This window comes from Prunus persica, chromosome G7 (genome assembly GCF_000346465.2).
Source record: "Prunus persica cultivar Lovell chromosome G7, Prunus_persica_NCBIv2, whole genome shotgun sequence".
NCBI lineage: Eukaryota > Viridiplantae > Streptophyta > Magnoliopsida > Rosales > Rosaceae > Prunus > Prunus persica.
Window position 1 is genome coordinate 8,137,094 of NC_034015.1, and position 72,089 is coordinate 8,209,182.

The 72,089-nt window shown below is 36.9% G+C and overlaps 7 protein-coding genes across 9 annotated transcripts; 6 read left to right on the forward strand and 1 right to left on the reverse strand.

Moving 5' to 3' along the window:
* LOC18770525 (pyrroline-5-carboxylate reductase) lies at nt 2,289–7,277 on the forward strand. The gene is made up of 7 exons (XM_007202354.2): nt 2,289–2,984; nt 3,732–3,780; nt 3,958–4,049; nt 5,007–5,079; nt 5,305–5,425; nt 5,840–5,945; nt 6,717–7,277. The coding sequence occupies exons 1-7, from the start codon at nt 2,760–2,762 to the stop codon at nt 6,900–6,902; spliced, it is 852 nt and encodes a 283-aa protein (XP_007202416.1). The 5' UTR covers nt 2,289–2,759; the 3' UTR covers nt 6,903–7,277.
* Nucleotides 7,940–12,733, forward strand: LOC18769482 (pyrroline-5-carboxylate reductase). The gene is made up of 7 exons (XM_007202367.2): nt 7,940–8,382; nt 8,475–8,523; nt 8,746–8,837; nt 10,773–10,845; nt 11,492–11,612; nt 11,845–11,950; nt 12,331–12,733. Exons 1-7 carry the CDS (start codon nt 8,185–8,187, stop codon nt 12,520–12,522), a joined length of 831 nt encoding a protein of 276 aa, XP_007202429.1. The 5' UTR covers nt 7,940–8,184; the 3' UTR covers nt 12,523–12,733.
* On the forward strand, nt 27,500–29,694 carry LOC18770328 (UPF0481 protein At3g47200). Its single transcript, XM_007203195.2, has one exon. It carries the CDS (start codon nt 27,724–27,726, stop codon nt 29,305–29,307), a length of 1,584 nt encoding a protein of 527 aa, XP_007203257.2. The 5' UTR covers nt 27,500–27,723; the 3' UTR covers nt 29,308–29,694.
* Nucleotides 46,513–47,363, forward strand: LOC109950488. The gene is made up of 2 exons (XM_020569511.1): nt 46,513–46,859; nt 47,162–47,363. Exons 1-2 carry the CDS (start codon nt 46,526–46,528, stop codon nt 47,203–47,205), a joined length of 378 nt encoding a protein of 125 aa, XP_020425100.1. The 5' UTR covers nt 46,513–46,525; the 3' UTR covers nt 47,206–47,363.
* LOC18770422 lies at nt 51,797–53,937 on the forward strand. Of its 3 annotated transcripts, none has more exons than XM_020567918.1 (2): nt 51,797–53,548; nt 53,630–53,937. In XM_020567918.1, the coding sequence occupies exon 1, from the start codon at nt 52,123–52,125 to the stop codon at nt 53,500–53,502; it is 1,380 nt and encodes a 459-aa protein (XP_020423507.1). In that variant the 5' UTR covers nt 51,797–52,122; the 3' UTR covers nt 53,503–53,548; nt 53,630–53,937. The 3 variants fall into 3 exon arrangements, with proteins under 3 accessions (XP_020423507.1, XP_020423509.1, XP_020423508.1); XM_020567920.1 differs by having other exon boundaries at nt 53,640–53,937; XM_020567919.1 differs by having other exon boundaries at nt 53,669–53,937.
* On the forward strand, nt 61,701–63,644 carry LOC18771461 (putative UPF0481 protein At3g02645). Its single transcript, XM_020567858.1, has one exon. It carries the CDS (start codon nt 61,803–61,805, stop codon nt 63,342–63,344), a length of 1,542 nt encoding a protein of 513 aa, XP_020423447.1. The 5' UTR covers nt 61,701–61,802; the 3' UTR covers nt 63,345–63,644.
* On the reverse strand, nt 64,309–66,587 carry LOC18771811 (lycopene beta cyclase, chloroplastic/chromoplastic). The gene is made up of 2 exons (XM_007201984.2): nt 66,385–66,587; nt 64,309–66,287 (listed from the first exon to the last, which is right to left on the reverse strand). Exon 2 carries the CDS (start codon nt 66,067–66,069, stop codon nt 64,555–64,557), a length of 1,515 nt encoding a protein of 504 aa, XP_007202046.1. The 5' UTR covers nt 66,070–66,287; nt 66,385–66,587; the 3' UTR covers nt 64,309–64,554.

Below are 72,089 nucleotides of genomic sequence, written 5' to 3' on the forward strand. Positions count from 1 at the left end.
ATGCCAATCGCCTATCAAGCTCACATGAACCCAAGTCATGTGGTTTAAGGGGCTTGCATAAGGGATTGTGGTGTTGAAGATTACGGAGGTTCACAAGGTTCATGGAAGCTATTGGATAATGGAGACTTTGGGTTAGCTACTTGGGAACACCAAAGTCTAAGCCCATTACTTAGAGTTCTCCAATGTGGATGAGCAAATAAGAGATTTTTCAAGCACTTCTCTTTATCCATAGGAAATAGTCATTTTTCAAATGACTAGCTTTACCCGTTGGAAACAAGCCTTTTTCAGCACTTCCTATTACCCACTGGAAACAAGCAGTCTCTAGCGCTTCCTTTTACCAATAGGAAATAATCAGTTTATGGTACCTAGCTTCACTTGCTGACAAATAGCATGCCCCAGTGCTTTCTTTTAACCACTGGAAATAGGCTGGTTCCAGCACCTCCCTTTATCTATTGGAAATAAAGGAAAACCCTCACCCTGTATAAATTGGCATTCATGGCTCAAGCAAAGGGCACCAATTTTTCTTCAGCCAACACTCTCTTATTCGGCTGCTGCAAGCATCCTAGCAGCCATCAACCCCCTTCAGCAACCACCAGACCACTTTCCTTCCTCCATTCAGCTGCTGCAAGCATTCCAGCGGCCATCCCAGCCATTCCTCAGCTATCACAACCATTTCTTCTATTTCCCTATCATTGAAATCCTCCATTTTCCCTATAAAGCCTCACAAACCATAACTCCAAGCTTTTCTTTCCTTCTCATACCCTTCCAAGTTATAAACACCATAGCTTTCAAGCCTTAAGCTTTTCCTTTTATCCTCCCATCTCTAGAACTCATAAATTTCTCTGGAATCATTGTCGCAAACACCATACCCTTCAAAATCTTAAGCTTTTCTTTCCTCAGCCATGCTCTTCGAAACCCCATTCTTTTGATTGCTATAGGCATCCCAACAACCATCACAGACAAACAATCAAACCACCATAGCCATAGCTTCAAACAATAAATTCTCAACACCCAAACTCAAGCATATCAAACACCAACCCAAGCACAAGCATTCTCATTTGCTAAACTTGTGGGTCTTTAGCTCCCACACTCTAAGCTCTCATGCCAAGCTCATATAATCTCAGATCAATATCAGCAAGTCATCTTCAACTCATCTAGAGCAAGCAACATCTTTACTCATTGCTGGAAGCTTCAATCTCAAGTCGTGTTCTTCCATATTCTTCATCTCCCTCCCATAAATACATACAGAGAGAGCAAGCATCACCACTCACCTCTGGAACCCTTCAATTTCAAGCTCTATTATTCAATTTCTTCTCTTTTTCTCTTCTGGCAAGCCACTCAAGAGGTTGACAAAGCTTTCGTCAAGTTGCTGGAATTCTACTCAAGCCACCCATGTTTTCTCTCTCTCTCTCTCTCTCTCTCAAAAAAGCTCCATCCCATATCTGAAACACCTAACCTCTCATGCCAAGTCTAGTAGTACCTTAACTCACAAAGCAAACTCTCATGCCAAGTTTGTGTAACATCAATGCACCATCTTCAACTCTTCGTCAAGCTGCCGGAAACATCCGCATAAAATACGCAGTCTCTAGAAGAAGAACAAAGTACTCCCCTGAGACTTGCTTCTCCCTCGGGATACTTTGGGCCTAGTTCTTGCTAACTCAGAAAAAGCGGCAACGAAGGCTTGATTCACCACTCTATGGCGGCCCAAGAATCAACAAACCCGGATGAGCCTTCCGACGGAAAAAGACCCCAACAAAGGAAAAGCAGCTAATGAAGTGCCTTCATTTTCTAATTACGCATGAATCAGTTTTAAAAAGGCACTGGGTTTGATAATTATGTAGGAATAATTTTCTGATTATGTGGGAATCAGTACCAACAACACTTTTAACAAAAAGTTTACCAAACGCCAAATTGGCCCTAAGTCAACTTTACAAAAAAAAAGAAAAAGAAAACAAACAATAAGACAAGCTTGTTGCAATTGGCCAAATGATTAAAAAAAAAAAAAATGGTCAGTCAACTATCAAAATGGGCGAGTCTGACTCTGTTGAGTCGCAAGGCAAGTGACCCAAAAATTTGTTGGGCTGGCAGCTTTTTCCAGATGTGGTCCTCACCGAGTTTCAAGGGCTGCAACCAAAGACTCAAATCTGTACCATTGGGGATGGTGTTTTTCAAAGAGTTATTATTTATTAGAGCTCAAAGGTGGTGCAGTCCATTTCAGAGTCCTCATTGGGAATGACTTTAAATTTTTGAGGAGCCAAGGCCACAGGCCTTGGCATGGCTCTGTCATTAGTGGTGACTGTTGACGTGAGCTATCCTACAACAGTTGATGGCTTAAACATTGCCTCTAAATACTACCCTTGAAAATATTTTCCTATTTCCAAATATTACTTTCATTTGGTGATTATAAGAAATGATTTCCTTGAAATCTTCATTACATATTTTGGCTAAAAAGACAAAACCGCAAAAAAAAAATTTGTTTAAAAAAAAGCCAAACAAAATAATAAAATAATTCACAATATAGTATCATTGCCCCTCGCAATTACAAGTGCACAACGATGTCTTCTTTTTGGCTTGAGTTTCCAACCTTGTCTCCTTGTGTAGAAAGCCTTGCCTATCATAACCGTGACAGAGACACCGAAGTCTTTCTTCTGAATCAAAAAACACCTACACCTCCCTGCAACTACAGCAACCTCTTTCTTTTTCCTACTCTGATCAGGTGCTGCTGAGGGAGCATTCAGTTTGGGTACAGAGCCAACCAAATGGCAGGTGAGGGAGTGTCACCACTAGCACAAGTCAACCCAATTGACAAGGAAGCCTTCAAGTTGGGGTTCATTGGGGCTGGTAACTTGGCATCAAGTGTTGCAACCGGATTGGTCAAGCAGGGGATACTACCAGCTTCAAGAATTTTCACGGCACACCGGAACCCGGAAAGCAGGGTGGATTTTACATCCATGGGAATTAAGGTTTTCCCGAAAAATCATCAGGTACATGTCTCTTTATGGTCATAGTCAAAGTCAATGCATTTATATCATGGAACATATATATAAAGCCATTTTTCCATTATGGATAGCTGGCCACGGCAGTGAGGCTGTCAGTTTCTTGTGTTAGTTGTTAATTGGTGCTCCCTCTTGCTGAGTTTGTTTGGGGCTGCCCCATTCTTTGTAGCTGGTTCGTTTTTTTCATTTTCAATATATTCATTGATTTGCCCAATAAAAATTGAACCTTTATTTGTTGTTATTTGCTGAATGTGGCACAAATGAAAAACAAATAGAGTTAGGAGATGGGTTGTAAAGCCAGAGCAATTACAAGGGAACTGCAGAAAAGCAATTACAAAGGGACTGTAAAAAAACCAAGACAGTAGCTCTAACGGGAAAGGAAGATAGTTTCGTGTGGCAATTTTCGCTATATGAATATGTTTTACAGATTATGCATCCAAATATTTGCAAATGTTTGTATTTTTCATTAATGTGATATTGCTATATATTTGTTTGCTGGAAAGGAAAAGAAGGCGAATATGTAGTTTCAATGTACTAAATCCAGTCATGTTCACCTACATTGCTGCAAGAGACAAGAAGTACCCTATTCTTCAATTGCTGGACAAAACAAATTATTTACTCATATATTAACAAACTTGGATTTAATTAGTTTTTGTACTGCTTCCATGTTATTATATTACTCTTATAGTTCCCCTTTTCCTTTCTCTTTATCTTTTCCATTAACATCATGGACAGGTAGTTGAAGAGTGTGATGTAATCATTTTCGCAGTGAAACCTCAAATACGTACGCCTTCTTTCGCTTGGTTTTCTTTTCCTGTCCGTAAATATGAAATAATGCTCTTAGCCTCATACTCTAGTGAAATAATTTGACATGCATATTTTTATTAACGCTCTGTTGATCACTGATAATCCTTATTAAGTTTTATCTTTTTAATCATAAACTGGATTGTTGGATATGCAGTTAAGGAAGTAATCTTGGACTTACGGCCACTACTTTCACAAAATAAACTTCTTCTGTCACTTGCTGTGGGACATAAATTGCAAGCTCTACAGGTTTGTATAGATGACTGCTATATGAAATTGACGACTTGTTGCATAAGTCCTTAATAATAGAATCTCAATAATGTTAACGGGTGATGACCGAACTTCTCAACCAATTCATAACAAAATGATGATTTCTTAGGTTCATGTCCTCTGAGTCTAGATTCTCACTCTTAGCCGGTCATTGAGTCTCAACTGTAAGACATGCTCAAAGCATATTGCGATATTTAGACAATTCTGGTCCGGTTAAAATTCATCTTCCCAGTTGACTCTGTGTAGATGTTATCATCAATCACAATGTGGTCTGTCTACTTTGCCAATTGCTATACAGGTTTTATGGAATATCTTCCAGCAACTTAATATTGGAAAACATATGCATTTTATCTATGATATGAAGGTTAAGAGTTGTTTTTCATTCGATACAGGCTGATTTTCACTTTGATAGTAAACATTATTCATTATTATGGAGTTATGCAGACGCTCAACATTATTCATTAGGTCGTTCATGAATACTCTCTGGAAGATTTCAGTTATCTGTTCACTATTACAATTTATTCTTTTGAACTGGTACTGTTACAATTCGAAAGTCCTGTTTCCTTGACCAATTCCAAAAATACCTCAGTTATCAAATCTATTATGTTCGTGTTGAAGTGTCATTTTGGTTTATGTTTACTAAGGTAAGGATGAATCAAATATCTAGTGAGTAAAAGCGGTGGTCATCATAGATGGAAAAGTAAGCCAAATTAGATAGAATCATGATTGCTTACAAATTTTCTTATGTTCTATCCATTACCAGAAAAAAACGATACTTCAATGCAAACATTTCTACTGTTTCCTCTGTGTCCTTGAGCTATCTGTTGGTAGCGTTACTGTGATATGCTTGAAAAAGTTTTCAAAGATTATTAATTTACAGTAAAGTTCCTGAACTTTCATATTTTTAATACTTATTTGTTCAAAGCTTCTATCCAGGAATGGGTCGGTCATGGTAGATTTGTTAGAGTAATCCCTACTACTACTTCTATCATTGGTGAGGCAGCTACAGGTAACAACTAATTCCTTGTTCTCACATTTTTTGTGTTATACTGAAAGAAATGCTTTCTTCATCTAAATTATTTAACTTCACTGCCGTTTGGCCATGTTGGGGACTGTGATTAACTGGATTATGTGGTAGGATTGGATTGCACTGGATTACATTTCATTGGAGAGGATAGCTAGTCCAATCCTATGTTTGACAACGATGGAGAACTAATGTACTTAAATTAAACAGTTATGCACTTGGGAGAAGCTGCAACAGAAAACGACGGAGAGCTAATAGCAGATCTATTTGGAGCTGTTGGCAAGGTGTGGAAAATGGATGAGAAATTGTCTGATGCTGCTGCTGCTGTCGGGTATGTACATGTCTTTGCTATCATCAAAGATAAACATAATCACTCATGTAAACTGGGTAGCATATTGTTGCTGCTGCGTATCATTCCTGTTTTCTAAATCAAAAGATAAAACATAATCACACTTGTAAACTAGGAAGTATCTGGTTACTGCTTATGTATATCATTAGAGTTTGGAAATGCACCTGCTTTTGCACTTACACATCATTCTGTGTGCACATATGTTCATCTGTCAACAAATATTTAGAGGGACATTTGACAAGCTCCTTCTGTTTTTTTCTATGGGCACTTTATGGAGTACTAGACACCATAGACATGTCATCTCGCGTACGCTTCTCTTTCAATTTTCAAAAAAGAAAAATACATCAGTAGCTATTCACCATAGTTAGTGGCTTTGTGTTTGATATAATTTTGCAGAGGTGCTGGTACGGCATTTGTATATATAGCAATAGAAGCTATGTCTGATGGAGGTGTAGCCGCAGGCTTACCACGAGAAATTGCTTTGAGTCTTGCTGCTCAAGCTGTAAGTGGAAACTGTTATGTATACTTAAGAATCTAGTGGTGTGTATTATAACTATAACGTTATATGTATCTAGACACTCCATTATCTTTCCCCAAGATTTGTGCTGGGTTCTTGATATATGCTTCTGAAAACAATTCAAGGCCTTAAATGAGATTGCTAAAAAGCTCAGACTTCTACTTTGGATTCACAGAACACACATTCTAGTGAGAGGTTATACAAACGTACGGATTTTTCACGGTCTATTTAGAAAGTGACTTTTAGCAAAGAATAGCTTCTGTTTCATTCTTCAGCCACGTCCAGCTTCTTTTTCTTGAGTTAATAATGCAGGCATTTGATAGGCTTAGATGCACAAATATCTGAGTGATCAGAACATCATTTTTTAAGAAATGAAGTTGATTGAACTTTGAGATAGTGTTTCGAAACATTTTGGATGATCATAATTTCAACGGAATATAAGATGTTCTTATAGAACAGCATAATGATTCTACTCATGAATTTTAAAATGGACTCTGTATATTGTGGGTGAATGGGTATGCTGGTGCATTTGTGGTCTGAAATTCTTTTCGGTGATTCTTTCCATGCCTCCATTTTATCAAGAATGCTCCTCCAAGTTTCTTCTTGCTCTATAGATCAATAACCTCACGCAGGCTCATGATATGCCATGCTTTTGCCTGGCAATTATATTCTTTAGGAACCTGGTCCTCATGTTATGAACAATTCTAGGCCTCTGATTTATATCTTTTCCCTTCTGTCTCTCTTGTTCTGCTGAAGTTCTATGGAGCAGCTGCCATGGTAATGAAAACAGGAAAACACCCAGGTCAGCTGAAAGACCAAGTTGCTTCACCAGGAGGAACCACCATTGCTGGGATTCATGAGCTTGAGAAGGGTGCTTTTCGCGCGAGCATGATGAATGCGGTTGTTGCTACTACCAAGCGTAGCCATGAGATGGGCCAATGACTTGGCTTTCCATGCATAAATTACCCCTAGTAGGGTTGGTTATGCTTATGACGACGACATCAGAAAGTTACTCCGAATGCAGGAGACTGGCCATGCCAGCCAATTTGTACCATGTTGCTCATGGTATGATTCTTCTGCATTGTGTTGAAGCGGATTCTACTTCCAGTGTATGAACGTACGTTGGACTGCTCTGTAAAATAAACGGTTTCTACATGAGTAAAGTCAATTCTCTCAGTGTAAATTTTACTAAAATAACTCTCGATCTTCTGCTCTGATATCATGGTAAAATTAGACTATTGATCTCAAAACGGTGACAATGAATCATAAATTTTATATATTGTGAGTCAAGGCTTCGAATACTTAATTTGGGACTTCTATGTTCTCAACACGTACTTGTGTGTGGCTGGCTGGAACAGATTTTGTTAGGCACGCAATCTTGTTTGTGGCTGGAACAGATTATGTTACGTATATCTTGGAGTACATGTGGCCAAATTTGGGTATAGGATATTTTTAGGCTTGAAAGTTTGTTGGTTCCATATCTCAAACTGTTCAGATATGGATCAATAATTAGTGTATATTATTATTTTAACGTTAACCAATGAATAGTGATTATGTTAATCATAAACTGGAGCCTTATTAAAATTATTAAAAAATTTAATTGAGGCAATTGAGTCTTTGAGTATATAGTCTTTGTATATTAGAAACAATTTCAAAGTTACAAACTGTTACACCATTTAATTTCAGCGTCGTTCTAACTCACAAATCACCACTATTTTGTAAAGGGACACTTACAACATTAGGGTTTTCTTTTAAATTATTTGTTTTCTCATGACATCTGTTAATCAACATGACATTGGTTTAGTGTTTATGTAAAAGAAAGATGGGTTCATCAAGTGCTACGTCAAAAAATACAAATGTTATTTTGACCAAAAAAATTGTCATGATGAAACTCATGAAAGGGACCGATGATGTAAGGATTCATGACTTTATAATTATTTTTATAAAATTTAATAAGTTATGCACCAAATTGTTATTGATCTCAAATCAGAGGGATGCAAAGCTTGTCCTAGTCTGACACGTTTCACTCAAGCCAACCCGACCCATCAATTCCTTTGTTCGGGTTAGATGACCCGAATTTTATTCAAACGAACCAGTCATGATAAAAGCGGCACTGCCTCGCTGCTGACTGAGACTACTACTCCTCCCTCCCTTCTGTTTCTGCGTCACTTTAAGAAAACAAAAACAAACTGAATCTGACTCTGATACGACGTCGCATTTGGTCATGGAGGCGTTACCCATCCCCACAGACACGTTCAAGCTAGGGTTCATCGGAGCAGGTAAAATGGCGGAGAGCATCGCCAGAGGGATCGTCCGATCGGGCGTTCTGCCTCCAAATCGTATCTCTACGTTCCACGCTAACCCCATTCGACGCCAAGCCTTCGAGTCCTTCGGCGTCGAGCTCCTCCACAAAAACGACGACGTTTGGCCCTCTCTCCCTTTTCTTCTTTGTGTATCTGTCTGTATCTTTTGCGGTGAAAAATTTGAGTTGCATTTCTTCTATGGTGATTACAGGTGGTGGAAGATAGTGATATCGTCATTTTCTCTGTCAAACCTCAAGTTGGTATTTACACTATTCCATTATCTCTCAATTTCTCAAGGATATTGTATTTATAATATAATTGGTTTTTAAAAGTAAAAAAAAATTATTTATTTATGATTTGCTCTTGCTTCTTGTATGATTGAAATGTATCTTGATTTTAGTGATATGGGAATGAATTTTTAGGTGGTGATTTTGTGGATGTTTACCAGATAATGATGTGGTTGTGCCTTTGCATTTGTGCAGTTAAAGATGTAGTTTTGCAGTTGAGGCCACTGCTTTCCAAAAAGAAGCTGCTAGTTTCAATTGCTGCTGGAGTCAAATTGAAAGATCTGCAGGTCTCTCAGTTACAACTCTTCTTGCTTTTTATCTAAATTGACTATTTGTTTTTTTGGTCAACTATCTAAATTGACTATAGTCTATATGGATTGGCCAAAACACTGTATTTTTTTCATGAACCTCTAACTTCCAGTTTATCATTTTGAGTGAGTTCTTTTTAGTTTCTACGAAAAGGTTATGTTCTGAACATATTACATGCGTTAATTGATTTAAGTATTGTACACAGTGGAGCGAAAAGTTTATATTGGCGTGTGCTAAGCTATATATATAAACAAACTCTACTCTTAAGGACTGCATAGATGTTTTTTTTTTTTTTTTAAGGAATCTGTATGGAAATACTATTAATAAGAAAGAAAGGATTCATGTAGCCATGGGACACAAACAGAAAAAGACAACAGGAAATAATATGCAATGCAAATGTACGTAAGAGTTGGAGTGAACAGGTTGTATATGCTTTCAAAGAAGAAAATTACATGTATAATTTTTTTTTTTACACATTAGCCCACCCACATTTGCATGCCTCTCCCTTTCCCTTCCCACAAAATTAGTTCCACTCCTTTACCATTTCACAGTGAGCAACTCTTTTTCATCTTTCACTTCCCTTTTGCCTTTCTCTAAAGAATGACAGGGAGTAGACAGAGAGTAGGGAATTAACTTTTCTGAAGGTAAAAGGGAGGATAGAGGGCTGGGCTTAACTAACGTCAGTCTAATATACCTGTGTAAATTCTTTTTTCAAATTCAAGCCAACTTTCAGCTCTGCTTGTGTAAAAGTCAATTATAAAAGAGTGCATTTCTTTCCAGCCTCAAGCATCACCCTTTTCTTTGTCTAATGCAATAGATGAATAAATCTGTTGTTCTGTTCCACATTTGTTTTCCTTGCAGTGTCTGATGAATAAGCACACGTTACTGTTAACCAAGTTTTGTAAAAAAGTAGAATTATATTTACTATTTTGGGGAAATTTGAAGTTCCCAATGTTTGGTTCACTATATAGAGGATGAAAGGAGTAATAAGTTAATAACAGAACAGACAATTTGATGAACTGAATGAGCAATATAGCATGTTATCACCTTACCATTCATTCTTGAATTTCAGAGTCTGGTCACTTGTAGTGCTCCCCTTGTTTCTCCTGTCTATAAGGAAATATGACAGTAACTTTGGAAAGGTCCTTTAGTGTAAATGAAGAAAAATGGGTGTTGCAAATCAATATCTGTAGTTAACAGTCTAATTATGATTATCCCCATTTATGAATGTGCCAGCCACCAGAAAGAATACGATGCTGTTCATGACAATAATAGTGCTGATAGTGAAGTTTGAGAGATGTTGACAATGCAGTCTTCTCATTGCACAAAGTCAATTATTTACCCACAGTTACATTTAGCCATTGGTAAATTTAGCCAGTTCTCACCCTTCAAAATTGTGACAACATAGTAACAAAAATTTAAGTTTCTTAACCATTTTATTTTCGAAAAGTAATCTTGGGCAGCTTCAGTAATTTGGGGTTACTAGTTTTATGATTGCCGGAACACAGTATACTTTGTTTTGACCAGCATCTCTTGATAATAACTATAGTTACTGGACTGCATGCTCTTAATACCAGGGAAGCCTAATCCTGGAAATGACTTTTTAGCATCAAATTTGTTTAACATAAATAATTTTATTATTCTATACGTTAATCATAAGATTAAGTGTGATAGCTTCTATAGTTTGTGCGCACTATCTCTTCCTGTTTGTTGATCCCCATGCTCTAAGTCCTTTGATTCCTACCACCGTACAAGTATATTCTTTTTCTTTTTTTGGTCTTTCATGCATGTAGTTCTATTTTAAACTTTAATGTATAACTTTTGAGTTCTTAATGTTATTGAAAATAAAAGGTTGAGGCACCTTCAGTTTTTTTTCGTTTAATCTATTAACGGAATCGTTTTATCTACCTTAGGAGTGGGCTGGTAACAGCCGATTTATTAGGGTAATGCCAAACACTCCTTCTGCTGTTGGTGAGGCAGCATCAGGTACTTCTGTTATCCTGTCAGTGGTTTATTCCTTGACTTAGAATAAAAACAAATAATGTCAGGTATACTATTATTTTTAACGTATCTGCAAACTGGCTTGGCACTGTTTTTTGCATTGTGAACCAAATTGTTATTTGCTTAAGTGAATATTTTTGGTACGAACTTACAATGAGGTGCTCCATGCAAATTTTCAGTTAAAAAAGTAAACTAATAGGTTTGGAGGATTTTTAAAACTAATATTCTTTTATGAAGCCATTTTTAAAGCAATATTTACTAAACTTCATGTTATACTTCTGCTGCCTATAGAAATAGTAACTAGCAGCATTTGGCGTATTACACAAAAGTACTGTTTTTTTTTTTTTTTTTCCATAATAGTTTGCATAAAAGTTGGGAATATGACAGCTGGCTACCCTAGATCATGCTAGTATGACATGTTACAGTTGTTACAAGACTTGCAAAATGCTGTTTGTGGTAGTGCATTGGATTGATTGACATGTTGGTCTTACATACCTTTTAACTCTTCAAGTTTTCCTCTCGCGTATTTGCATTTTTCTTTGTTCATTTTTCATATTGCTTTTAATTTGGTACGCCAAATTTGTATGAGTAGAATGAAATTGGTCATGCCTCTAATCCTCTGGTCACACAGTTATGAGCTTGGGAGTAGGTGCAACAGAACAAGATGGAGACCTAATAGCTAAATTATTTGGATCAGTAGGAAAGACGTGGAAAGCTGATGAAAAATTGTTTGATGCAGTTACTGGCGTTAGGTATGTGACTTTGTGTCGCAATAAAAAATGATGCTGTTCATTCTCCACTGCAGAATATCTTTTACTTATCTCTTGTTGCAATCAGAGATCTTTCTTTCAAATATACTCTTAGTGTATCTTCCAAAGAGGTTCCTAGGTTTGTTAATCATGCATTTTCATCCCAATAATTGTAATAATTTTAGATATAAAGTCATAGATTCTGGTTTTATTGATACCTTTTATAAACATACAGTGGCAGTGGTCCTGCATATATATATTTGGCGATAGAGGCTTTGGCAGATGGAGGAGTTGCTGCAGGTCTACCTCGAGAACTTGCACTGGGTCTAGCATCTCAAACTGTAAGTCTGCTTATATTGCATGGTGTTTTAGTACTCAACCAGTCATGTGACATCATCACATCATCACACCATCGTGTATTTGTGTCTATTTGTCACAATTTGTAACAACGTAGGTCTAGATAATCCCTTTACTTTTAAAATTAAACCTTCACCAACAAGAAAAAGTATTTAAAGAACTGAAATAGTTTCCAACTCTCAACTGCCTTTGGATTGATTTTGGTGGCTTGAACATCCGAAACACATTTTAAAAAATCCCTTTCTTTTCAACATCAAGAGTTCATATTGTATTTGCTGGCTGTTCATAATGTGTCGTCACTTTGGTTTATTTTTTCTTCAATTCCGCATTGTGAGGATAGCCAATTCTTTGCATCCCTTTGCAGGTATTAGGAGCAGCATCTATGGTTACTAGTACTGGGAAGCATCCAGGTCAGCTAAAGGATGATGTAACATCACCTGCTGGAACTACTATTGCTGGCATTCATGAGCTGGAGAAGGGCGGGTTTCGTGGAATATTGATGAATGCAGTCCTCGCTGCTGCCAGACGCAGCCGAGAATTTTCGCAGAGCCAGTGAGTGATATTTTTATATCAGATGAACTTATGGCCCTTCCTTTTCATAGCTCAGGGGATAGAATTCATTTCCAGAGAATCTTATAGATTCTTATATATTGTCCCTTGCTACAATATGCTGAATTAGAGTTTGATTGAAATACTGTTTTCAAGATTGGACTACAGGTAGAATAAGCTTAGCTAGCAATAATAATAATAAAAATTTCTTGATTTTATGTTCGTTAACAAAACATTGGTGCAATTCCAAGCCCAATGCTGTCAACGGAAGCTCCTCATGAAATGCTTTTAATGGTAAAGAACACAAATCAGAAGATATGATTGGCAGCTTTTACTCAAAATTCAACTGACCCAATGAACTTTCCTCCTGTCTCCATGTTGCCCCCGCCCATATGTAGAGCCATCTTTTGTTGCCCCCGCATCAAAGCTTCACTTAAATATTACTTGACTCTTGTTTTTCAACAGAAAAGATTGAATGTATATAAGAGCACACAAAAATAGCATGAGATTGTAAGCTACTTCTTGTAGACTTATTCACTTAGTTTGTTCATAAGAATCTGAACAAAACTATATTTTTTGCCTAATTGGTATGGAATCTTTTGATTTGTGGCAATGAATATATAACAATAGCAGCAGGTGTAGACTAACTCTGCATTGAGGAATATTCTCCTTCGAAATATGTCCGCTTTTCTTTCAACCTCTTCTCGCTATGACGAGAAGGAGAGGAGTGCCTGGAAACAGACTTTCGAACCACACTCTTTGGAGGAAGAGTTCTCAGTGGTCTATGCATAACCCATCTTTTAAAATGAAGATGAGATTGTCCAATAAAGGATTTGGTATACGAGTTGATAAGATGCGTCTCTTCCAATGCGCTAAAGCAGGCACTTAGAAAATACATAGCGCAAAAGGAAGACAAATTCAGAATAAATTTGCTTCCAATTAGCAGAGCATTAAAATGCCTGATCCTATACATCAGCTAGAAGCTTAATACCAAAGATCCAAAGTGTTCCCAGAATTCTCCGAAGTCACAGAAATTCAGAGAAGTACTTTGAGCCAAGGGTAGTGGCAATGACCCCTATTTACACCATAGTGAACCGAGCATATCCAGCACCAAAGCGACTAGCACCAAGGCAGCCACGCCTTCTTCCCTGCCGAAGGAAGACACACTTCCGAGGTGCCAGACACCTGCCAAAGCTCCCAAGTGCCAAACCTAATCTCCAGGACACGTGTCGCCACTACGACGACTTGCACAAAGTCCTACATTGAAACTTTGTGCAAACCTCCTACTTTCACCTCCTTATAAATAGGGAATAGTATCCAAGTAACAGGGGTAACTATTTTCTCACTTTTACTGTTACTCTGCCAAAGCTACCATTTATAGCTGACTTAAGCATCGGAGAGCCTTCGGCCGGCACCACACCGGTGTCTGAAGCTTAACGGTTGCTTCTCCCATTTTGTCTTCTACAGGTCCCCTACCAGCCTATTTCACCAAGGCCCTTAGCCCTCTTCCCTGCTGAAGACTCCACATACCTCATCACTAAGTTGGACTCAATATTGGCCGGGCCATTTTGAGCGCCAACAGCCCCTATCAATCAATGCAAGTACAAAGAAGCAGATGAACTCAAATACATATTGGCAGCAGACTTTATCCATGATAGCGGCCAGAAAGATGAAGATTTGTACAAGAAAATTAAGGACTGCATCAAGCTTATAAAGGACTGCTACGATATGGAAACAACAAAGTGCTATGATGATGATGAGGCAACACTCGCCTAGATATTGTTCATAGATGGATGTTCAACTTTGCAATTTATATATAAACGTCATTGCTTGGAAGAGTATGGGATGAAGAGAGACCAAGAGGCCTTCGCAGAGCAGGACTTGTTCCTGCCAGAGAACCAACTCCCATATCAAGTCCTCTGGATGTTGATGAGCTCAAGCGAAAAATAAGAGGAGTTGAGTGCAATGGAGAGGTTTGCTCTGTGGCAGATTACTGCAGCAGAAGAGCCACCGGATGAGTACAAAAGGGGGTTTCAACAACGTGAAGGTCGACCAATCAACATGGGAGAAGAGCCACAGCCCGCTCATCTTCCTGATCTTCTTCGGAAAAGACTGCTAGGTCCAGCACTTACTCACATGGAGAAGTGGATTAGCACTGAGGATCGTTTCCCATTGTACCACAATGCCCAGGAGCTTAAGGCAGCCAGGACCCATTTCGGGCGTGGCAAGGGTAGCTCCTTGAGTTGAGGGACACATACATTCAAGTCTCTATGGTTTGCAGGATTTCTTAGTCTTCCTCCCATAAACGAAGACGCGATGTCTTTGTTCTTGAATTTGATAGCCTACGAAATGTGTCCTGATTTCCTAAATGATTTTGTGGTCACCTTTTTCTTCGGCTTCCCCAGTTCAGTCGTTGCTCATCCCGACGATGCTAAGCAGCTACAGTCTGCCCGCATATTTTGCAACTTGCGTGGGAGTGATGAAGCCCTCGCTGACCTCTTTCATGAGATAGGCCCTGATTTGGCGTCTACCCATTCTATACACAACATTGTCAGTGCCAATTAGAGTAACACTACAAAACCAAGTGGAAGAAATGGTTCGCTCAATTCTTTGAAGATCATTTCAGTTGCCCCTGGGCCATGCTTGCTTTCATTGGAGCTCTGATAGCACTCAGTTCTCACAAAACAAGATTAAGAAGTCAAACAACTCCTAAATTTTTGGTTTTTATTAGTTCTTTTTTTACTTTATGAATTATTTCCATATATATTTTCTCCCTTCTTTGCTTCTATAATATTTTTCTTCACTCTTCCGTCACTTTTTAATATCTATATATCTTTAATTAAAAATTTAAACCAAAACACACACACACACACACACACAAATGAAAGCCGACCTAACCAATTAAGAATGTTATAATCTTAGTTTAATTTATGCTTATCATCAAGATGTGTACTATCATCATCATATTCAAATTTTCAACAAAACCATTTGTATTATCTAAACTTCTTAAGCAATTATGTGTTAAACAATCCCTCTTAAACATCTGAGGCCCCACTTCTATATGTATTTTGTGAAGCATCAGATGAGCACATCATTTCGTAGTCATTTACTAAAGAAGGCCACATTTAAAAACGTACGAAATTTGAATATCTGATACGGTCTTTGTCCTTGTGAGGAAAACAGGAGTTGTTTGGTTAGAAGTGTGCAGGATTTGAATATTAGGTTTTTTATGGTTTTCAATATGTGGCAAGTGGTTCCAAAATCAAAGACGAACCAAAGCAACGCAACGCACTCACTGGATCCATTGCAATATAGGAAGATGCGCATGGCACTATGTTATGGTAGATTTCTCCATGAATATAGGTCAGGCTTGGTGGTTCAGTCTACTTGTACTACCTGGGGTGCCTGTATCTTTTAACTCATATTTGAAATTTTCTATTGGTTTGCGTGGTTATTGTCGTTAGTGGAAGAATTTCTGTTCTTGTTTTCTGATCAAGGCTTTGGCTAAACCAATTTTTGTTTCATTAATTCTAGCAAGCGGCAGTTGTGCTGAATGCTTCTCGTCGATTCTGGTACACCTTAGACTTGAAAAAGGAAGAAGAAAAGCAGCAGAAACTAATGAAGACTAGAGCACATGCACAAGCCATACGAGTAATTCATTTACAACAGATGTGTATTACATGACTCATCATGTTCTATTAGGCTGCATATCTTTTCAATGAGGCTGGAGATCAACGAGTATGGTACCTGATAGGATAAACTGCTTTCATTTACGAGTATATATGCCTTTGTTCAGTTCTGGCCAAGTGCGCGTAGTCTCCCCTCACTCTTACTTTCTTTTCTTTTCATTTACGAGTATAATGTATATAATATTAATATGGAAAGTTGATTTGGTTTTGGTATAATATAATATAATATAATATGTTATAAAGTTCATGTATATAAATATTCCCCTTATATTGAGAGATTTCTCAAATAATTTTATTTGAGGGACACCCTTTAGGGTATACTTTTCAAATTTTTTTTCAACAATCCAAATCGTCTATTTTTTAAGTCTATATTCATAGATCATTCTTACAAAAATTTATACAAATCGGAAACCGATTCGACATCCAATTGTGTCATATAAAATCAATGAACACGGTACTTCAAGAAAGTACTAAAATTTCAAGAACTCAATTGAGTAGTCAAATGATATTGAATTCAAGTAATTTTTTGTAGAGATGATCTTTGAATGATTATCTAAAAACTAGACGGCTTGGACTAGTGGAATATAATGTGGAGTGGGGACCTACAAGGGGGTTTCTCAAACAATGGAAGCTCCCTATATATATATATATATATATTAGGTGACGGTTTTATCCCTACATTTACTCTTATTTACAAGTATGGTGTAGGTTTATTACACATACAACAATATTTACTTTATTTATAGTATGATGCGAGTTTAATGCCCTTACACAATATTTACTTTTTATTTAAAGTATGGAGCATGATTAGTGCCCATACAAGCACATTTATTTTATCGCACATTTATTTTTATTTAAAGTATGGTGCTGTCCATACAACAAACAATTTATATTGTGAATTTATTTTACAAGTTTATTATAATGAGTTTTTACTAGAGATTAGGACCTGAAGTTCCTTGCTCATCATACAACTACATCATGACTTGAAGATCTTTGATGATGATAATAATATGAGAATTGGCAGACTCTTTGATACTATATTTGTGAAAAAATGATTAAACCTGTTTGGGCCAAAATATGCACGCCTAGCCCAGCGATGGAAGCCCAGGAAGACAAAACCCAGGATCCAAGCAATTTGGGCTTTTTGTTCAAAATTGGAATCAAGAGGCCAAATCAAAAAGCACCATGTCAAAATAATGGGCAGCCATCAGAGTCTTTTAAGATTGGGCCGATTTCCAGCATACCCAGCCCATCTCTTTTTCAGAAAAGGGGCCATAAGACAGAAATATTTGGGGCTTTCTTATCCACTAAAAAGAGATTAGTCCAACCTTTCTTCACCATCTAAAAACTCTACCCCTAGAAGGTTGACAAAATCAAAAGATCTTTCCTAAACAAACCCACGTGACTACCTGACGTTGAAAAGTCAAAATTTTCAACTATTATAGAGATGTTGATAGGAAATTAATAAGGGCAGGTGTTACAGAAGGGCTTCTCTATATTTGCTCAGCCAAAAGAAGAAGGTCAGAATTTTATATATTATAGAGAAGCTCTGCACCAAAACAGGTGCCATTTCCAAGAGATAAGCAGACTATATTTTCTAAAAGAGATAAGTAGGGTGCAGGGAGTTGTTCATCTGGAAGATCAAAACTAACCATCACAGTTTGAATTCTTACAAGGAGCAGTTAAATTGGAAGAAGGGTTAGGTATTCTTTCAAGAAAAACAAGGAAGTGATTGCTTTAGGAGCTGACTATTGAGGGCTTATATGCCAGAATTGATAGAACCCCTTTTTCTTTGCATTTAAAAATAAGAGATCTTTTGAGAATTTTTGCCGCCCATTATTAAAAGAGTTAGAAACCCTACTCCAAAACATTTCTTATAAATATAAGAGTGGGTGAACAGAGTGAGAAGGAATCAAACAACCAAAACAATCAAACAAACAACCAAAAAAATCAGTCGAAAGAAAAAAAAAAAACTCAAAATGATCACTTGATCTCAAAGAACCTTCAAACAAACTGAAGCAACCAAAAGCTCATTGAGCCACAAGAAAGAAGCCAACTACAAATCAGTTTCAGACGTAGAGAAAACTCATTTAAAACGAGATTTCTCTCATTGCAAATTTGGTTCAGCAAAGGCCAAAACAAGCAAAGCCTGGGGTTTTACAAATATGAAAACCTCAACAAATTTATGGAGAGCCCTGATCAAGCAGAGCAGGTATCAAAATGCAGTTCCAGCTCAGTAATCCTTGAGTCCAGCCACTTTTGCCCCCTTCAGACTGAAGAAGCCGCAATTCTGTCAGTTCAAAAAGCCTTCAAGGGCTTGAAATAGATTAAAGCTCTGCCAAACTCGAACGTTGGTATTGATTTACAGCTGAAACTTGACAGTTGAAGTTGCTGACAGTCCGATCCAACACAGGCATACCCAGTCCAGCCCAGATCAGAAGCATCTATCCAGGCAGAAATGGAAGTACAGCCTTCTTTTTGTCTTTCTAGAGTTGGTTTTTCCCTTTTGAGTTTTGTACAAGGCAGTTCTGCCAAAAAACATTTAATTTTCTCATCATTTATTCTGGCCAGAACTACCAATATTGTACTGTGAAAAATTATGAAGTTCTCACCAGTCTGAGGCAAGAAAAGAACTTACTTGGGAGATATTCCTCACCCAAATTCACATTTGCTTGTTTAGAAATTAGTAACTTGGGGCGCAAGTTATCTATTTTCGAAGTCTGCTAAGATTTTTCATTACTAGCAGTGGCACGTTCGCACACTAAAGAAAGTTGATTTGTTGACCAGGCAATGGTTTTCAAGGCAATGAGGAATTTCACCCTACCATCATAGGAATAAACACGAAATGGGTGAACGGAACCTGAAACTCCTTGATCCTTGACATGTAAATCAAGATATGAAGTTCCTTGATAATCTAGTAGTATTGTATCGATAAGTAGTACTGTACACATGAATAGTAAATGTACTGCAAATGTACTATATGTATGAATAATCTGTATTCATGAATTGATGAATAGTAATTGTATACATGAATAGTAATCATTTTTATGAACCGCTATATACAATAAAGGGACATGAAGTTCCCTAAACTCATGAATGAGCAACTAAATGAGAGGCCAAAAGTTCATCAAGACATGAACAATTAAGTGAGGGCCAGAAGTCTCGAAATATGAACATGAAATTATAAGAATGTCCATACCATGAGAGTAGGCCTGAAGTTCACAATCTAAAAAGTGTTGAGAACCTAAAGTTCTAACAATTAAGTGGACAATCCTTGAGGTAATATTGCAAGTTGTGGCACACCACATATTTCTTTGGCATAAGAAAATGATGAATTTAGCAAAGATTGGTTTTATTACAATTGACACCTCAAGGAATAACTACATTTTATGATTCTGATTGTTAAAAATTCACCTGAAGTGAATAACATCAGGATAAACCTCAAAGGATGAATTGAGGCTCCCTATATTTTGTTATATAATATGATCTGGGCTGGAAGCCCATGGATCTCAATGTATCATAAATCCTGAACCTGAAGTTTTGGGTATATAGTAGTTACTATATTGCAGTATTATTATGGCTCTTCCTCAATTTATATTTTATGCCTATTTGAAAAGGTAATTAAAAGTCTTAGGTTGTGTTTAACGTGGCCTAGAAGTTTTGACACACATGCATTGAAATATATAATTTGAGAGATTTAATGTGGTTATTTGAACCTATAAGATAAGTTCTAAACCATCATTTTGAAAGGACGTGCAAACCACAAGTGCAAGTTTAAGAATTTGCCTAATTATTTAACAAGAAAAGAGCATACAACAGATAGATTTTTATCACCTGCAAGAAATAAGCAGGCTCTGTAAAATCTATCAAGTTCCTTTATGGTTTAGAATTTTCGACACAAAGAGAATGACGCCTCTTGACTATAGCCATGAGCACCTCTTGGTCTTCCAAAATTGTTTCATTGCAACATTTCGAGCTTTGTTTGCATATCCTTAGAATATGAGCTCACCATTTTTCGACAAACCTTATTGTCATATTTATGGTTTTCAACCTCTTGTTGAGAATTCAGCATTTTTTGAAGAGATGAATTTTGGCAGTATTGAATAACAATTAAACTTACAATTATTTGAATATGAAAATTTTATTGTAAAATTAGGAATTAAGTTTTTAAAAAAAGTAAAGCATTTATGACAATTAGAAGTAAAGCATTTATGACTCTCCAAATTAGGGAGTATGGTTGGAGTTGAAATTTTTTAGAGAGCTCCTAAAATAGCTCTTTTTATTATTATTATTATTTTTTTATAGCTAAATTTTAGCTAAGAAATAGGGAGCATGATTGTTGATGCTCTAAGAGGCTAAAACATATACTACTTTAATTTATGTTTCAAATACAGATAATTGTGTATCTAATTGTTCAAAGCCAAACACAGATATGTGAATAGAAAATGTTGTGCGAGTATCACATAATTATGTGGAACTTGAAAATTAAAATTTTCTTGGGACCAAATTGTGAATTTGATGTCATTGAATGAGACTGGATGTTAGATTGCATTTTTGGTTCGGAGGTGTCAGGAGTCCTGGAGCTCACACATCCTTCACGGCTGAATACAAGAGTTGAGCGGCCGGGTCCAAGAGAAGGTCCCATATATTAAATTTTAGGAATAGAGTGTGATGCATGTGTGATAATATGAATTTTTTTTTTTTTGGGTCCAAATGTGATAATATAGAATTGGTGATTGAAAAAGAAGGGTAAATATATATATATATATATATATATATATATAACAAAAACAAAAACTTAGAACTTAAAATAAATTGACTATCAAACTAGCCCTTAACGTGTGAATCCTCGATTCTTATTTGTCTCCTCATTCTCACATGTATCACATTTATTCTTGTTATAGGAAGATATTACTTTGTTACGTCACATGAAAAAAAGTCATCGTATATGCCAAAGGTGAAATGAAGGTAAATTGAAATCCAAAGTCTTTCAAAATATATATATTCCAAGCTTAGAAAGGGTCCAATTATAATACCAAGCTTCCTTGCCGACAAAGTGCTTATTTAGTGTTATTCACATGTATCATATTTATTCTTGTCACTTATAAGAAGATCTTACTTTGTTACCTCAAATCAAAAGTCATCCTATATTCCAAACTTGAAATGAAGTTAAAGTGAAATCCAAAGGTTTTGCAAACTTTATATATACCAAGCTTAAAGGCTCCAAATATAATATTCCTAACGCTTAAGTTATTTTTGAAATTGATGTCATGGAATGGACGTGAATGTACGTATAGTAAATTTTTTGTGAATTTTCGGTCTGGATTGTTGAGCATGGTCAAAGGGTCTCGGGGCTCGAACTGCATCTGTAGTTGAATGCAAAGAGTTGAGCGGCCAGGCCCAAGCTAGAAGGTCCCGTATATCAAATTTTGGGACTGGAGTGCAATGCATATGTAATGATGTAGAATTTGTGAATGAGGAAGGTGGGCAAAAAATTAAACTTTTAAAAGTTGTTTTTAAAAATCGCCTTTATTTTGAAAATTGTTCTCAATTATATTTTCAATTTTCAGTTTTCAGAAAAAGTGAAAAATTAAAACAAATTAGTTATCGAAAGAGTCCTTAAAATATGAGTTCTCCATTACAATTTGTATATTAACATGTAGGAAGATTCTCCAATAAATATTTTATGTTAAGAATTGGTTATATACTTTTAATCTTGGTTGTTAGATTGCATTCATTAAATGTGTTGGTAGTCTCTTAAATGCAATCCAACGGCCGAAATTAGAAGTATGTAACCAATCTTTAACTTAAATACTTATTGGAGAATGGTTAATCGTTTTATTAGTCCCTGAATTTAGACCCGATTTGCATTTGAGTACCTCAATTTCTAAAATGGTTCCCGTGGTCCTTTAACTTTAGTTTCGTTAGAACAAATGGTCATGCCATCAATTTTGTTAACTTTTCTGTTAAATGCAGGGGCAAAATTGTATTTTTGTATCAAAATTGATTAAAATATGAATAAATAATTAAAATTAAACTCTCTCTCTCCCCCTCTATCCTGATTCTACTCCCCCCAAACTTGATTTGTTATTTTTGTTTTGTTTTTTATTTGATTTAATTTTATTGTTATTTTAAAGATATAATTTTTTATTCATTTTTTTGGTTTTAATATAAAAATACCATTTTGCCCCTTGCATTTAATAGAAAAAATTAACAAAATTGACGGCAGAACCATTTGTCCAAACGAAACTAAAGTTAAAGGACTACGAGAACCATTTTGGAAATTGAGGTACTCAAATGCGAAGCGGGTCAAATTTTAGGGACTAATAAAATGATTAACCCATTAGAGAATGAAAAATATTAGAAAAAGTGGGGGCCAAGGCTTGTCCTGCCCTAAGAGTATGAATCTTCCATGGGGTCTACATAGAAATATACTTCTCAAATGTATGTATGACATTTATTCTTCTATGAAATCTAAAGTTAAAGTGAAATCTAAAGTTAAAGTGAAATCGAAAGTTTTGCAATATATATACCAAGTTAAAGTTAAAAAGGGTCCAAATATAATACCAAGCTTCCTTGGAGATAAAGTGTGTTATTCTTCTATGCTTTTGCTGATCGATCGAATCATATTACATAAAGACAGAATTGCCTTGCTTATTAAACAAACTAAGAAGAAATTTGCTTCCAATTAGCAGAGCATTAAAATGGCTGATTTCACTTCAGTTAATGAACTGAGCATTAAAATGCTTGATTCTGTGGAGCAGGGAGTTGATAAACTGAGGGACGCAGAAAGAAGACTTCCAACTCCCGATGGCAATGACAATTCAGCTACAAGCAACAGCTCAAAATCAAAGATCCAAAGTGTTCCTAGAATTCTCCGAAGTCACAGTAATTTGGTGAAATGCTTTGAGCCAAGGGTACTAGCAATGGGTCAGATCCATCATGGTGAGTGCAAGGAAGCAGAGGAACTCAAATACACTTTGGCAGCAGACTTTATCAAGGATTGCGGCTGCACATATAACCATTTGTACGAGACGATTCAGAAAAACATCCTTAAAATTAAGGACTGCTACGATAGTGAAACAACAAAGTGCTACGATGATGATGAGGCACTCGCCTGGATGTTGTTTATAGATGGATGTTCAACCTTGCAATTCATACACAAATATGATTGCTTGGAAGATTTTGGGATGAAAGCAACCCAAGTGGCCTTTGCACGGCTGGACTTGTTCTTGCTAGAGAACCAACTCCCTTATCGAGTCCTCAAGCTGTTGAAGAGGTCAAGCAGAAAAGAAGATGAGCTGAACAGAAATATGAAGCGTTTTGCCAAATGCAGATTGCTGCAGCAGAAAAGCCAGTGGAAAGGCAAACGTTGCGAAGCACAAACTTTAAGTCATTGATGGATTTCGTTGACCAAAAAGAGAAGGAAATCAAGAATATGCTACGAAGGCGTCGTGGGGAGCTGAAATACAGTACTCATCTTCTTGATTTTCTTCGGAAAGAAATGCTAGGTCCATCAGAAGAGCTTAGCTATCGTGGTGGCAAAGAAGACTGTTCACCTTCGTTTCGCAATGTGCAGGAGCTTAAGGCAGCCGGGGTCCATTTTAGGCGTAGCAAAACTATCTCCTTGAAGGACGTATCTTCCAGGCTTTCTTAGTCTTCCTCCCATAAACGAAGACGCAATGTCTTCGTTCTTGAATTTGATAGCCTACGAAATGTGTCCTGATTTCCGAAATGATTTCGCGGTCACCTCTTACTTCGGCTTCCTCAGTTCACTCATTGCTCATCCCGAAGATGCTAAGCAGCTAAGGTCAGCCCGCATACTTAGCAACTTGCGTGGGAGCGACGAAGCCCTCGCTGACTTCTTTCACGAGATAGGCCCTGATTTGGTGCTTGCCCATCCTATGTACAAGTCTATTAAATGCCAAATTAGAGCAACACTACAAAACCAAGTGGAAGGCATGGTTCGCTCAATTCTTGGAAGATCATTTCAGTAGCCCCTGGGCCATGCTTGCTTTCATTGGAGCTCTAATAGCGCTCATCTTAAGCGGCATCCAAACTTGGTACGCAGTCCTCAGTTTTTATCAGAAATAGGATTCTCTATTTACAGTTTCAATGCTAATACTGTGTTTATGGCTTAAACAAGGTCATTTGTAGGTTTTGGATTTGTGCTAGTAGAACAATTGAATCGAAAGCCTTAAAATGACCTTAGTTTCGGACATAAATCGGAAAATGCAGAAATTATAAGCAGAGAATCACAACTCCAACCCTCTCCCCACTATAAAAGATGAGCTATAGGTACTGAAAATGCATATGGCTTATACTCATTTCTGTTTTCTGGTTTGTTGAAGTATCCAATAAATGCCAGGGTATTTGTAGGCTCTTCTTTAATAAACAATATGTAATTCGTATGGTTTCATTTTATGGGTTGCTGCAAATTTACTTGCAGCTTACTTGTTGTAAGCAACTCTTCCTCAAACATTTTTGGGAAAATATTAATTTCATGAAAAGAAATAGTTACTAATTAGACCAACTTAAATCTAGCTTAGCTCGACTTAAATCGAATTCGCAGTGACAATTACCAGTTAGACCAAGAAATCTAGAAAGTTTAAGATGATCAATTGTATGTCAGACAAAGACAATACTTGTGAAATGCATGAGGTAATGCATTGGATTTATATTGACATGTTATAGTGTGGAATAAACGAAAAATTGACACTTTTTTTTTGCTTACGGGTGCTTGTATTAACTCATGAAGTTTTCCTCTGGCTCATATAGGCATTTTGCTTTGTTTATTTTTTTATATTACGCTCCAAATTTGTATGAGTAAAATTAAAATGGTCATGCTTCTAATTTTTTATATTACGCTCCAATTTTATAAACTTAAAATCATATTTTAAGTTTAAAGCCACAAAAAACCGTTTGGTAGGCCCATTTTTAAAAACTCAAACCCAAGAAAAACTCAAAAACACTCCATTATTACAACCAAAAAAAATAAAGAAGAGATTTATAATTTTCTCTCTCTCCTCCCTCTCTCCACGCTCTCTCTTCTCCCTCTCCCCTCTCCCGTCTCTTTCTCTCTCCTCTCTCTCTAGTCTCTCTCTCTTTGCCCTCTCTCTCTCTCTCTCTCTCTCTCTCTCTCTCTCTCTCTCTCTCTCTCTCTCTCTCTCTCTCTCTCTCTCTCTCCTGTCTCCTCACTTAATCTATGCAGTGGCAATTATTAGTTACACCAAGAAATCCAAAAAGTTTCAGATGATCAGTTGTATATAACTACAAAAAAAAATTACAACAGTTACCATTTTGTCACCAATTTTGGTGACTGTTGTGGGGGTTACTAAAGGCTTTAGTCACCTTTTTTGACTTTTTTGGTGACTAAAAAGGCTTTCAGTCACCTTTTTTGCTTTTTTTTTTTGTGACTAAAACTTTTAGGAACCCCCACAATAGTCACCAAAATTGGTTACAAAATAGTAACAGTTGCCACTTTTTTTTTGTAGATATGTCAGACAAAGACAATATTCTCAACCCAACTGAAAGCTCTTATAATAACTTGAGCTAAAATTCAGCCCCAAATATCAGTTCAAAAACAGTATACAACTGTACTGCGGAGCATTAGTTTTGTTTCGTTTTTAGTCTTAGAGAACATAACATTACGTTTGCTTAAATATGATGCATAGGTGAAACTTCCATACTCTTCAACCCTTGAAGTATATATTTGATACTTCTTTATGCCTACAAAGGATAGGATACGGCCAGTTGAGAGCTCAATCAATTTCAATGAACTAATCTGTTTTGGAAACTCTGATGTGAGAGAGAGAGAGAGAGAGAGAGAGAGAGAGAGAGAGAGAGAGAGAGAGAGAGAGAGGAGGGAGATGTGGTTTTTTTATTTTATAATTAAATTTGGTTATTTCCCTACAATCGAACTCATGAATTACATTTGTAATGGATTTGAAATGACAGTATGGAAGGAATTACAGAGTTGGCCATAAGTTTTGAGTGGCATAGGCCAGAACTTAAAACGAGGCCCATTTCCCTTTGTATATAATCACAATTTAACAAACAAAATTGTGTACATGTTCTTTTATTTTGGCATAAATATGGTAGTTTCATGTTTGTTTCATTTAATTTTAGTCTTAGATGAGATTGTTAATACCGGGCCTACCAAAAATACCTCCTTAGGAGGGGTTCTAATAAACCCATGTAGAAAGTGAGGATTAACTAGTATCATGCTCACCAATGTATAAGATGCATATATTATAATGTAATAATAATAATAACATATATTATTATTATTATTATTATTATCCATATATATTATATTATATTATACTTACATATACATATACTATAATATACATATATACACGTACATGCACATATAAAAAAAATGAGAATGGAAAAATTAGCTCCCATATAATATATATATACATATATTATAATTATACAGGTATATTATTATTATTATTATTATACATGTATACATGTACATGTATTTTTAAACTCTCAAGAAATGCCTTTTAATATGGGCCTAAGCAAATATATATACATATGCAAAAAGTTTTGAGGGTCCCCTTGATCTGAGGCCCGGGACAATCGCCCTCGGAGCCTAGGCCTAAGGCCAGCCTTGATGAGTTATTTGAAATCTATTTTGTTTTCATCATTTCCTTTTTATTCATATTTGGGCATACATAATTGTAATAGTCTAAACAAACAATTTAACTTTATAATGTTATTCAAATCCCTAAATTTGGAATCACTCCATCCAAATCCTAATGCATTATGTGACTCGCATTCTTTACATGAAAATTTCTCTTCAAGGATGCAAACTCTACTTTACATGCGTAACACATTATTGGTTCTTATCGTACATAGGACACTAGCTAGATTTTTTTTTTTTTTTTTTTTGGGGTCTGAAGGACACTAGCTAGATTTTTACTTCTATTTTTTTGGTATAAAGGACGCTATATATTACGTGATTCACATTCTTGATCATTAATTTTATTTGAAAATTTCTCTTCACGGATGCAAACTCTACTTTACATGCGCATCACATTTTTTATTCTTATCGTACGACACTAGCTATCTTTTTCATTCTTTTTAGTGAGAATAAAGTAAGTATATTAGCAAGTCGTAATATTTATGGCAAGCCAATCTTCATGATGAGCAAAACATTCTCTTTTTTCAGAGTGTTGTCCAAAACAACATATATGCTACTGCATGATTAAAGTTACAAGGCAAACAGACTTTTTATCTGGAGACAAAAAGCTCTCATATGATTAGTGTACTTACTAATAAAAATATATACCAATCTTCCCATTCATATAAAGTCATTCAAGTGTACTTGTTTCTAAAATAAGCTTCTATTTTCTTGAAGCCCAAGTGATGAATTTCTGTGGCATGTTGTTCTATATATAAATATGCATGACATCCACAGATTATTCAGGCCAAAACAAAAAAGAAAAAAAAGAAAAGAAAAGAATAGCAACAAATATTCATTTCGACAAGCAGCAGCTTGAAATTAAATGGCCCAAACAAATGAAAATGTAGTTTCCATGGAGAAGGAGCTGTCTGTGAAGCAAGTCACAAGAAGAGGTGGTGGGCAAGTAAGCAGAGGAGACCAAGACCAACCTGCAGAAATTGAGCAAAGTTCGAGAGTGAGTATTCCTAGGGAGGAGAGACTCAAAAAATTTATGGAAGAAGCAGCTGAAGAAGAAAGGTCATCAACTCAAAATGCCAAACCAAAGATCCAAAGGGTTCCCTTCATGCTCCAAGATCACAAAAATTTCCAAAAATACTACGAGCCAAGGGTAGCTGCCATCGGTCCTTTCCACCATGGTAAACCAAAGTACGAGCAGGCAGAGAAAGTCAAGCGTCACTTAGCTGCGAACTTTGTCAAAGACAGTGGACAGAATGAAGCAGATTTGCTCAAGAAGGTTGAGGAGAACATCAAGAGACTAAAGGAGTGCTATGATGAGGAAGCAACAAAGAAGTATGATGATGATTCCCTCGCGTGGATGCTGTTCGTTGATGGGTGTTCGACGCTGGAATTCATATACAAATATGAAAAGTTAGAATCTTTTAAGATCAAAAGAGACCAGGTGGCCTTTGCAGAACAGGACATGTTCTTGCTAGAGAACCAACTTCCTTATCAACTCCTGAAGCTGCTGATGAGCTCGAGCAGCAAACATGAGGAATTGAAGGAGTCAATTGAGAGGTTTGTTCAGATGCACGGCGTTGCACCACCAGATGAGAACCAGAAGTCACAACAAGATGCACGAAAGCCGGAACAAAAGCCACCACAACCGGGAGCAGGCTTAGCACGACCCGGGCAACATCCTGCAGTCACAAACATAAATAGGGAAGAGAATCAACATTCTCAAAGCATAGCAATAACCATCAAACCAAAGCCAACTGAACCAGAGCCAACTCATCTTCTTGAGCTTCTGCTGACAAGAATGCTAGGATATGCACCTAGAAAAAGTGAGCCAAGTGTCAATCTTGGTGCCCAATCTTTTCGTAATGTACAAGAGCTTCAGGCAGCCGGGATCCATTTTAGGCCGAGGAAGGAGGGCAGCTTATTGGGCGACATAGATTTTAAGAGCTATATATGCTGTGGGTTCCTTTATCTTCCTAAAATAAAAGTAGACGATTCTATGGGGCCTAAATTCATGAACTTGATAGCCTACGAAATGTGTCCCGATTTCCAGAACGATTTCGGGGTCACCTCTTACATAAGCTTCCTGGATTCGCTCATCGATCATCCGGATGATGTGAAGCATCTGAGGAAAAAGCACATACTTCGAAACTTACTTGGGAGTGACGAGGAGGTGGCTCAACTCTTCAATGAGATAGGCACTGACTTGGTGCCTAACAATGCAATTTACCGCATTGTTAAAAGTAAGATAGAAGATCACTACCAGACCATGTGGAAGAAATGGGTGGCTCAATTCTTTCATGAACATTTCAGCAGCCCCTGGACTATCCTGGCTTTCATTGGTGTTCTCTTAGGGCTTGGGATGACCGCTGCTCAGACTTGGTACGCCGCCAATTCTAGTACCCCTCCATGTGAGGCCTTACTTGAGTACCTGAAAGCGCACAAGTACTAAAAGGACTACGTACTTCAGCCTTTTTCAGGTACTAAAAATACATTTGCTGCTTTGCAATTTGTGTGCTGCAAGGTTCTGTACGTCCCCCCAATTACGACTTCTTCTAGAGGTTTTCACAAGTCATAGCTTCTCAAGGGTCCTCTCTCCATTTGGTATTTTACTGTCACTATCAGCAGATGTGACTAAAATAGGGCAAGTTGAACATGTGTGCTTTTTCTCTTAATTTGGTCGAACTTTTTCTTTGATTTTAGTTGAAATTTGTGTGTAACATGCTTATTGTAAGTTGTCATTTCATAATCGATGTGATTCTCGGATAAAAAAAACAATAAATAAATAAACAATTTGTGATCAAGTGTGGGCCTTTGTTGTAATTAACATGTTGGAAGCCTCTTGTTTGTTTTATAGCATTTCCAAACTTTTATAATAATAATGAAAAAAGATATTGCAAGAGGGATCTCATATTCTGTCAAATTTCACTAATAATAAAGAAACTTCCGAAACCAAATGGAATGATTGTAATCTAGCCTCTTGCATCCAATCCAATCCAATTCTATATCAGAAGTTAGAACTATAATTTACATATATAAAAACTTAAACACTTTGTAGTTCCAATAAAAGAACTATCATGGAAATTGGAGAGGAAGCAACATGGTAAGCAAAAGGCTTATTGCAGAACAAAAATATTAAATCCTAAGGCTTCACTGGCACACATAAAAACATATGCTTCAGAGACGAGGAAGGAAAGTGACCTTTTTCCTTTTGTTTACCATAACAAACAGTTACATTTTATTTAAGGTGCTAAAGCCACTTTTATAGTATTTTGTACTTGGCTTACAATTCTTTAGGCTGAAATTGTTTAGGCTTACTAAAATTATCTACTTTCACTGGATAAAATACAAATTTTAACTAACTTATCGTTTGGCTGTGTGCATTCTGGTTTTGAAAATAAAAAATATTATTTACAGACTTAGAAGGATTATTTAGACCACTTTTATGCATTCAACAACAAATTCAAATAGTTATATCTGTTACCTCAACAACAATAACACTAGTAAAAAAAAACCATTGCGCGACGAAAAACTATTCGTCGCTCAAAGTCACTTTGCGCGACGAAACTGGAAACTTCGTCACTCAAAGTCTTGCGCGACCAAATTTTGCGCGACGAAAAATAATTCGTCGCGCAAAGTCACTTTGCGCGACAAACTTTTGCGCGATGACAATACATCGTCGCTCAAAGTCTTGCGCGACCAATTTTGCGCAACGAAAAATAATTCATCGCTCAAAGTGACTTTGCGCGACGAAAAGTAAACTTCGTTGCGCAAAGTCATTATAAAAATAAATAAAATAAAAAATCATTTTTTAAAATCTTTGCATGACGTAATCCAAACATTTCGTCACCTAAACCAATTTATTTTTATTTTTTATTTCGTATGCATAACACTTAAGAAATTAAACAGTATATATATATATATATATTTATTAAGTAGCTTTAAATTTATTATTTTAGATCGGATCGGATTTTTGTTAGAAAAATATATTATTGTTGTTCGGATTGGGTTTTTGTTAAAAAATATATATTTTAAATTGACGATTGAATTAGTTCATTGTATTCACATAGGGTCAATGAGTGTAGCTGTAAAAAATCATCAAAATCGGAATTAAAATAACCATTAAATCGTGATTTTTCATTATAACCGTCGAAAAGTTTTGTCTCATGACTTGATCTCTGAATGTTTATTTTTTCCGATTTTTGGCTTATATGATCTCGATGACGGTTGGATCGTTGAAACTAGTTTCGTAGAATGCATATGCCATCAAAACAATATATTCACCAACAATTAATAGTTTATTTATACTTTCGTTAAATATAACATAAGATTTTGTGGTATCCACTAGTGTAAATGTTTTAAATTGAAGATCAAATTCAGTCATTGTATTCATATAGGGTCAAGGAGTGTAGCTGTAAAAAAATATCAAAATCGGAGTTAAAATAACCATTAAATCATGATTTTTCATTTATAACTATCGAAAAGTTTTGTCCCGTTACTTGATTTCTGAATGTTTATTTTTTCTGATTTTTGGCGTATATGATCTCGAAGTATAAATAAACAAGTTTGATGGTTGGATCATTGAAACTAGTTTCGTAGAATGTGTATGCCATCAAAACAATATATTCACTAACAATTAAGAGTTTATTTGTATTTTCGTTAAATATAACATAAGATTTTGTAGTATCCACTAGTGTAAATATTTTAAATTGAAGATCAAATTCAGTCATTGTATTCATATAGGGTCAAGGAGTGTAGCTGTAAAAAATCATCAAAATCGGAGTTAAAATAACCGTTAAATCATGATTTTTCATTTATAACCGTCGAAAGTTTTGTCCCGTGCTTTATCTTTGAATGTTTAAGTATAAACAAACAAGTTTGACGGTTGGATCGTTGAAACTAGTTTCGTAGAATGCGTATGCCATCAAAACAATATATTCACTAACAATTAAGAATTTATTTATACTTTCGTTAAATATAACATAAGATTTTGTGGTAACCACTAGTGTAAATATTTTAAATTGAAGATCAAATTCAGTCATTGTATTCATATAGGGTCATGGAGTGTAGCTGTAAAAAATCATCAAAATCGGAGTTAAAATAACCGTTAAAGCATGATTTTTCATTTATAACCGTTGAAATTTTTTGTCCCGTTACTTGATCTATGAATGTTTATTTTTTTCGATTTTTGGCGTATATGATCTCGAAGTACAAAAAAACAAGTTTGACGGTTGGATCGTTGAAACTAGTTTCGTAGAATGCATATGCCATCAAAACAATATATTCACTAACAATTAATAGTTTATTTATACTTTCGTTAAATATAAGATTTTGTGGTATCCACTACTGCAAATGTTTTAAATTGAAGATCAAATTCAGTCATTGTATTCATATAGGGTCAAGGAGTGTAGCTGTAAAAAAAATATCAAAATCGGAGTTAAAATAACCGTTAAATCATGATTTTTCATTCATAACTATCGAAAAGTTTTGTCCCGTTACTAGATCTCTAAATGTTTATTTTTTAAGATTTTTGGGGTATACGATCTTGAAGTATATACGAACAAGTCTTACGGTTGGATCGTTGAATGGTGTGTGTGTGTGTATATATATTTATTTATTTATTTATTAAGTAGCTTTAAATTTATTTATTTTGTACGTATAACACGTAAGAAATTGAATAGTATATACATTTATTAAGTAGCTTTCACCTTAATTATATTTTAAATCATAAAATAAATTTTTTTATTTTTATTATTCATAACAATTATTTTTATAAATATTGTGCTACGAACCAATTTTTCGTCTCTCAAAAGTTGCGCGACCAACAGTTCGTCGTGCAAAACTCAAAAAATTTGGGCGAGTACCAAAAATGGGACGCGGGTTTTTAAAATAAAAAAAAATTTAGACTTTGGGCGAACAATAATTTTTGTCGCTCAAAACTTTGCGCGACCAATATATATTTTTCATCGCGCAAAAATATGGGCGGGTACCAAAAATGGGACTCGGGAATTTTTTTTATATAATTGTTTTAGACTTTGAGCGACCAATATGTATTTTTCGTTGCGCAAAAATGTAAAAATTTGGGTGGGTACCAAAAATGGGACGCGAGAATTTTTATATATAATTGTTTTAGACTTTGCGCGACCGATATGTATTTTTCGTCGCGCAAAAATGTAAAAATTTTGGCAGGTACAAAAAATGGGATGCGGGAAATTTTTTTTTAGACTTTGCGCGACCAATATTCCTATATTCGTCGCGCAAAACTTTGCGCGACCAATATATTTCGTCGCGCAAAACTTTGCGCGACCAACAATATTTTTCATCGGGCAAAGTGATACGATTTTTAAAACTGAAATAACTCCTCCACCATTTTCTCAATGTCTTTCTCTACTCTTACCTCTCCTCTCTCTTTCCCTCTCCCCAAATCCCACCCTTTCTCTCACACTCACTCCTCTCACTTAATCTCTCATCTCTCTCTTCACTATCTCTCACTCTCACTCACTCGCTCATCTATATTTTCACTATCTCTCACTCTCTCATCTCTCTATCACTATCTTATCTAATCCTCTCACATTCACTTCTCCCTCTCATTCTCACTCACTCTCAATCTTGCCAAAAGGTATATTCTCTCCAAATTTTAAATTTTTTTCATTAATATGTGTTTTGGAATTAGTTTTGAGTTTGTGTGGGGTTTGGGGTTGAGTAAATGGGAGAGATTGGAGTTTGGGTTGGATTTGTGGTATAACAATTTTTGGGGAGATTATGCATTCTTTTTGTTGTTGTTGTTGTTGTTATTTGACCATATTTATTTTTTTGTAGGTAATCATCGAGACTTTGATGGCTAAAGTTGAGGATTAGGAAGCTATCAAAACATATCATCCGTCACTACCACCACAATACGCTTGTATTAGGATTTTATTATTGTACTTTGTTAATTTATGTGTTCATTTTGAATATTATATATATATATATATATTTATTAGATAATTTGATCACTATTTTTCATATGTAATTTTATTTTGAATATGTCAATTAAATTAAAATAATTAAGAAAAATCTTACAATTAAATTAAATTTAAAAAGTAAAAATTCAAAAAATTTAATATAATTAAATTAATATCAATTTAAATTAAAGTGATTTAAAAAAAATCATACAATTAAATTAAATTTAAAAATTAAAATTTTGAAAAAATTAATATTAAAAAAATAATAAAACAAAAAGTCAAAAACCTTGCGCGACAAAATATTTTGTAGCGCAAACTATTAAATTAGTTTATTTTAATTAAAAAAACTTAAAACACAAAAAATATTTCGTCACGCAAATATTTGCGCGACGTTAGTATTCGTTGGGCAAAACTCTAAAAATGTGGGCGGGTACCAAAAATGGGATGCGAGAATTTTTTATTTTTTATAAATTTTTTTGAGACTTTGCGCGACCAATGTTTTTCGTCGCGCAAAACTTTGCGCGACCAATGTGTTTCGTCGCGCAAAACTTTGCGCGACCAATATTTTTCATCGCGCAAATTTTTGCGCAACCAATATTTTTTCGTCACGCAAAGTTACTTTGCGCAACCAATATTTTCTCGTCACGCAAAGTCTTTCTTCACGATCTTTGGCAACGGATTCTGTGCAACGAAGTTTCTGTCGCGCTGAAATTTGTGCGACTACAATGTATTTTGCGAGACGAAATTCTCTTCCTCGCGCAAAGTGTAAAATGTAGTAGTGTAAGTAAATGACATGAATTTATACAAACTCATTCTCTATTTGTTGCAGATTAGTGAGTATTAGAACTAACCCACGACAATTCTTTTTTTTTTTTCTTTAAAAAAAAAATAAAACTCAATTGAAATCAACAGAAAGTAGAGGAAATTGACATGAATGTGGATTTAAAAAAAAATTAATCCACAAATCAAAGTGTGAATCCCACAGGATTCGAATGCATTCCTTATTGATTAACAGAAGATCAAATGGTTTATTGTTTTCTCACAACCATTACAACCCAGCTCAGATAACACATATACATGATGAGTTATTTGGAATCTATTTTGTTTTCGTCATTTCTTTTTTATTCAAATTTGAGCGTACATAGATTGTAATAGTCTAAACAAACGATTTAACCTTATAATGTTATTCAAATTCCTAAATTTGAAATCACTCCATCCAAATCCTAATGAATTACGTGACTTGCATTCTTTACAAAAATTTCTCTTCAAGGATGCACGCTCTACTTTACATGCATAACACATTATTGGTTCTTATCTTACGTAGGACACTAGCTGGATTTTTACTTCTAGTTTTTGGTCTAAAGGACACTAGCTATACATTACATGACTCACATTCTTGATCATTTTATTTGAAAATTTCTCTTCACGGATGCAAACTGATGGGGATCTGGATCCAGACATAGGTCACCAACCACATACACATACATCCCTATGTAAGAGTCCAGACATAGGTCACCAACCACATACACGAGCACCGAAATCTAGGGCTAGTGCAAACTCACATATATCGTAGCAAATCCATGCCACAAATAAACAATTTTTATTAATCATCAACCTATCTTTCCTACAACTATTACATTAGCCTTATTTATAGGCTTTACAAGACTTGGGCACCAAGGCTACTTGGTCCAAAAGTAAACTAATTAATTTATAAAATCACACATAAATAATAAAAGATATTCTAAAACTACCTAAATAAGAAAATAACAATATATCATGAAATAACTAATTAAATGCTAATATCTATCTTGATCCACTCCTATGCTCCTGCATCAGACTCCCATGGTTGGAAAGAATTCGTCTTCGAATTCAAGCCTTTGATTGAGGAAAATAGAATCTTCAATTGCTTCATATTAATTCTGGATCTTTTAGCATCCAATTGAAACCTTCCTTTCCAAATAAAAAGATATTTGGAATATTTCATTCTTCTTGGCTTCTTCTTAGTCCCTCTAACAATGCAAATGTTTCTCTCTAGAATCTTCAACTGATTGAAAAAATCAACCAGAGTTTTGGCAACCTTCCAAGTGAAAATATTAATGCCCATAAAATCAATAATATCTTCGAAAGTTTTTTCAATTCTCATCTCTTCATTGTTCTTGTCAATAAATTGCTTATCAAAATTGCTTTGAACACCCAAACAATTTTCATTGCAATTTTCACAGTTGCAAGGATCAAATATTGGAGGCAAATCCAAATTTAATAACTTTGATGAATAACAAGATGCACCAAAATTACCAAATTCATTTATACCTTCAAAGACACAATGAGAATAACCGTGCCCCTCTTCACTTGACTCACACAGTGGAGCGCAATAATGAAAAAGGCTATCTCCCTCGTACTCCCCGTCGAGACTCCCACGGCTTAGAGTGTCGATGCAAGCTACTCGGTTCAGATAAGGGTTCACGCATCTCTCCCCGTCAGAACTCTTACCTATCTGGGTTCGAGCTTCAATGCGAGCAATGCGTTCCATAAGTTGCCGTAGCATCCCCCTAAGTTCCTCCATGTTGTTGTAGTTGTTAACACGACCCTTCATCCAAAAACCTCCCCGATAAAGCAGATCTTGAGCCATAGCTTTGATACCAAATTGATGGGGAACGGGATCCGGACACAGGTCACAAACCACATACATGAGCACCGAAATCTAGGGCTAGTGCAAACTCACATATATCGTAGCAAATCCATGCCACAAAGAAACTATTTTATTAATCATCAACATATATTCCCTACAACTATTACATTAGCCTTATTTATAGGCTTTACAAGACTTGGGCACCAAGGCTACTTGGTCCAAAAGTAAACTAATTAATTTATAAAATCACACATAAATAATAAAAGATATTCTAAAACTGCCTAAATAAGAAAATAACAATATATCATGAAATAACTAATTAAAACACTATTTTACATGCACTTCACATTTTTTATTCTTATCGTACGCCACTAGCTATCTTTTTCATTCTTTTTAGTGAGCATAAAGAAACTATCCCAAGTAAGTATATTAGCAAGTCGTAATATTTATGGCAAGCCAATCTTCATGATGAGCAAAACATTCTCTTTTTTCAGAGTGTTGTCCAAAACAACATATATGCTACTGCATGATTAAAGTTACAAGGCAAACAGACTTTTTATCTGATATGGAGACAAAAAGCTCTCATATGATTAGTGTATTTACTAATAAAAATATATACCAATCTTCCCATTCATATAAAGTCATTCAAGTGTACTTGTTTCTAAATTAAGCTTCTTTTTTCTTGAAGCCCAAGTGATGAATTTATGTGGCATGTTGTGCTATATATAAATATGCATGACATCCACAGATTATTCAGGCCTAAACAAAAAAGAAAAAAAGAAGAAGAAAAGAATAGCCACAAATATTCATTTCGACAAGCAGCAGTTTGAAATTAAATGGCCCAAACAAATGAAAATGTAGTTTCCATGGAGAAGGAGCTGTCTGTGAAGCAAGTCACAAGAAGAGGAGGTGGGCAAGTAAGCGGGGGAGACCAAGACCAAATCTCACTCCAAACTCTATAAATACTCACCTATTTCTCAATTAATCTACCAAAAACATTTTTTCTATTTCTCAATTTATTTTTCCTTTGTAAATTTCATCAATCTCTTCAATTCTCATACTTTTGATATCATTTCAAGCACATCATCTTCTTCATTCTCATACTTTTGGAATAAAATTAAATTTATGGAATTTCTTTTTTTTTTTTAAAGTCAAATTGTTCAAAAAATTAAATTATGACATTATTTAAAAAGATTAATGAAGAAAAGTTTTCCAAAAAAAAAGACTTAAACCATTCTTAAGCAATTTAATAAAGTTGCTGACTTAAAATTTGAGTCCGATGGGTTGGGAGAAAAAATGATTTGAGTCCGGGCAAAACACAAATAATTACTTTTTAGAGGCGGAAAATTTAGATTTAGCCCCTCATGGGTTGGAGAAGGCCTCATTGCTCATCCTGACGATGCTAAGCAGCTACGGTCAGCCCACATACTTTGCAACTTGCGTGGGAGCGACCAAGCCCTTGCCGACCTCTTTCATGAGATAGGCCCTGATTTGGTGCTTGCCCATCCCATGTACAACTTTATCAATGCCAAATGAGAAAAACACTACAAGACCAAGTGGAAGACATGGTTAGCTCAATTTTTCGAAGATCATTTCAGTAGCCCCTGGCACTGGCGGATCCAGAGGAGCAAGGAGGTGCAACTACACCTCCCCTCGCCGGAAACTTCCTTGGGGATGTCAGAATTTGCCCCTTTGCTAGTGCCCACCAATTGTTCAACTAAATGCCTCAAAGACGTTGTATTGTTTGCTGCATTGTGAGACCCTGAATATTTACCTTATATTGTTGGGCTCGATCTCACGAGCATGTAGGAGAAAATGGCTCATCAATTGGAGCTCCACAACCAAAGTTATGAATTTTCGAAGTTTTTCTACAATATTTGAAGTTAAGTTGCAGAGGCACAGTTCAAGGAAGAAGAAGACTCCGCGTCAAACATCAGCGCTACTGATTTTGATTCTTTTTTAAATTGTCCAATAGCAAGCCGACACATGTCTATTTCTAATTGGCCTAAATTAAAAAATTCATTAAAAACTCATATGTGTGCCAAAAAAAAATTACCCCAAACTTTTAATCATGTGTACTTTTGTTTCATGACCTCCAATTTACATGTGCTTTTGGTTAGATTAATTGGTGTTGACTTTTGTTAGATTAAATATGTAATTGACATGGATTTTGTTCATATTTGATATGAATTTTGGTAAACTAATTGTGTCAATGACAATGATTTTGTTCATATTAATTGATATCCATATAGACTATAATCAATTAGTTGTAGACGTAAAACTCTTTTTTAAAAAATAAAAAAATTATGAATGACATTAGTATTGGTTAAATTCTAAGGGCATTTGGTTGTATAAATTTTTTTTTTTTTTGAATTTTTACCCTTATTTTTTTTAACACACTACATGGATGTTAGGACTTGAACCTAGGGCCTTGCTTGAGTCCTTTGTAAATTTTTAGCCTTTTAAAATTTGCACCTCCCCTGAAAAATTCCTGAATCCGCCACTGCCCGTGGGTCATGCTTCGGCATCCAGACTTGGTACACAGTCCTCAGTTTTTATCGGAAATAGGTTTCCCTATTTACATTTTCAATCCTAATGATGTGTTTATGGCAAAGACAACGTCATTTTAAGGTTTAGGATTTCTCCTCCCTTCTAATCTCCACAAGAATAAAACCAATCTAGTATACTTTTTTTTTATCCTCTGTTTCCTTCAAGCCCAGTTAATCAAATGAACAATTTGAATTCTTGAGTATATCTTTGTTCAATCAAATATTTCATTAAAGCCAACAAGCAGCAAAACAGAGGAGGAAATATTTCATTAAAGCCAATAATCAAATATTTAATTATGCATTTGCATATGAACCTTTTCATGATTGGGTCATAGTCTCCATGAAAGCCTTTGGTGGGAAGTCCCAATATTGAATTCTTAAGTCCTCAAAATGGGCTATGGTATTCGTCCTAGGAGATAGTCAGCAAATAGAGATAGAGCACCAGAAGTGGTGTTGCATTGAAACTTAGGGCTTGGGTGTTCAGAGACGTGGTTGGGTGGGGCTTGAGAGTTGACAGTAGGGGTGGGCATTAGAACCGCAAAACGGCAAAACCGAATCAAACCAAACCGAAAAAAATTCGAAAAAAATTGTGTTGACTAAAAAAGTCAAAAACCGAGTCAAATTCGGACCGGTTCAGACCGGTTTCGGTTTCGGTTTTCTACTACAAGGAACCGGTCCAATATAATTAATTAATATATATTTTTATATTATATATATTTATATTTTACATTTTATATATATAGTTAACATGTGGCTGCTTTGTATTGGCTGTCTAAACTACTACCGTACGCACACATACACAGGATCATCACAACTAAAACACGATTTGGGGGTTTCTTTCTTCCTTCTTCGATTTTATTTCCTCTCTTTGTGTCTGATCTGAGAGCCGCCTCTCTTTTCCTCTGCAGCTTCCAGCACTCTTGCAGCCATCCTTATTCTTCTTCAGCCGTCGCGCTGTCGTCAGCTCAGCAGGTTCGATTCTTGCTTGAATCTATTTGATTACACGATTTAAGAAAGTCCTGTCTACTCAATGGTTTCCCTGTTTCTTTCTTGCTGCACACCACATTTCTTTCCCTGTTTGTTTGTTGAAAGCTCTTTACTACCTTGATGTTGAGGATTTGCTTGTCAGTTTGGACTTTCTGCGTCGATAAAGATATTAGGCTTGATTGTTTTGGTGAACCCATCTGATCTTGGACTTCCTTGGACATCTTGCTTTTTAGAAACCCCTTTGTCTGTTCCTTTCCTCTATGAAAATAAGCAAGTGTTAATCAAAAGGCAGAATCACAAGGGGAAGGTTTATCCCTGAATTAAGTGCATTTCAACATGCCATTGCGACAGTAAAACTTAACTTTAATTCTAACAAGTTGGGCTTCTTTCTTACTGTTTGCTTAGATTTCCAGGACATTTTGAATTAAGGATAGTAAGATTGGAGTCTAAGTATACAAAGAGAATACCGATTCTAAGTAGAAGCTTCAAGGAGAAGAAATCTAGGAAGAGATAAAAAGAGTTCTTAGCTTTGATTTCCTAACAAATCAATTGTGCAAGTTGAGATAGGAAGTCAATATTGTACACTTCTGACAATAAATGCCTTAAAGCTTCAGTGCATTGTGCCACTCTCTTGCCTCTAAAGCTCCCATCAGACAGCTTTTCAAAACGACTTTTTCCAAAAGTTGCATGCTTGAGTCTTTACAAGTAACAACTTTTTTGAATGCCAAAACCATAAGCACCATCAAAGACAATTGCCTAACTACACAAGAAATGCTCGAATGATTTAGAAGGTTTTCAAAGAATCGCTTGAATGATTTCCAAGTGTTTGATTATTTTCCTGTATTAGTATTGCGATGCTATTAAGTTTGGATTATGTTTATTAAATGATTCTTGCTTTGTTTTAAGCACATGTACCGTGGTTTTTTAAAAGGCTATTGAATTTTGCAGCATATATCACCGGTGTTTATCAAGAGGAAATCTACTTCCTGCAGTAGGCAAGAGCTGCGATTTTCTCCACGATTAAGGTTTCTCCCTCGAACTCGCTCACAGAACAAGTCTTAAACTATCTTCCTTCATCAGAATTACTCACAGCCAAAGCCTTTTGGGGGACTTAAAAGAGGTAAAAGCACTGCTTGCTTTACATATGTTTAACAGAGAGAACTGGGATTATTAGTGAAACGAATACAAAGCATGCTTGTTTATATCTGTCTTGTTGGCTCCTCCATGGTTTATACAAAGCAAGACGGATTAATAAATTCAATTTGACAGTGCATAACAGATTTGCTGTTCCGTTTTTCTGTTTTTCAGTTAATTGGTTTATGTTTTTCAGTTAATTGATTTCTATTTTTCAGTTGCTTTCTAGTTAAGTGTTGATATTATCATTTAGTTGGATTGTATATATGAGGTGTTGTTTATGCTGTTAAGTTGTGTTTTTGTTAATATATATCATGTTAAGTTTTTTTCTTTGTTTTTTGTTTTTGTTTCTTAAAGAAATCATGAATGAGTTGAACCCATTTGGAGAGGTGCATGGCCCTACTAATAGTGAAGTTGGTTCGTCATCCGCATCCGTATCCACATCCGCATCCGCATCCGCATCTATATCAACACCTTTACCCAATTTACCCATCCCTCAAACACCAACTCAAAATACACCTCATGCCCAAACACCACCTCAACCTAGTAGTGGTATTCCACCATTACCTCATTCCGGCCCAAGAAAAGAAAAATCGGAAGTATGGGATCACTTTGAGAAATATGAAGAAGTGGTTGAGAGTGTGAAGGAGGATGGGAGCAAATATGCAACCACTAAGAAGAGAGCTAGGTGCAAGTATTGCACTATGAGTTATGCAGCAGACTCTACTAGAAATGGGACCTCAAATTTGAGGAAACATATTGAAAACCTATGTAAGAAATATCCGGGGAGGGTTCTTAAAGATAAACGGCAAAAGCTCTTGTCTTTTGATCAAGACCATGGGGTTCTTACATCAACAATGCATGGAAAAGAAGAGTGGTTAAAGGCATGTGTAGAGATGGTAGTAATGGATGAGATGTCGTTTAGTGTGGTTGAAGGAAAAGGGTTTAGGCGGTTTTGTAATTCTTTGAGCCCCAATTTTCAAGTGCCATCTCGTAGGACACTTGTGAGGCATTTCATGGCAATGTATGATGCCATGAAACAAAAATTGAAAGAAGAATTAGCACCACATAGAGTATGCCTCACAACGGACACTTGGACAAGTGTTCAAAATATCAATTACATGGTCATCACGGCACACTTCATAGATAATGATTGGAACTTGCACAAAAGAATCTTGAACTTTTGTGTCATTTCCAATCATAAGGGGAACTCAATTGGTAAACTCCTTGAGTCATGTTTGCTTGATTGGGATATGAAGAAGATATTAACCATCACGGCCGATAATGCTTCTTCAAACACAAAGGCTATAGATTATTTGAAGTCGAAAATGGGCCATTGGGGAAACAGTAGTCTTCTACTAGAAGGAAAGTATATGCACATTAGGTGTTGTGCTCATATTGTGAATTTAATAGTTCGTGATGGGTTGAAGAAGTTGGAAAAAAGCATATTGTGTATAAGAAATGCGGTGAAGTATGTAAGATCTTCTCCCAAAAGGTTAGAAGACTTTAAGAGTTGCGTTAAGAAAGAGCAAATTGAATGCAAAGGGCTTGTGGTGTTGGATGTGCCAACAAGGTGAAATTCCACATATATGATGTTAGAAGCCTCCTTAAAGTTTGAAAAGACCTTTTGGAGAATGGGAGAAGATGATGAAGGTTCATATATTTCTTGGTTTGGTGAAGATGAACCGGATGTCGAAGATGGGGTGGTTATGTCTCATTACCCTAGAAAGAGGGAATGGCCACCAACTAATGAGGATTGGAACAATGCTCGTACCTTTGTGAATTTTTTAAAGGTATTTTATGATGCTACATTGAAGATGAGTGTCACTTTGCATCCCGCATCCCACACCGCATTTCATGACTTGATTGCAATTGAAGAAGAAATTGAGGATTTGTTGATGGAAGAGGAGGAAATATTAAATGAAACCCAAACCTCCAAGGTTTTGAAGGACATGGCACTTAATATGAAGATGAAGTTTAAAAAGTATTGGGGTGACCTTGATAAATTGAACCAAATTTTGATGGTTGCTCTTGTTCTTGACCCTCGATACAAATTGGGGAACTTGGAGTTTATCTTGAAAAGTCGGTTTGAGAATCCGGAAGATGCGGTTAAAAAGAAGAATGAGATCAAAGAGATTTTAAAGAAGCTTTATGAAGAGTACGCCATGCCACCACCACCATCACCACCATCTACTCAAAGTAGTAGTTATTCTAGTGATACTACTACAATGAATACAAGTAGTAGCCTAAACCGAGGGGGAAAGAAACGACGGCAAATGACTGAAAATTGGAGAAAAGAGACTCGAGCAAATGATGTTGTGGTATTGGAGCATGAGATTGATAGGTACATCACCGACCCTATTGAAGATGTGGTTGACGAATTTGATGTTTTGAAGTGGTGGAAATTGAATGAGGTTAAGTATCCGGGGTTGGCACTTATTGCAAAGGATGTGCTTGCCATCCCGGTATCAACGGTGGCTTCGGAATCATGCTTTAGCACGAGTGGTCGGGTAATTAATTCATTTCGTGCTTCTTTGACTCCTAAGATTGTGGAGGCCTTAATTTGCTCTCAAAATTGGTTAAGGTCGGATGACATATCCTCTTTACAATATGAGCCAACAATTCAAGAGATTGAGTTCTATGAATCGATTGAATTAGGTATGTCTTTGTAATTTTATATGTGCTTTATTAATGTATTATATAATATGTATGTTGGACTAATATTTTAATGAGTTTATGTTTTTTTATGTAGATATTATGAGTTCATCCACGCCTAGCACCATAGCTCCAACTATTTTTCAATGTTAGGAGGAATTTAATTTGGGTTGTAATGTATATTTGGATTGAATTTGGGTTGTATTTAGCTAATAATTTATTTTGGAACTTATTTTGTTGAAGTTTGATTTAATTTGGGTTGTAATTTGTATGTTGAAGTTGGATTGAATTTAGATTGCATTTTTGTTGAAGTTGGATTGAATTTGGATTGAATTTTTGTTGAAGTTGGATTCATTTGAATTTGGATTGTATTTTTGTTGAAGTTGGATTCATTTTCATGTGTTGAAAGCTTGATGGAACCTCAAATTTGGGGTATATTAGTATATAAATACATTTTGGGCAGATTTGTTTATTATAAAAAATAAAAAATAAAAAAAAACTGCAGGAACCGAACCGAAACCGGAACCGAACAGGTCCGGTTTGGTTCGGATTTCTGTATGGATGTTGAGCAGAACCAGTCCAAATCGAACCGGTTTGCACTATCGGATCAGGTTCCATTTATTCCCCAAAACCGGTTCAAACCGAACCGTGCCCACCCCTAGTTGACAGGCCAGAGCCAGAGGATGCTCCAGACTATTTTGGAGTTTTTAATTTTTAATTTTTTTAAAGCAAAATAAAAGAAGTTAACAGATTTAATTCTCTGTTAAATGGTAGGACACGTGTCAAACATTTAAAAAGGAAAATGCAGGGTGTAAATAATTATATATAAAATTTTGAGGCCCCTTGATTTGAGGCCTTTGGTGATCGCCCTCAGAGCCCAGGCCTAAGGCCAACCGTCAGGAGTTATTAGGAGTTCATTTTTTTTCGTCATATTTTTTAAATTCAAATTTTGACATGCATGGATTGTAGTAGTCTAAAGAAACAATTTAATATTATAATTTTATCCAAATCTTTATATTGGAATTACTCCATTTAAATCCTAATGAATTACGTGACTCACCTTCTTGATCATTTTATTTGAAAATTTCTCTTTACAGATACAAACTCTACTTTACTTGCGCATCACATTATTGATTCTTATCGTCCAACACTAGCTAGCTTTTTCATTCTTTTTTAGTGAAAGAAACAATCCCAGGTAAGTATGTTAGGAAGTCGTAATATTTATGCCAAGCCAATATTCAAGATGAGCAAAATCTTCTCTTTTTTCTAGAGTGTGGTCCAAGATAACATATATGCCACTGCATGATTAAAGTTACTAGCCAATGGTAACTGCCTTCGGTCCTATCCACCATGGTGAACCTAAGTACGAGCGGGCAGAGAACCTCAAGCTTCAATTAGCAGTACGTTTTGTCAGAGACAGTGAGCAGAATGAAGCAGATTTGCTGAAGAAGGTTGACGTGAACATCAAGGTACTAAGGGAGTGCTATGATGAGGAAGCAACAAAGGACTATGAAGATGATTCCCTCGCGTGGATGCTGTTCGTTGATGGGTGTTCGACGCTGGAATTCATATACAAATATGAAAAGTTAGCCTCAATTCTGGTACCGCTCCATGTGAGGCCTTACTTGAGTACCTGAAAGTGCACGGGTACTAAAAGGACTACGTACTTCAGCCTTTCAGGTACTAAAAATACATTTGCTGCTTTGCAATTTGCAATTTGTATGCTGCATGGTTCTGTACGTCCCCCCAATTACGACTTCTTCTAGAGGTCTTCACAAGTCATAGCTTCTCAATGTTAAAGGAAAGAATCAAGTCATATTTGATATGCCCATATTATAGGGTCGTTGATTGATTCCTTGTATATATGTTATTCAATTGTTTTATTTCCTTCCTAGAATAAGACTATCTCGGATTGTATAAAGCTGTAGCTATATTGTATATTCAATAATCAATGAAATATAGAGATCTTCTCTACCAATCTGTTTTCTTCATTCACCATTTTTACATGGTATCAGAGCACCGATTCTGGTGACTCTAGAAACCCAAACACCTTCCGCTACAACACAACACAAGATGGGTGAAACAGAGAAATCAATTGATGTTTCGGATCCACTCACCTTGCATCACTCGGATCATCCGGGAATTGTTTTGGTATCCAGGCTTCTTGAAGGATACAACTATGGTCAATGGAGTCGATCTATGTGTCTCAATCTTAGCGCAAAGAATAAGATTGGCTTTGTCGATGGGTCTGTCAAAGCCCCAGCATCTACAGATGCGAAACACTCTATTTGGCAACGATGCAACGACATGGTATTGTCGTGGATCTTGAATTCAGTACATCCGGACATTGCCGGCAGCGTGATCTATGCCGAAACAGCGGCTGAAGTTTGGAATGACCTCAAAGAGAGGTTTTCACAGGGCAATGATTCAAGAATTTACCAAATCCAACAAGAAATTGTTGAATATCGACAAGGACAGCAATCTGTCTCAGCTTATTACACCAAGATGAAGGCACTTTGGGACGAGTTGTCTTCCTACCATGACACTTTATCATGCACATGTGGAGGATTGAAGGAAGTTGCTGCACGACAAGAGAAAGAAAGAGTCATGCAGTTTCTTATGGGACTAAATGAGACCTACGCTGCCGTCAGGGGACAGATTTTGATGATGCAACCCCTTCCTGATACACGCAAGGTTCATGCCTTGATACTCCAGCAAGAACGACAGGTTGAAGTAGCTGCACGACATGATAGCAATACCAGTCATCATGCGATGAAGGTTGCTCAACCCAGCCGTTCACCTGCAGCCCAAGGGAATCTGACTCCCTTAAAGTGTAGTTACTGTGACCAAGAACGACACAGCGTCGATCGCTGTTATTTTCTCCATGGTTTTCCCGTGGGCCATAAGCTACATGGCAAAAATGTGAAGCCACCCAACCGAAGGAAATCAGCTGCACATAATACTCAAGCAAGCTCTATGGAGTCAACTCAGGCATCAACTACCACTCCTAATGAGAAGCCCATATTCACCACCGAGGAGTACACTCAGCTTATGGCGCTACTTCGGAAAGAGAATGGTAATACACCATCTTTTGCTAATACCACAGGTATTGTTACCCCCACAACTCACTCTACTCTGTATTGGATAGTAGATAGTGGGGCAACGGATCACATATCCCATTCTGTGCCCTCGAATCGCATGACTCCATCACAAAATGACTTTGTTGAATTACCTGATGGTGGGCATGCTAAAATCACATCGGTTGGTTCTGTTAAATTGACCAAGGATTTAGTTCTTGATGGTGTTCTACATGTACCAAAATTCCAAGTCAATCTTTTGTCTGTTAGCAAACTCACTCAAGCTTTGGGATGTATAGTGACATTTTTCCCTAATTTTTGTATTGTGCAGGACGTGGCTACGAAGAGGATGATTGGCCTGGGCAAGCAACATAAAGGGCTCTACTACATCACCCGCCAACAGAACCCACACCTAGTACACCATGTCAACCGTCATTCCAGCCTCTGGCACCAACGTCTTGGACACCCATCTGCTGCTCCTCTCCAAGCTTTATCCAAAAACATTCCTGAAGTTGTTTTTGATTTTTCCAATAACTGTGATGTCTGTCCTTTAGCCAAACAGACTCGCTTACCTTTTTCTTCTAGTTTGATTAAATCCGTAGCACCTTTTGATTTGATTCACTGTGACATTTGGGGGCCTCACAGAATTACTTCACACTCTGGGGGGCGTTATTTTTTAACTATTGTAGATGATTATTCTCGTTTTACATGGATTCATCTTATGAGATTTAAATCTGAAACACAGTCATTGTTGAAATCTTTCTTTTCTTGGGTGCAAACCCAATTTAATTGTCGCATAAAGTCTTTGCGTGCTGACAATGGGGCAGAATTCATATCCATGCGAACTTTTTTTGATGACAATGGCGTGTTCTTCCAACATTCTTGTCCCTCAACGCCCCAACAAAATGGGGTTGTTGAGCGCAAGCATCGTCATCTTTTAAATGTGGGGAGGGCTCTTAGATTCCAGGCTCACTTACCATTGTCCTTTTGGGGAGAAAGTATTCAAACAGCATGTTATCTCATAAACAGATTACCTACACCCCTCCTCTCTCACAAATCCCCATATGTCATGCTTCATCACAACCCTCCTCCTTATACGCACATGCGTGTTTTTGGTTGCCTTTGCTATGCCACAAATACTCACCCCATTCACAAATTTGATAAACGAGCTAGACGTTGCATTTTTGTTGGTTATCCCCTTGGCCAAAAAGGTTATCGCGTCTTTGATCTTGAAACCAAGAAATTTTCCACCTCTCGGGATGTCAAATTTTATGAACATGTTTTTCCATTTTCGACTCAACCTGTCGATTATGCTGATGATACAACCAGCCCAGTCTTACCACTACCTCAAGACATCTCTCATAGCCCAGATGACCTTATTGGCCCAGATGACACCTCATTCTCTTCTCCAGTTGATAACTCCAATCTCTCCAACTCATCTCCAGTTGTTAGCCCAGATATCCACATTCACGACAATTCCCAATTGCCACCTATTCTCCATATTCCTGAACACCACCAAGACCTCTCCAATCAAGTCCTGGTTGTCCCCACCTCTCCTTCTGAGCCGCAGCTTCGTCGTTCTAACCGTGTTCCTCAGCCCAACATCAAGCTTCGTGATTATCATGTTTATCATGCTAGTTTGCTTGACCCCAGTGCCACCTCTGCCACGTCAAGCACCCGTTATCCATTGACTCGGTACGTTTCTTACTCCCACTTGTCTGATGCTCATCGTTCTTTTGTGACCAACATATCCCACTTGGTGGAACCAGTTTCTTATGAACAGGCTAGTACGGATCCAAAATGGGTTGAGGCTATGCAGACTGAACTTGACGCTCTTGCTGCCAATAATACTTGGACCATCATGCCATTACCTTCTAGTCACCGAGCCATTGGATGTCGGTGGGTATTCAAAATCAAGTATAACTCCGATGGTACAGTTGAACGCTACAAGGCGCGTCTTGTGGCCAAAGGATTTACCCAACGTGAAGGAATTGACTACAAGGAGACTTTTGCTCCTGTTGCCAAACTCATTACTGTGCGATGTCTTTTGTCTGTTGCTGCCATTCGCAATTGGTCTTTGCATCAACTTGATGTGCAAAATGCTTTTCTTCATGGTGATCTCCAGGCAGAAGTCTACATGCAGCCTCCTCCCGGGTTTCATCGACAAGGGGAGAGAGTTGTATGTCGACTCAACAAGTCCTTGTATGGGCTTAAACAAGCATCTCGCAGTTGGTTCCACAAGTTTTCTCATGCTATTCAAGAAATTGGCTTTCACCAATCCAGGGCTGATTACTCTTTATTCACCAAGGTGTGTGATAATTCTTTTACTGCTATACTCCTTTATGTTGACGATATGATCATCACAGGGAATAATGAAGATGCCATTGTTTGTCTCAAACGGTTCCTTCACACAAAATTTCGCATCAAGGATCTTGGACCACTCAAATATTTCCTTGGGGTTGAAGTTGCACGCTCCAAAGATGGGATTTCTATTTGTCAACGCAAGTATGCCCTGGACATACTTGAAGAGGCCGGATTACTTGGTGCAAAACCCGCAATGTTTCCTATGGAGCAGCACTTGAAATTGACACCTACAGATGGTGTCACTCTCAAGGATCCTACACATTATCGCAGATTGGTTGGAAGACTAATCTATTTGACAATCACAAGACCGGAAATTGCATATTCCGTCCACATTCTTAGCCAATTCATGCAACAGCCAAGAAAGCCTCACCTAGATGCAGTGCATCGCCTTCTTCGATACTTAAAGATAGCTCCGGGTCAAGGGTTGCTCTTTCCCTCACAAGGCAGCTTAATATTACGGGGTTATTGTGATGCCGATTGGGCAGGATGTCCCACCACGAGAAGGTCCATCTCAGGTTACTGTGTTTTTCTCGGTAATGCTCTTATAGCTTGGAAGACAAAGAAACAAACTACTGTTTCCAGATCATCAGCTGAAGCTGAGTATCGCTCAATGGCTGCAATCACATGCGAGCTCACTTGGCTGAGGTATCTACTACGCGACTTGTGCATTGACCATTCTGAGCCGGCAACGTTGCACTGCGACAATCAAGCGGCGATACATATTGCAGCTAATCCAGTTTACCATGAACGTACCAAACATATTGAACTTGATTGCCACACTGTACGAGAAAGAATTCAAAGAGGAGAAATCAAGACGACATACGTACAAACTGGAAAACAGATTGCTGACATTTTCACAAAGCCATTGGGACAAGCTGTTTTCCATTCACATCTCAGCAAGTTGGGTGTTTTGGATATCCACACTCCAACTTGAGGGGGAGTGTTAAAGGAAAGAATCAAGTCATATTTGATATGCCCATATTATAGGGTCGTTGATTGATTCCTTGTATATATGTTATTCAATTGTTTTATTTCCTTCCTAGAATAAGACTATCTCGGATTGTATAAAGCTGTAGCTATATTGTATATTCAATATTCAATGAAATATAGAGATCTTCTCTACCAATCTGTTTTCTTCATTCACCATTTTTACAAGGGTCCTCTTTTCATTTGGTATTTTACTGTCACTATCAGCAGATGTGACATTAAAGGCAAGTTGAACATGTGTGCTTTTCTCTTAATTTGGTGCAACTTTTTCTTTGATTTTAGTTGAAGTTTGTGTGTAACATGCTTATTGTAAGTTGTCATTTGATAATCGATGTGATTCTCGGATGAAAAAAAGAAACTCCCGAAATAAAATGGAATGATAATAAGCTAGCCTCATTTAAGTGATAATATTTTATGTTTTCAGTAAATGCATCTGCAAGATGGGTTTTCACCTTGTAAACTTGCATTTGCAAGACTTCTTATCAAGTAATTAAATTACGAACACAATTCCTAACGCTCCTAAGTTTACTTTCCAAAACTTTTTATAACTATTGCATGTGATGTGACTTGGGCATTGATGTTGAGTATCCAATTCCCCATATTCATATCCAAAATGGCTTAGCAACAGTTTCTATTGAGCATCTTGCTCGCACTTTGCCTTTGAGAACAAAGCTGCCAATTTTGGAGACATATGGAGCATCATACTTACGACTGTGAACCGTTACCAACCATCAATATTCACTTTTACAATCATTTGCTCGGTTCAGAACTATTATACCAACCATCAATACTCTATTTTACAACTTGCTTTTGAGAGGCAACCCAACATTTCACATTCGAGGCATTTAGTTCGCCGCATATTGACTTTAATCCTCAACGTCGACTGCAGAGTTATATTGACTTTAATTCGCCGCATATTATTCGATATATCTTGAACCCTTCACGGATGGATTTGTCGCAATAAAAAGCTCTCCGTCACCTGGTTAATTTGTTAAACTAAACTTTGATGGTCTGATGCTGCGATCAGATTATGTAGCTGAGTGTCTTAATGCTTTTGGTTAATCATCTTAATGCTTTTGGTGCCTCTCTGTGTTACTACAGAGTATCAAATTGGTTGTGTTGACAAGTTTTTTTTCTTTTGCCGTGGCAAATAAGCTTTTGCTTCCTGTGATGAGTTGTGAGTTTAAAGTTTTTAGTTGGACCCCAAGCATATAACCAGCTGTTCCTTTTGTAGAGTTTTTACAGAACTTGCTTTGAATAGAGTTTTATCCAAATCCCTATATTGGAATTACTCCATCTAAATCCTAATGAATTACATGACTCACGCTCTTGATCATTTTATTTGAAAATTTCTCTCCACAGATGCAAACTCTACTTTACATGTGCATCACATTATTGATTCTTATCGTAACACTTTTGCTAGCTTTTTCTTTCTTTTTTACTGAAAGAAACGATCCCAGGTAAGTATTTTAGCAAGTCGTAATATTTATGCCAAGCCAATTTTCATGATGAGCAAAGCCCTCTCTTTTGTCAAGAGTGTGGTCCAAGATAACATATATGCCACTGCATGATTAAAGTTACAGGTAAACAGAATTTTTATTTTATCTGATGGAGACAAAAAGCTTCTTCCTTATGATTGGTGTACTTACTAATAAAATATATACCAATCTTCCGATTCATATAAAGTCATGCAAGTGTGCTTATTCCTTCACGAACACCATCAATATTGTGTCATCCAAGTATATCAAGGATCTCTCTTCTGAATTAAGCTTCTATTTTCTTGAAGCTCAAGTGATAAATTTCTGTGGCATGTTGCTATATATCTATGCATGCCATAATAACCACAGATCATTCAGGGCAAACCACGAAAAAAAAAAAAGGAAAAAAAAAGAAAAGAATAGCCACATATCTTCATTTCGACTAGCAGCACTTTGAACTTACATGGCCCAAATGTATGAACCTGTAGATTCCGCGGAGAAGAGACTCCGAAAATTCAGGGAAGTAGCAGCAGCAGCAGAAGAAGCAAGGTCATCTCGGTATCAAAATATTAATGCCCAACCAAAGATCCAAAGGGTTCCCGTCATGTTCCGAGAAGATCACAAATATCAAAGATACTACGAGCCAAGGGTAACTGCCATCGGTCCTTTCCACCATGACAAATTCCAATGGTGCCAGCAGGGAGAGAAACTCAAGCTTCAATTAGCTGTAAATTTTGTCAGAGACAGTAAGCAGAATGAAGCAGATTTGCTCAAGAAGGTTGACGTGAACATCAAGGAACTAAGGGAGTGCTATGCCCAGGAACCAACAGGGCGCTATGTCGACGATGACCTCGCGTTGATGTTGTTCGTTGATGGGTGTTCGACGCTGGAATTCATATACAAATATGATGACTTAGAATGTTTTGAGATCAAGAGCGACCAGGTGGCCTTAGCAGAACAGGACATTTTCTTGCTCGAGAACCAACTTCCTTATCAACTCCTCAAGCTGTTGATGAGCTCAAGCAGCATACATGAGGACTTGGAAGACTCAATCGAGAGGTTTGTTCTGATGCACAGTACTTTTGCACCATATCAGCCACAACGGGTAGCAGGAGCAGCACGTCGTGAAGACGTAAGAATTAGCACAGAACCAGAGCCAACTCATCTTCTTGAGCTTCTTCGGACACGAATACTAGGATATCCACCTAAAAAAAGTGAGCCAAGTGTCAACATTCGTCCGCAATCTTTTCACAATGTACAAGAGCTTCAAGCAGCTGGGATCCAGTTTAGGCCGGTAAGGGGACCAAGCGTATTGGGCGACATATATTTTAAGAGCTTTCTATGGCTTGGGTTCCTTTATCTTCCCAAAATAAAAGTAGACGACTCGATGGCGCATAAGTTCATGAACTTGATAGCCTACGAAATGTGTCCCGATTTCCAGAACGATTTCGGGGTCACCTCTTACATAGGCTTCCTCGACTCGCTCATCAATTATGCGGATGATGTGAAGCATCTGAGGAAAAACCACATACTTCGAAACTTACTTGGGAGCGACGAGGAGGTGGCTCGACTCTTCAATGAGATAGGCACTGACTTGGTGCCTAACAATGCAATTTACCGCAATGTTAAACGCATGATAGAAGATCACTACCAGACCAGGTGGAAGAAATGGATGGCTCAATTCTTTTACGACCATTTCAGCAAGCCCTGGATTTTGGCTTTCATTGGTGTTCTCTCAGGGCTTGGGCTGAGCGCTGTTCAGACGTGGTACTCCGCCAATTCTGATAAGTCTTCAACTCCATGCAAGGCCTTACTTGAGTACCTGAAAGCGCGCGGGTACTAAAAGGACTACGTACTTTGGCTAAAGCATAGTCTGGCAGCATGATGTGGTAATTAACATATACGAACATGATAATTATAATGTAATAAGTACACATCCACCGCGCCTAACTTTGTTGTGATCCCTTCAGCCTTTTTCAGGTACTAAAAATACATTTGCTGCTTTGCAGTTTGTGCGCTGCATGGTTCTGTACGTCCATACTACTTCTTCTGGAGGTTTTTCACAAGTCATAGCTTCTCAAAGGTCCTCTCTCCATTTGGTAATTTACAGTCAACAGATGTGGCTAAAATAAGGCAAGTTGAACATATGTGTGCTTTTTTTCTTAATTTGGTGGAACTTTTTGTTTGATTTTAGTTGAAGTTTGTGTGTAACATGCTTATTGTAAGTTGTCATTTGATAATCGATGTGATTCTCGGAATAAATAAACAATTTGTGATCCCTTAATGAATCATGCAGATTACATGTTGGAAGCCTCTTGTTTGTTTTATAGCATTCCAAACTTTTTTCTTAAATGAAAAAAAAAGGATGTTGCAAGAGGGATCTCATATTCTGTCAAATTTAACTAATCATATTATGTGAGAGTCAATGTCAAATTTAACTAATCATATTATGTGAGAGTCAATGTGTTTATTAATGCAATAAGTTGACATCAGAGTGGAAGAAAGTTTTTTATATATATATATATACAGGAGAAAGTGCTAGAAACCAGCTTCACCAAATACACTTTTATGTCAAAGTACTTCACGCTTGAGTATATATATCGGTTTTATAATATTAATATATATAATATAAAACAAAAACAAAATCCGGGGCTTGTGAGGTGACGCCACATATCAGGGCCACCCCTGATTGACACTACTGACCATATAATATCAAAGAATATTGTGTTCACTCCGGTAAATTTTTTCACAAAATTGAGTCAGTGAGTTAAATACAACCTTCGCTTACATCAAATTTGGAACATTTTAGGACAACAAAGCACATTCAAACATTATGGTTGAGGTGACTTTGGTTTGCTTTTTGGCGCACATATTTATGTATAATAATAATTTATACTTGTTAGCTGATTTTGTTTTGAATGTCTAACATTCATGGCTCAAGAATCTAGTTTAGTTATCTGGTGATTTTTTAGAGGAAAATTGTATCTAAATTGACGATTTTACCGGTCCAATAGATAGAAAATTGATGAAATTTGACGGAAAAAGTAAAACTTGGAACATGTGTGATAATTGGAGGACCAAAATGATTCAAAAATGAGTTGGTGGACCAATATAAAACTCGAGTATAACTGTATGAGTTCATAGACCATTACAGATAGATACTGTTTAAATAAAGAAACTCTTGAAATCAAATAGAATGATAATAAGCTAGCCTCATTTAAGTGATACTATTTTATCATTTTAGTAGATGCATCTGCAAGATGAGTTTTCACCTTGTAAACTCGTAGTGTTGCATTTGCTAGACTTCTTATCAAGTAATTAAATTACGATCACAATTCTTAACGCTCCTAACTTTACTTTCCAAAACTTTTGATAACTATTGCATGTCACTTGGGCATTGATGTTGAGTATCCAATTCCCCATATCCATATCCAAAATGGCTTAGAGCAACTCCAACTATTTGCCCTTAGCCATGGCAAGGGTGGAGCTAGGGCAGCCACTATTCACGTGAATAGTGGTTGCCCTTGCAAATAGTATTTTGTGTTTCCACCCATTGCCATAGCTAAGGGCAATTACTATTCATTTTTTTATTTTTTTCCCCTATTTTTTAATGAAAATAATTAATTTGGGTAATATTTTCAGATAAGATTTCCGGATTCCTACGTGTCAAGACTATTCATAATTAGATAAAATTTCCGGATAAGATTTTTGGATTCAAATTTCGGATGAATTTCAAAATTCAAATTTCAGATAAATTTTTGGGTTCAAATTTCGAATGAATTTCAAAATTCAAATTTCAGATAAATTTGGATTCAAATTTAGGATGAATTTCAAAATTCAAATTTCAAACAAATTAGGGTTCAAATTTCGGATGAATTTCAAATTTCAGATAAGATTTTCATTCAATAAAATCAAGCCACGTGGCATGTCTATCTTGCCAAATTTTTCTATAAAACCAGAGGCTCAGCTCATACCTCTCACACCACATCTTTCTATATTTTCATTTCTCATAGTTTAGATTTCATACTTCATTCATTATCAATGGAAGAATTTAGGAGATGCTTGGAGAGGCAAGAGCGAGAAACAAATGAGGGAAACCGTAGAGCAGATGAAATCAATAAGTTGCAGAGACAAGTCGATGAGCAAGTTCTCATAGCAGTGGCTTTGCAAGATGAAGAGAACCAAGGTCGCCGCCGTGGTTCACAAGTCGGCCGCCACCGGAATGTGGAAAGACATAGGCATTCTCGGGGTAAGAATCTTTTGGAAGATTATTTTATCCCAACTTCTTTGTACTCTGATGTTGATTTTCGAAGGCAATTTAGAATGCAACCTCATTTGTTCAATAAATTCATGCATGATATTTGCAATTATGATGCATACTTTGTTCAAAAGTATGATGCTACTAGGGTTTTGGGGCTTCTTCCGGAGCAAAAGCTTACAACTGTTATACGAATGTTGGCGTATGGAACATCTGCTGATCAGGTGGATAAGATTGCCCGGATGGGGAAGTCCACTACGTTGGAGGCTTTGGTAAGATTTTGTCAAGCAGTTGAAACTCTATATACTAGGGACTACCTGCGTAGACCTACTCCCAGGGACCTCCAACGGCTTCTACAAAAAGCCGAAGCTCGAGGATTTCCAGGAATGATTGGTAGCATCGACTGCATGCACTGGCAATGGAAGAATTGCCCAACTGCCTGGCAAGGTGATTACGGAAATAGAAAAGGCCAAAAAAGTATCATCCTTGAAGCCATTGCTGGCTTCGACACATGGGTTTGGCATGCCTTCTTTGGAGTTGCAGGATCCCAAAATGATCTCAACTGCTGGGTCAATCCCCGGTCTTCAACGATGTATTGAGAGGCTAGGGCCCCAATATCACCTATCAAGTCAATAATACAGTGTACCAGACGGGGTATTATCTAGCTGACGGCATCTACCCGAGGTGGACCACTTTTGTCAAATCTATTCCGAATCCCCGATCCCAGAAGCAAAAATTATTTGCTACCTATCAAGAGGGATACAGGAAAGATGTCGAAAGGTGTTTTGGCATCCTTCAAGCTCGGTGGTTGATTATTCGAGGTGCGGCCCGTATGTTTGATGAGGAGATCCTCAGAAGCATTATGATGACTTGCATCATCCTCCATAATATGATTGTGGAGGATGAGTATGATTAGAGGTCTACGAACCAGATCCAATGAACACGGCTTTGACACGGATTTATGAAAGGCCCATGGAGCCAAGTGGAGAACCATTTGAGCCGGAACCGTTGGTGAGGGATGGTCATTTGATGACCCGAATGATAGATCGATATACAGAGATGCAATCTTCGTATATTCATGAAATGCATCAAGTTCACTTGATGGAGCATCTATGGGCGGTGAAAGGCAATGAAGAAGAATGATGGAGCATAGATGCTTTGGTTATGTTTTATTTAGTTATGGTTTGGTTGTGTTGTATTTTTATTTATTATGCTTTGGTTGTGGTTTGTTATTATTATTGTGCCTTGTTTGTAGTTTATTTTTATTTTTATTTTGTTTTGTTTGAAGTATGGAATATGTTGAATAAAAAGGTAATTTATTGAATGCTTTGTTTATTAAATAACGAAATCTAATACAAGTCATTACGAATTACTACTACTAAAATAAAATACATGAATTACAACAACTTTAATAGAAAACATGAAAAATACAAATACATAAAAGGTAGGCTAACAAATTTAATGGTTTCCATCATTTAACCAATCCGTGTTGCTAGGCCCATCATCCCGGAAAAGTCTTCTTCTCATAACATCCCTTCGTTCTAGCTTCCAAAATTGTTTTGTTTCAGGGGACATATTACTTGTATCCATGGCCATGGTTTCCCGATCCGTCTTGTCTATATCTTTTTTGCACAAATACTCCCTTTCTCGTGCATACTCAGCTTGAAGGGTCAACTCGTTATCTTGGCGTTTCTGCTCCATTTCAATTCTTAGGCCGTTTTGCCTTGCAATTTCCTCCAAAAACTTTGAATTATTATTGCTTGAATTACCCACTTTCTTTGCCTTCGCGGCCTTTCGGCCAATGGGCCTCGGCTCCTTTTCCATGGGTGAGTCTTGACTCATAGGAGAATCGAGAGATGAATCCGATGCCATTGAATCACGGAGTGGCGTCTCGTTTAACACAATGGCGGGACCCGTTGGAATAATTATGAAGCGTTTGCAATATTTCACCACCTCCCAACATTCATGATGGTTGAAACTTTTTTTGCCACCCCCGGTTGCACCGAACCACATTTGTGCTTGTATCATCTATTTAACAAAAAAATAGAAATGCAATAAATATTTAAAATATATTGGATATGCAAGTAACAAAAAAAATAATAATGGAAATGCAATTAAGCTTACAAATAAATTAGAAGTGCAAGAAAATTAAGAAACAAGTGGAAATGCAAGAAATATTAACAACATATTGAAAATGCAAGAAATATTAACAAAATATTGAAAATGCAAGAAATATGAACAAAATATTTAAATTGCAAGAAATATTAACAAAAATATTGATAATGCAAGAAATATGAACAAAATATTTAAAATGCAAGAAATATTAACAAAATATTGAAAATGCAAGCAATATTAACAAAATATATATATTAGGAGATTAAACTTAATAAAACAAAAATTATAAAATACTTACCTCGTTAGTACGATTTTCCCCGCTTCTATAGTTGTCCATCGCTTTTGCTAGGGCAGCTCTCTATTTTCCCAACTCTTTGTTGAGAATTTTCCACCTACTGGATAATGTCATCTCCGTACGAGTAGACCCCGGAATTTTTTCACAAAATTCGGCATGAATTTTTTTCCACATATGAAAAAATTTCATCTCATTGCCGGACAATGACAAATTTGGAGCCAAGCCTCACACAAGGAAACATCTTCCATGGTGCTCCAAGCCCCTCCGGTTTCGATAGAAGAAGCCATAAAAATATGAAATCAAAATACTAGATGAAAAAGAGGAAAATGTTGAGTAAAGAGTGAATAATAGTAGAAGTATAATGAAATGTATGAGGATTGGTGTTGAAAGTGAAGGGTATTGATAGGTATTTATAGAAAAAAAAAAAATATCAGAATTTTTTAGAATTTTTTTTAAAAATTTAAGATTTTTTTTCATATTTTTATTGCCCAAAAAAGCCTCAGCCGTAGGATGGATTCGGAGATGCTGATCGGAGGGCTGGAGCTCAGGCTCGTCTCGCCTTCGGGCTGGCCGGAGTTGGTGGGTCCCACCCCCCCGGGCCTGGGCTGCGCGATGGAACGCCAATTTTTATTATTTTTTTCCCCTCGCCTCGGGCTGGGCTCAGCCGTTGGAGTTGCTCTTAGCAGGAGTTTCTATTAAGCGTCTTGCTCGCACTTTGCTTTTGAGACATATGTAGCATCGTACTTGCGATTGAGAACCGTTACCAACCATCAATTTCACTTTTACAGTCATTTGTTCGGTTGAGAACTATTATACCAACCATCAATACTCCCTTTTACAACTTGCTTTTGAGAGGCAACCCAATATTTCACATTCGAGGCTCTTTGGTTGTGAAGTTTATGTGCCTATTGTTCCCTCACAATAAACTAAAATTGGTCCTCAACGTCGACTGCAGGGTTATATTGACTTTAATTTGCCGCATATTATTCGATATATCTTGAACCCTTCACGGGTGGATTTGTCCAATAAAAAGATCTCCGTCGCCTGGTGAATTTGTTAAACTAAAATTTGATGGTCTGATGCTGCGATCAGACTATGTAGCTGAGTGTCTTATTCCTTTGGTTAATCATCTTAATGCTTTTGCTGTGGCAAATAAGCTTCTGCTTCCTGTGATGAGTTGTGAGTTTAAAGTTTTTAGTTGTAGAGTTTTTACAGAAGTTGCTTAGATACGAGAATAAAGTTGCAAGTAACAACTTTTTGGTTTTCCCAAGCAGCAGTTCTTCCATATACAATGATTGGCGAATATGCTAAACTTGTGATGAAGTTAAAGTCATTATCAAATGTGTGAAGTTCAAGAAATCATTCTAAGCCTCCCAGGCAAATAAAGTCATTATATTTGCCTTTTCCTTTTGGCCTGGAAAGTCACAAGATGTACCTGCTCAATAGCAAAGTGCATATCCAAATCAAAAATGCTAGACTTATCACATTTTTCATACCACAATTGTACCATCTCTCTAATAGAAGTGGGCCCCATTGTATTGGTGGGCTCCACCTCTATTAGAGAGGTGGTACAATTGTGATATGAAAAATGGGGGTAAGCCTAGTATTACTCTATCCATGTTTATTATAAGTTGAAGTTTGTGTGTAACATGCTTATTATAAGTTGTCATTTCATAATCGATGTGATTCTCAGATTAAAAAAGACAATAAATAAATAAACAATTTGTGATCATGTGTGGCCTTTGTTGTAATTAATCCCTAAATCAATCATGCAGACTAGTCAAATTTAGCTAATCATATTATGTGAGAGTCAATTTGTCTATTAATGCAATAAGTTGCCACTACTGATCATATAATATCAAAGAATATTGTGTCCACTCTGGTAAATTTTTTCACAAAATTGAGTCAGGTGAGTTAAATACAACCTTCGCTTACATCAAATTTGGAACCTTTTAGAACGATAAAGCACATTCAAACATTATGGCTTAGGTGACTTTGCTTTGCTTTTTGGCGCACGTATTTATGTATAATAATAAATTATACTTTTCAGCAAATTTTGTTTTGAATTTCTAACATTCATGGCTCAGGAATCTAGTTCAGTTATCTGGTGGGATTTTAGAGGATAATTGTATCCAAATTGACGATTTTACCGGTCCAATAGATAGAAAATAGATGAAATTTGAAGGAAAAAGTAAAAATTGGAACATGTGGGATACGGAGGACCAAAATGATTCAAAAATGAGTTGGAGGACCAATATAAAACTCAAGTATAAGTTCAAAGACCATTACAGATAGATACTGTTTAAATAAAGAAACTCCCGAAATCAAATGGAATGATAATAAGCTAGTCTCATTTAAGTGATACTATTTTATGTTTTCAGTAAATGCATCTGCAAGATGGGTTTTCACCTTGTAAACTTGCATTTGCAAGACTTCTTATCAAGTAATTAAATTACAAGCACAATTCCTAACGCTCCTAAGTTTACTTTCCAAAACTTTTGATAACTATTGCATGTGATGTGACTTGGGCATTGATGTTGAGTATCCAATTCCCCATATCCATATCCAAAATGGCTTAGCAGCAGTTTCTATTAAGCGTCTTGCTCGCACTAGGCTTTTGAGAACAAAGCTGCCAATTTTGGAGACATATGCAGCATCATACTTACGACTGGGAACCGTAACCAACCATCAATATTCACTTTAACAATCATTTGCTCGGTTCAGAACTATTATACCAACCATCAATACTCTATTTTACAACTTGCTTTTGAGAGGCAACCCAATATTTCACATTCGAGGCTTTTTAGTTGTGAAGCTTATATGCCTGTTGTTCCCTCACAATGCACTAAAATTGGTCCTTAATGTCAACTGCAGAGTTATATTGACTTTAATTCACTAAAATTGATCCTCAACGTCGACTGCAGAGTTATATTGACTTTAATTCGCCGCATATTATTCGATATATCTTGAACCCTTCACGGGTGGATTTGTCGCAATAAAAATCGATGGTCTGATGCTGCGATCGGACTATGTAGCTGAGTGTCTTAATGTTTTTGGTTAATCATCTTAATGCTTTTGGTGCCTCTCTGTGTTACTACAGTTCGTCCATATACAATGATTGGCTGATTGGCTGATTGGCGTATATGCTAAACTTGTGATGAAGTTAAAGTCACTATCAAATGTGTGAATTTCCAGAAATTATTCTAAGCCTCCCATGCAAAATAAAGTCATTATATTTGCCTTTTCCTTTTGGCCTGGAAAGTCACAAGATGTACTTGCTCAATAGCAAAGTGCATATCCAAATATATTTGAATAATAAGGGTGACAGATCCTAAATTCTTAGTTAGATTTCAAGTGCCTAAAACCTATTGTTTACTATAAAATGCAGAAACTAGGGAATATCAAAGCTTTGCTTTGTTTAGACGAGCACCTAGAAAAATAGCCTGAGATTGGAAGTGAAAAAACCGTAGTTTCCATGGGGGAGGTAAGGGAAAGTCGTAAGGAGAAGAGATTCAAAAAATTGAGGGATGCGCCAAAAAGTCCAATACCCAGCTCGCAACCGAAGATCCAAAAGGTTCCCTTCATGCTCCGGGATCACAAAAATTTCGACAAATACTATGTGCCAAGGGCAGTAGCAATTGGCCCTTTCCATCATGGTAATCCAAGGTGCAAGCTGGCACAAAAATACAAGCTTATGTTGACATTAAAGTTTGCCGACTTTGTTGGCCAGAAAGATGAAGATTTGTATAAGAAGATTGAGGAGAAGATCAAAGAACTAAGGGAATGCTACGTCAAGGAAGCAACAGAGCACATTGATGATGGTACCCTCGCCTGGATGTTGTTCTTAGATGGGTGTTCAACCTTACAATTCATATACTCCCTCATGAACGAGCATGAAGAGTTTGAGATCAAAAGAGACCAGGTAGCCTTTGCACAGCAAGACTTATTCTTGCTGGAGAATCAAATCCCATATCAAGTCCTCGAGCTGTTGATGAGCTCAAGCGACAAACGTGAGGTTTTGAAGCACGCAATCGAGAGTTTTGTTCAGATGCACATTATTGTACCCGTAGAGAAGCAATCAAAAGGGCAGGAACAGAAGCACCAACCAGGAATAACAGAAAACAGGGAACAGAAGCAAGAACCAGACACAACATCAAGCACGGAACATAAGGTAGACATAACAGAAAACACAGAAACAAAGCAACAAGATGGCTTAACAACAGACACTGACCAGAAGCAACAACCAGGCGTAACAACAGACGCGAATCATAAGCAACAACCAGGCGTAACAACGGACGCGAATCAGAAGCAACAACCAGAAGAGCCCACTCATCTTCTTGACCTTCTGCGCAAAAGAATTCTAGGTCCACCAAAAAAGGATGTTTCAAAGAAAAAAGTTGGAGAGTCCCCTAAACAAACTTTTCGCAATGTGCAGGAGCTTAGTGCAGCCGGGATACATTTTCAGCCCAGTAAGACTAACTTCTTGGGGGACATATCTTTTAAGTCTCATTGCTTTGCAGGATTCCTTAGTCTTCCTCCAATATCAGTAGACGACTCAACAGGGCCTAAGTTCATGAATTTGATAGCCTATGAAATGTGTCCTGATTTCCAAAATGATTACGGGGTTGCCTCTTACATAGGTTTCCTCGATGCACTCATTGATCATGCTGACGATGTTAAGAAGCTAAGGTCAGCTTCTGTACTGTTCAACTTTCTGGGGAGTGATAAGGAGGTGGCTCAACTCTTCAATGAGATAGGCACTGACTTGGTGCCTAACACTGCCATATACCTCAGAGTTAAAGCCGAATTAGAAAAGCACTACAAAACCAAGTGGAAGACCTGGATGTCTCAGTTCTGTCACGATCATTTCAGTAGCCCCTGGACTATCCTGGCTTTCCTTGGGGTCTTATCAGCACTTGGGTTAAGCGGCATCCAGACTTGGTACACAGTCCCTTCTCAACCCTCTCCCTGTGAGGCTGTATGCCAGTACTTGAAAACATGGCTACACATAACCTGAGAGATACATACAGTTACTAAAATACATGCTTCAGATGTTTTTACATGCATTTCTTCTTTCTGGTTTGTTTGGCTACATGGTTTTATACCTTCGAGTTGCCGGTGCCCGTACCGGTACCTAAATAGTCCTCTAGTCATAGTTTTGTGAGGGTCCTCTCCATCTGGTAATTCCAACCTTTCAGTTCTCATTTAAATTTCTGTGTGTGCAAGTGTGACTATAATAAGCCAAGTTGTCTTAATTGGTTGAGGTGTTTATCAGAATGTAATTTAATTTTGTGTAGCCAATGTGTTTGTAAGTTTTCGTTTAAGCAACCAAGTGATTCCATATGTTGCGTATTTTATGAGTTTCTGTAAACTAACCAGCATGTTACACGTTGTAAGAAACATTTCCTAAACATCTCCAAAGCCTCTTGACAAAATTGGTCAGGTGCACAGCAACCTCAGCTTAAATCGAATTTTCTGTTCAAATTGACAAAACCAAATGCAACCACCCAAAAAGCTCAAGCTTGAATCGAATTTGAAGTTACATTTTCAGTTCTAACCGACCTCAATTAGACCAACTTGACAAAAAGATTAGTCCAAACAATTTCAGATGAGGTGTAAACAAGCTTAGTCCAAACAATTTTAGAAAAATTATTGAGATTAGAGTTTTTAGCATTTTGTTTCAGCTTAATGATTTTCTTGGTTACTTGTTGTGACCCTATGAATTCTGCATCAACTTCAATTAACTTTTCCATCTTCAAAACCTGGCCTATATAACTCATGATTTAGAGGTAATGTCTCAGCAATGCAACAGTAACCATTATTCTTTTTCGTTTGTCTCCTTTTTTCTTACAAAACAAAATGCGTAAACCAAGAGGACAAGAAAACTAACCTTTATTAATTTGATTGCACAACATTAAAAATATATATATATATATATATATATATTAAACAAATTGACTTGCAAGTAAGCACACAACTAGGTAAATTATTTGAAATTTAAAATAATTAAAGCCATGTTCAACAACAAGAGTTTCTGTAAGCTAAGTATTGTGCATATAATAATAAGGTACAGATGATTCCTTTTTCTTCCCTTTTTTTTTTCTTTTTGTTATGAAAAAAAAGAGTAGCTGATTCATAATGATTTGCTGACAACTATTAGCAATTGTAAGTATTTTCAAAGATGCAAATTTATCGACGCAATTTGCTTAATACAAATAACATCAGTCCTAATCTCTATCCTGTATCAAGTTGTTGATCATCTTTACCAAAGGAAGAGTCCCCTTTGCCATAATTTCTATTCTACTAGCATTAGAAGCATGAGAAAACAGTGAAAGCCCAAAAAATACAAGATCAGGTAGGAAGAGTCGAGATGACAAGAATCCGTGCCAATAACGGGGTTCTAGATCAAAGAATGCATTGAAAAACCTCCGAGTACTTTTCAAATCAAGCTTAAGCAGAATAGCCATACCAAAACAGAAAAACTCCCTTTGTCTCCTCCTTTCTATGGGCCATAAATCTTTCCAAACTTCTGCAGACAGTTCATTTCCTGAAAGAATTCTATCAGAACCAAGGTACTGAACTATCGCATTTGCAACAATAGGAGCCGCTGCCAGAGTCCTTGCAACCATATAACCAGTTGAAGGATGCACCATCCCAGCTGTACCACCTATTCCAACAACTCTTTGAGGGAGCACTGGAAGGGGGCCCCCCATTGGAATGACACAATGCTCATCCTCTTCAATGCTCTTAATTTTAATGCCTAGGTGCCTTAACCTAGCAACCATTCTATCCTGGATATCTTTCATAGGTACTCCAGGCCGAGCTACCAGGGAAGTTTCTTCAAGAAATATCCTGTTGGATGAAAAAGGCATTGCATATAGAAAAGTAGGGATCCTAGCATTTCTCTCCTTCAGTTCGATATTATTGTTCAAGTGTGAGTCTCTCCAATCCATAAAAACCATCTTATCTACATCAAATGGATGCTCTTCAACCTCCGCCAAAATCCCATAAGCCACTTGGTAACCTGGATTGTAGGGCTTATCATACTGTACAAGGCATCTTGAAAAACCAGTTGCATCAAGAACCACAGCCGCTTGAATAGTGACACCATCATTGCAAATCAACAGTGATTTGTCCTCCTCGTGAATAACCTTATTTACTTTAGCTTGGTGAAATTTGACACCATTCGATATGCATTTTTGCAGCATCTTGGACTTAAGCTGCTTCCTGTTAACCCTTCCATAAGGTCTGTCAAGATCCTTTTTCGTCTGCTCATCTATGAACACAACAGCACCAGACCAGGTAGTGTCCAGGCAATCAAGCAAATCCATGGCCTCAAATTCATCCACCCAAACACCATAATTATTGGGCCAAATTAATTTGGGAGACGGGTCAATCGAGCAAACAGAAAGCCCTGCCGCTGAGACTTGCTGTGCCACGGCAAGTCCTGCAGGGCCGCCGCCCACAACTGCAAGGTCCACCACAAGACCCTTTGATGGGTCATACATGGGAAGCTCAAAGTCAAGACTCTCCTTCTTGGTTTCTGGAACAAGCTCCAGAAGAGCACTGCTACTAGCCTTAATAAGAGCAGTCCGGCTCAATTTCATATGAGACTTTCTAAGACCACATCTCAGCTCCTGGTTTTGAAGCTTCGAAGAATTCAAATTACTAACTTTCTCTGAAAACCCATGAAGCGGGTGCAAAAATTCAAGCTTGTTATGAGTTTTAAGTAATGTATCCATGAATTCCCAACACTTTTCCCAGATATCTCCCTCAAACTCAAACTGGGTCGCCTGAAGTTCCTGAAACTACAGTCTGGGCGTGAAAAATTCTCGCAGTTCTCAACTGAGAACTCAAAATTTCCGAGATGGGTTCTCTTTAGGAAACTTAATTTTCACACATACATACAGAAAACAGCAACTGGAGCACTAGCATTAAAGCCAGACCAATCCTTTCAATCCTGAAAAGATTTTTCTGGGAATTTAGAAGAACAAAAGTACAAAAATCTACAAGAAAGGAAGCTCACAGTGAATTAAAGTAGAGAACTTATTGCTTACCAGAGAGCTGAGAGATATGAGAACGAGAGAAGAAATCATTTTGCAGCCCAAACTCTCCGAGTGACCCAAATAGATTTGTAAAGGTGAAGCTTGTGTGGCCTGTTCTTGACGACGACAAACCCAAGAGGTATGTGGTGGATGTCTACTGTGTCCTCCGTGTCATGAAGTGGCCGCTGTTCCTTGTCACAGTTGAGACACGTGTCAACGTGATCATCATTGTTCTTGTGTTCTTCCTTTGTGAACCAATAATGGAGGTTTAAATCACATCATATAAGTGACCAATTTTTTTGGTAAGTTGCCGTTTTTTCCTAGTGCAAATTTACCTCTTAAAGACGTCATGCCAAGTGCAAATTTTGGTAAGTTGCCATTTAAGTCACATCATTTAAACTTTTCTTTTTCAGCTAATTAAAGACGTCATCTTTAAGATACTATGCAAATGAGCAAGGCAAATATGTAATTCAACAATTTAGATGACATGTTGTTTATACATTCGTAAAGTTGATCACTCTAATCAACTTGATAATATAGTTGTATTAACTATTAATTTATTAATTTATTTTTATATTTTACATTTATTTTTCTCTTTTATGAAAAGTAGATGGGAGGGAGGAAATTGTTGTAAATAATATTGGTGAAGCCCACATAAAGAGAAATGATGGAAGAAAAATAATCGTATTGAGTATGGTAGTCAAAAGGAGAAATGATGGTGTTAGAAAAGAAGGAAGATTAGTCAAAAGATGAAATCATTATGTTGGGAAGATTAGTCTATAAATAGGCTCGCTCATTCACTTGTAAAACACACCAAAAAGAAGAGAAGAAAGAGTGAGGAAAGAAAGAACGGAAGAGAGAAAGAGAAAGAGTCAGAGTCAGAGAGAAGAGAAAGAGTGGAGTTTATCTGAGGAGAAATTCTATCAGTGTAAACACTACAAAGAGAAATATAATTCCACTCCCAATATTACAGTGGTACTTCTCATCACTGATTATTCTAGTTTTATAACAGAAATGATATTTTGTTATAAAATATTAGTAGGACTTAATACATATTGCTTTTGAGGTGGGCAACATTCCTTTATTAGAGGGATAGGTAAATTTTGTCACCTTGAATGTCTACTCCATTTTGGCAAAAGAAAAAGAAATGTCTACTCTATTGGAGGATAAAAATGTTTATGTGGCAAGGCTTGCTTATTCTTTTGCATAATTTTTTGGAGATGCTCTTAGGTCCTATTTGGTTCGCGGAAAAGATAAGTGAAGGAGGGTTCAAATACAGGACCTTTGTTGCAGGGAAATGTTCTTAATAATTTGAGCTAGAAGTGTTTTACATATTATCCAAACTTTTTAATATCAATTGATGTAGAACATGCATAGTATGTTTGTTACTTATTAGTTGTAAATAAATAAAGTTATTAACGAAACCAAACAAAAGCAAATGAAATTAGCAAGGGGCTTGTAACTGAAGTAGTTAAGAACATTTACCCATGCACTTCATGTCCTAGGTTTGATTCCCCCTTCCCTCACTATCGCTTGTCTGAAGAAAAAAATTTTGAAATTATATCATATCAATTGGGATTTAATAAATTGGAATATAAAATGCTTGGGATATCAAACACTATATCATCTCACCTCCAACATGGTTTCTCTTCGATTGATTATTGTCCTTATCTTAATTATTAATATCTTCTTCTTCTTCTTTTTCTTAGTTTGAAAGACCGTTTATATCTTTCAAGATAGTAGGAGCTAATAATGTGTATGAATTAGCCTTTAGTCTAATTGTAGTTATCTCCATTTGGTTGGAAATGTCTCAAGTTCGATTCACATATGTGAAGATGATATATATTTGTCATGAGTTTGATACCTATTTGGTGCTAACCTCATTGTGGTAACGTAGTTTTTCTTTTTCTTTTTTTCCTATGTGTGTTATCCTATTGTAAAAATGTATTTGAAATTTTTTTAAGAGGGCAAAAAAACCCTAAACAATCTCTGAGAGAAGCCTAAGGAAAAAAGTCTCAGTTGCGGCCCCCTTTGGGGGTTGGCCTCCTTCCCTATCTTCTCCCTTCTCCTTTCATCTCTTCATCTCTTCTTCTCTCCCTTTTCCCTCAAGATTGTTAGTTTATTTTGTGATGTGGAAGCATTTGTCATAAAACAATGTCGTCTCCGTGATATTTTGGCCCACGTACACAGGAGTTGGCTCCCTTCAACATAGTTTGGAGCTCTAAAAAGGGGAAAATGTCTCATAACGTATGCACTAAATGCTATCGTTATTAGCTTGTATTTGTGAGTTGTAAATGTTTTCATATCATATTAATTAATTTTATCTCTATATTTATAGTACTGAATCTTGGGTTAAGTTTTCAAATGTTGGGCTTACATGACTTACTTGTTGGGTGACTTAGGGTTTTTTTAAAAAGCTTTTTATCACAAAACATCCCTGAGGTTCACAAAACTATCAGGTTGTATCCTTTTTATTATTTTTTATATGTCATTTGTGGTCCTCAACGCTAACATGCATGTTCACAAGTACTCCATGCTGTCATGTTCCGTTCAAAACCTTGCTCGGCCTGAAATTTTAAGGTTCGGGCCGGTCTTTCAGGCATTTTAAATTTTTCAGACCGGGCCGAGGTTTCAAAAGACTTGGTCGAGGCCCGCCCATCGGGCGAGGCACCCATGGGCCTAAACACCACAGGCCTTTTTTTTTTTTAAATAAAAAAAAAATCTTTTTGTTGCACATTTTTTTGTCAAACGTGATGGATAAAGAGTCTTCTCCTAAACAATAGTATACATTACTTTAAATTCTTTATTGAATCATTAAATTTGAACTTGACAAACTGCGCACTAAAACATATGTATATATATTGCTTGTTTGTTACAAAATGTTAGACAACATTGAAAAATTAATTTAATTTATAGCATGTGTAAACAAAATAAGAAGTTTATTCGTTTATCATACATATTATATTATTTTGATTAAGTACATCTTAAAAAAGGAAGGGTGGTAAGGTCATAATTTCACACATTTGCATGCCTTCTTTGCTTAGTAATTTTGTTTAGCTTCTCTTTATTTTGAGTCTCTTACCCATGTGTGTGTGTTTTGTAGGTTAAGACAACAAGGGGATGACATTTGATACAATTCATGTATGTTAAGGGCTGAGTGGCACAAGAGGAATATGAGCTTAAAGACAAAACCAATTTGAGCCACACTCCTTGTCAGTCCAATTTCGTAGGTCATCTTGCAGGCCTCATTTCAGCAACTTACACAGGTCGGATGATGAGACATCCTTGATAGAAGTTGTTCCAATGGGTGTATATTATAACATATCCAAATTTCAGCCCAATTGGATAAATCTGGGGCCCTCATCACGTCAATGACTAAACCAAGTTCACAGAAATATCATGTTGGTTGCCATCACATTTAATGTGGCTACATCCCTAGAGCCACGTGCTACACATGGGGCAGCCACACATGGGAGTCAAATCAGCTCAGGAACTCAGAAGGATGAACAAAAGTCAAGCTTTCCATAAAGAAACCATACCAAAGCATGTATTTGGCAGCTGGAGCAGTTGGCAAGTATGGGCAGCTAGAGCAATTGGCATGTATGGGCAGCTGGCGCAGTTGGGAGCAGCTAAGAGAGGTGTGCTTCACCAGCCAAAGGGGAGGACGAAATTTCACTCTATAAATAGAGAGCTGCACACTTATTCAAGAGGGAGGCAGACACACACATTCACTTCATCCATTACTCTCATACACACATTCAGATTCACCATAAAGAGAAAAGAGAGCTCGGAGTTGTCCTGGGAACTACATTGCTGCTAACTTGTTCTTCTCTTCTCTTTATTCTACCTATGTATTTCTTATTTTCTTTATTCATAGTTATGTCTAACTAATCCATTTAGTTAGGGCTTAGGATGAAACCCTAGTCATGAATATTCAATGTTATGGATGATTTTATAGTTAATTGATTTCCTTGCTTTCATTATCAAGTTGTTAATCTCCAGTTTATTATGTGTTTAATGTATGTTTTCTTGGAGTAGCTAACTAGGATTTTATGTATCTAGCACAAGTTGGGAAGGGGTTTAGATTCACCAATTCTACTCTCCTTTCACAAGCAACACATGAATGGCCTAAGAGTCATTCAAAGGGTTAATAACCATAGGTTGACTAGGACAGATATCATGTTCTAGGACTTGTGTGATTATTATATTCTCATGAAGCTTAATGACTCTTGTATGCTTTATTCTAAGTAGATACCATGCTTAGGTTGCATATTAGAGATCATGTGTTGTGTAGATACCATGCACAATTACATGCCTTATGAGAATCATGCATCTTGCACCTAGATACCATAGGCTTGTATGCGATAATCTATTGTTGATGAAGCTTGAGTCAATTTCTATGCATTCATAACTTGGATAGGAAAACTAGTGGTGGATTCCAAGGCTCTAACACCTCTCAATCATTGTTTCACAACTTGTTGATTGCTGCCAGTGTTTACTTTCGAGCACTTTCATTTCACTTTCTTCTTTTCATTTCAACAACAAAGCCCCCCATTTCGAGTGCTTGTGTGGTGCTAGGATTCTGTCCTAGACCTTGAGGAATTAGCAAGAGGCATTGTTGAATTCGACCTTGCCTTTAGCTAGTTAGTCAGTTTCTTTGTTCTATGTTTTTCTAGCATTCTAAGTCATTTAACTTGGAACCAAGTTACCATTCTCTATGGGATCGACCTCGTATTTACATAAGCTATACTATAAACGGTTCGTGCACTTGCGAGAATTAAAGTTGTTGTTTTTAATAACTCATTTTAGTTGTTAAGAATAGTCTCAACAAAGGGTATAGGAGGTTTGGCCGTGGGAGGGCCTAGGCCTGGCCGCGCTAAGCGTTTCAAATCCTAAGCCAAAGTCCTGCCCAATCTTAAAACGAGATGGGCCAGGATTTGGCCTATTAAGGCTCAGGCTACCTAATTCAGCCTACGGGCCGCGAGGCAAATGATGATCCCTAAGCTACTCAAAGGAGCATGCTCTACTAATATTCATTTTTGTTATTCATCATCCTTCTTTGATTGATGATTTGGGCTAGGTTCTTTGGCCCATGGGCTTTGACTGCTTATGTTCTAACATTTTGTTTTGTATTAATGTCAAGTTGAGGAGATGAATCCCTATGATGATTTGGTATTTTGCAAATACCGTGACTCAATGTTTTCTGAGTACGACTATGCTAAAGAGATCTCTCACATGATTGAAATACACAACTATGCATATGATATGTAGAGGTTGACCACAGAAGACAATCCTTTGAGATGCAGCATGTAACATCCCTGCCTAAAATGATATTTTATTTTGGAAAATTAGTTTGAAATTACAATTTTTGCCTTGGGCTTTGGGGTATTTTAGTCACTTTTTGCTAGGGATCATTTTTGGGAGATTGAGTCACAACATTGCGTAGAGCTTGATGATACGAGTTTATAGACAGGCGACAGGCTCAATTCCGAGTTTAAACGAGAAAATTCCAATGAAGAAACAAAAAGGACTTGTTGGGAATTTGAAATTTTGTTCTTTAAAAACCCTAAATACCCCAGCCCAGCGTGTGTTACCTTCCCTCCTCATTTTCTCTCTCCCCGACCCTCTCTTTCCCTACGCTATACAACGCCGAGGCCTTTTAGGCCGACGATCATTGTAACATCCTACATCGACCAACGGAGAGGGGGTGATGTGCC

Coding starts and splice junctions, on each gene's coding strand:
- LOC18770525 (XM_007202354.2), top strand. CDS start 2,760: ATGGCAGGTGAGGGAGTGTCACCACTAGCACAAGTCAACCCAATTGAC. Junction 3,781..3,957: donor CGCAGTGAAACCTCAAATAC/GTACGCCTTCTT, acceptor TTGGATATGCAG/TTAAGGAAGTAATCTTGGAC. Junction 5,426..5,839: donor GATGCTGCTGCTGCTGTCGG/GTATGTACATGT, acceptor ATAATTTTGCAG/AGGTGCTGGTACGGCATTTG.
- LOC18771811 (XM_007201984.2), bottom strand. CDS start 66,069: ATGGATACATTACTTAAAACTCATAACAAGCTTGAATTTTTGCACCCG.
- LOC109950488 (XM_020569511.1), top strand. CDS start 46,526: ATGAAGGTTGCTCAACCCAGCCGTTCACCTGCAGCCCAAGGGAATCTG. Junction 46,860..47,161: donor ATCTTTTGCTAATACCACAG/GTATTGTTACCC, acceptor TGTATTGTGCAG/GACGTGGCTACGAAGAGGAT.
- LOC18770422 (XM_020567918.1), top strand. CDS start 52,123: ATGGCCCAAATGTATGAACCTGTAGATTCCGCGGAGAAGAGACTCCGA.
- LOC18770328 (XM_007203195.2), top strand. CDS start 27,724: ATGGCCCAAACAAATGAAAATGTAGTTTCCATGGAGAAGGAGCTGTCT.
- LOC18769482 (XM_007202367.2), top strand. CDS start 8,185: ATGGAGGCGTTACCCATCCCCACAGACACGTTCAAGCTAGGGTTCATC. Junction 8,383..8,474: donor TCCTCCACAAAAACGACGAC/GTTTGGCCCTCT, acceptor TGGTGATTACAG/GTGGTGGAAGATAGTGATAT. Junction 11,951..12,330: donor TGGGTCTAGCATCTCAAACT/GTAAGTCTGCTT, acceptor ATCCCTTTGCAG/GTATTAGGAGCAGCATCTAT.
- LOC18771461 (XM_020567858.1), top strand. CDS start 61,803: ATGGGGGAGGTAAGGGAAAGTCGTAAGGAGAAGAGATTCAAAAAATTG.